A 72,089-nucleotide genomic window follows, 5' to 3' on the forward strand; every position below is an offset into this window, starting at 1 on the left:
GAAGCCCTCCGATCCCTGGCGGAGGAGCGTGAGCGGCTCGTTGAAGCGCAGAAGGCCTTTCTCCTCGAGAAGGCCGACGCCGAAGAGCGTCAGCGACTTGCCGCTGTGAAGCTAGCCGCGGAGGAGGGCGATCTGGCGCAGCGGAAGGTCGATCTCGACGCCCACGAGGAGGAGCTTGCCTCGCGCGAAGAGAAGCTTGGCGGAGCCCTCAAGCAAGCGGAGGACGCTGCCGCCGCTACTGAGGCCGCCAAGGAGGAGTTGAAGACGAAGGTGGCGCGGCTGGAGGCCGATCTCTCCGAGAAGGGCAAGGAGCTCAGCGCCGCCAAGGTCTCCAACGTGGATCTTGAGTTGAAGCTAACCACTTTGACCAAGGCTCTGGACAGCGCCAAGGAGCGGGAGTCGGCCTTGAAGGAGGAAATCAAGGCCGACAAGGCGCTGCTGGAGAGCGCTGCCACCGCCCAGAACGCCTTCAGGGAGATGGTGACGCACTGGACGGAGAGCCTTGCGAACGCCGCCACGGACATCGACAAGGAGCTAGCGCAACTGGGGATAGAGGATCTCGGGTAATCCACCGACGGCAACCTCCAACCCAGCGCCAAGCTCGTCCTGTTCTTCAAGGGCATGGCGACGGCCCTTCAGCGACTCCGGGAGAGGATCCCGAAGCAACTAGCTGACGAGTCGCGCGAGATCTGCGCAGGAGCCCTCGAGAAAGTGTTGATGAAGGTGGCCTTCCGCAATCCGGGACTCCGCCTCACCAACATCCTCAGGTCCTTGCCGCCAGAAGCTGATCTGGAGGAGCTCAAGGCCCTTGTCGCACCCATTGTGGATGAGGTGAGCGGGATCAAGCGGGTTGAGGGCGATCGCGTAGATTAGGCTGCTCATTCCTTCTTTTCTTGTCGCTGTTTACCTCGTCATGAAAACAATTTATGAGAGCTGCGACAAGTTATTTTTGTAATACAACTTGATTCCGGGTAGCCATTGCAATGTTATTCCCTCTACTTGACTCTTTGCTTTGTATGCTTTTACCCTACGCTTTCAGGGAACTTGCCGGTGCAGGCACCCGAGCCGCGAGCGCTGAGTGCGGAACGTCAGCAGCCTGCTGGCGGTGCCGCTACCGGCAAGAAACCTTGTCGCAACTAGTTGCAGCTCACTTAAGTTGCTGAGCGGACTCGAAGCAAAGTAAGGGCGCTAGCGGCTCACTTAAGTTGCTGAGCGGACTCGAAGCAAAGTAAGGGCGCTAGCAGCTCACTTAAGTCGTTGAGCAGACTCAAAACGAAGTAAGGGCGCAACTAGCTACGAGTTGGTTCCTCCGCGCACAGGTTTTACATACAAAGCGCGGTCGTTCAACGGGGATAACTTAAAATTTAGAAAATTTGATTGCTCAAACTCTGGCAAATTATCTTTTCTGTTGTCTGCTTCCCGGCAAGGCGCCCGGCAAGGCGAAAATTCTTGAACGACGCCCGGTCCATACCCTTTTCTTCTCCTTTCCCCCCCCCCCCGGCAAACTTGTGCGCGAGGAAGCCTTCTTTTCCTTGTGAAAAAGAAAGAAGAGAAAATACAGATATGGAGCCTTATGGCTCGTTACTGCTTACCGTGGGGTAGGTGCTGCACAAAGTGTCAGATCATATATGCCAGAAAATAGAAAGCATAAAATTGACAAAATATGCGGAGCACACGAGCTTTACTTATGCACGGGATCTGCGCCCGGCTCTGTACAAGGATCACATGCAGCAGCGGAAAGACTTGTACAAAAGGGTGGTTGCCGGACAGGGTCCGACAACCGCGCCTTACAGGTAAAACTTACGAAGATGCTCGATGTTCCAGGAGTTGCTCACCGGAATGCCATCTTCGGTCTCAAGGCGGACAGCGCCAAGCCTAGCGACTCGTTTCACCCGGTAAGGGCCTGCTCACTTCGGCGTCAACTTGTTGGGATTCTTGGCGGGATGAACGCACCGAAGAACATGGTCGCCTACCTCACGTTACTCCCTTTACTTGACTCTCTGCTTTGTATGCTTTTACCCTACGCTTTTAGGGAACTTGCCGGTGCAGGCACCCGAGCCGCTAGCGCTGAGTGCGGAACATCAGCAGCCTGCTGGCGGTGCCGCTACCGGCAAGAAACCTTGTTGCAACTAGTTGCAGCTCGCTTAAGTTGCTGAGCGGACTCGAAGCAAAGTAAGGGCGCTAGCGGCTCACTTAAGTTGCCGAGCGGACTCGAAGCAAAGTAAGGGCGCTAGCAGCTCACTTAAATCGTTGAGCAGACTCGAAACGAAGTAAGGGCGCAACTAGCCACGAGTCGGTTCCTCCGAGCACAGGTTTTCCATACAAAGCGCGGTCGTTCGAGGGAGATAACTTAAAATTCAAAAGATTTAATTGCTCAAACTTTGGCAACTTATCTCCCTTACACGTCAGCAGGTTGACGTGCATGGCGGTCCTGGGCGCTCCGAGATCCACCAGCTCGATCTTGATCTAGCGAACGCATGGTACCGTGAGTACCATGACGCTGCCGGTCCCGCGCCTCCTGAGATGGGCGCGGTGCATGCACGGACGCCGAGGTCTTGGAGTGCGCCCGGTCATTGTGGGAGCTAGCTACACCGCCGGTGGGCAGCGCAGCCTTGTCCTGGGACCTGGCAGCACCGTGAGTTCCCTCGCCGACGCGTGCCCTTCCGCCGGTGCCTGCCCCACCAGCCGTTTGCTCCGGCGGTGGCTGGCTCGGCGCGGACGGAGCAGCTGCCTCCAAAACTTTCTTCTTCAGCGGCATGTTGATGGAGATGATGAAGATCTAGCTAGCGAGAACGCCGGATCTGGTTCGCACAACTTCGACGCACCCCCTACCTGGCGCGCCAGAGATGCCGGGGTTGCTGATCCACGGGCACCTATGGGACCGGCGGACCCGGTCCCTTTTTGGTTCGGCGGGGGGCGGAGGTCGCACAAAGAGCAGATCGAGGCGAAGCACGCGGGCGATTTACCCAGGTTCGGGCCGCACGGATGCGTAAAACCCTACTCCTGCTTTGTGGTTTGTATTGATTTCTAGCTCGGGAGCGCGGAGTGCTACAGTACACACCGGCGGCTAGCAAGACCGAGCGTGAGTGGACGAACTGTCTCACCCCCTCCCTCGTTGCACTCGGGCCTCCTTTTATATGCTCAAGGGGTTACCGACATAGCAACGGGGGGCAAAAATGTAAAAGTGGTGGTTGGTACAGTTACCTGTACAGTGTTGTCATACCTAACCCTGGCGGCAGGGGACAAGGGCATTAATTGCCCGTCTGTGTCACCTAGACAGTACCGAAAGGGACCCCTAGGGACGCCACCGTTTGCCACGGTGGTTATCTTGTCAGCGCCTGCTTGCCACCTCGCACCCGTAGCTGCACGGCCCCCTGCCACGTGTGCTCCGGAGGGCCCTAAAGTGACACGTTGGCAGGTGTGCTGGAGCGCGGGCACGAAGTGGGGGTTTCCCGCGGCAAGCTCCATGCCGCGGTCGTCGTCTTGTCGTGTTCGGGAGCTTGTCGCTCACCGGGTCTTGCCGGAACGCGTGGTGCGCCGCGGCAAGTTCCTTGGAATGCCTTGAGTGGCCTTCCCGGCAAGCACCTCTTGCCGGGGTCTTGTCTTCTTCCCGGGCAGCTTCTCTTGCCGGGGCCTTGGTTGGCCTTCCCGGCAAGCTCCTCCTGCCGGGGCCGTGGTTGGCCTCCCCGGCAAGCTCCTCTTGCCGGGGCCTTGGTTTTAATACTTTGTTCTTGAATGGTCTTCAAAGTTGCCGCGGAGGGTCTTGGCGCCCACTCGGCAAGCCTTGCCGCGGGATGCTGCGACTGCCCGTAAACAAGTTCGGGATACTAGGGTACCCCTACTCTAGTACACCGACACATACTTCCAAACATCCATACTATTACTTTATCATTGATTTGTTTCCTGCATGCACCGCCTTTCTCCAAACTTTCTTCATTGCCAACAAGTAAATAATCATAGTCATTGGTGCTCAAAATCAATTTGGCATGGCGTGCCCAACTAATGTAGTCACCAGGTCCTGATAGTCGGACTGAATTTGGCTCAAGTGTATTCTTAACTGGCTCAGGAGCAGCCTTTGATTGCTGTTGGTGCTCAAGCAGTTTGCTAAATATTTCATACATCTTATTAACAATAGAATCCCTTGTTTTTTCTTTACTTGGATCTCCCATGGTTCAGTGAGCAAGAATATATTCCAACACTAGTACTTGGTTCTTCTTCTCAAACACATGCAACACACAGAGGAACCAACTAGTACAGGTCAACAATGTGCCAAAGAGAGGAACCAGCCAGTTTTCCGTTTCGACAATTTTTTAAAATCACAAAATTCCAAAGGGAAAATGGAGTTTTTGGGCGTTTTAGACGTTTTTAGACGTTTTTAGCGTTTAGTGCTAGGGTTTAGATTTCAGAATTTAGGGTTAGGTTTTATGGTTTAAACCCTTAGTTTTTACTGTTTAGCATAGAGTTTCCGACGTTTTAAGTCCCGGGTTTAGGGTTTAGGACAATTTTTGAAATGACAAAATTGTAAAAGGAAAAAAAGATATGCTCTAATTTATGTTTTTTTGAATTTTGGTTAAATCTTGTCAAACCGGTCAAACAACTGATTCAAGAAATATAGAGTGTTACTAAATAATTACGCAATACTATTAGTGTTACTAAATAAGTATCTCAATTTTTTTGAATTTTGGCCAAATCTGGTCAAACTGTGGTCAAACTATGGTCAAACTACTTATTCAAGAAATATTAGTGTTACTACATAATTACTTTTTTTTAGAATAATAGTTTCAAACTCAAACGATGAAATGTGTGACTTCATGCTCAAGCTAAACTACTGAGGGTTAATAGGATTGACAGCTTACATTTGTTAGGAAAACAACAAGTGCAGACATGGAATGTAGGGGGAATAGAACTCCGAAGTTAAGTGTGCTCAGGCTGGGGGAGTGAGAGGATGGGTGACCGGCGGGGAAGTCAGGCGATTTGGAATGAGTGATCCACACTTGAGCATTTAAGAGAGGTGATTAGAGACTAAATTATCAAATAATTCAGGAAAATTAAAAATCAAAAAAAATTCCAAAATTTTCAAAAAAAAATTCAAAAAAAAGAACCTTTAGTACCGGTTGGTAACACCAACCGGTACTAAAGGTCCCCCATACCAGGGCGCGAGCTCACACCACGTGGTGGCACTTTAGCGCCAGTTCGTGCCGAACCGGTACTAAAGGGGGGGCCTTTAGTGACCACCCTTTAGTGCCGGTTATGGAACCGGCACTAAAGGCCCGTACAAACCGGCGCTAAAGCTCCGTTTTCTACTAGTGAATGGGGATTGCCTAAACCCATAGCATCAAAGGAATTCACTAGGTTCACCTAAAATATTTTCAGTAAATCCAAATTGCTTTCAAAAATGCTCATCATTTATGGAAAATGCTGTAAACAGTACCAGAGGTGATGCACATTTTTCCATGACACATTTGGGTTCTGAATTAAATCATTCATTTTTCCATGACCCCCCTTTCCTTCCCTTCTCTCCCTCTCCTTCCTTCCCCCTTCCTCCTCCTAGTTGGACTAGGAAATGGGGAGTCCTACTCCTACTAGGAGGAGGACTCCTCCCCTCCTTGGCACGCCTCCAAGGGCCGGCCGGCCTCCCCCCTTGCTCCTTTATATACGAGGGCAGGGGCACCCTAAAACACACAAGTTGATCATTGATCCGTTAGCCGTGTGCGGTGCCCTCTCCACCATAATCCACCTCGCTCATATCGTCATAGTGCTTAGGCGAAGCCCTGCGCCGGTAGCTTCATCATCACCGTCATCATGCCGTCGTGCTTACGAAACTCTCCCTCGACACTTAGCTAGATCAGGAGTTCGTGGGACATCACCGAGCCGAACGTGTGCAGATCGCGGAGGTGCCGTACTTCCGGTACTAGGATCGGTCGGATCTGAAGACGTACGACTACATCAACCGCGTTGTCATAATGCTTCTGCTTATGGTCTACGTGGGTACGTGTACAACACTCTTCCCCTCTCATTGCTATGCATCACCATGATAGATCTTGCGTGTGCGTAGGATTGTTTTTTAAAAATTACTACGTTCCCCAACATGTACAACCCTAGGCCCCTCTGGTGTCTATATAAACTGGAGGGTCTAGTCCGTAGAGGCTATCAGAATTCATATAGGCTAGACATCTAGGGTTTAGCCATTATGATCTCGAGGTAGATCGACTCTTGTAACCCCTATACTCATTAAATACAATCAAGCAGGGCGTAGGGTTTTACCTCCATTAAGAGGGCCCGAACCTAGGTAAACGTTGTGTCTCCTGTATCCCTTGTTACCTTAGATCCTCAGACGCACAGTTCGGGACACCCAACACGAGATCGGCCGGTTTTGACACCGACACTCCTGTCATGTGGTTAGTAGCTCCAGTATCAATTATCCATGATTTTGACTAGGCTTGGTGTGATTCTATACCTTGGGTGATGGCATTAAAGATAGAATCAACTTTGGAGGAACCTTGGGATGAAGATGAGCCTTCGGAGAGTTTGAGCTTGGATTTGAAATCCTCAAGAGCTTGCATGTCTACCACAGGTAGTTCCCCTGCAGATGCATTGTAATTAGCTTGTCTTTTGTTTGAACCCCGAGCTCCCACTAGCTGAGATCTCCCTTTATCCCACCAAGGTGGATAACCATGCAACTCAAAACACTCACCCTTGGTGTGTCCTTTTCTCTTGCAATGGTCACAAAGCAATTTGCTTTTATCCACCTTACCAAAAGAATTTGTAGCATGACAAGGTTGTATGGATAATGCAGCACGAGCATCTGCATGCTCCTGACCATCCTCCTTCGGTTGTGCCAAATGAGTCTCCTCCTCAATCATGCTAGAAATAATATCATCAAGACTAGGCCACTCAGGCATTGCAAATATCAATTGACGACAAAGGTTTAGTTCATGGTCTAGGCCATCAAGAAATAGCTTGCTCACAAATGACTCAAACCACACATGATGAATTGCCAAGTCATCCTTGTGAACAGGTTCAAAAGGGTGATGATAATGTAAGTCTCTCTATAATTTTTTTACTTCACCTGCATACTCTGTTATAGATCTGGAGTGCTGCTTCAAATTAGTTAACTCATGCATGATATGGGTGGCTTGCATTTTATTTGTTTCCCTACAAATTGTTTCTTCAAAGATGACCAGACCTCACAAACAGTGCCCATGCCTTCCACTTGTTCTCTAATTTTGGTTTCATACTTCCCAACATCCATACTATTACTTTATCATTGATTTGTTTCCTGCATGCACCGCCTTTCTCCAAACTTTCTTCATTGCCAACAACTAAATAATCATAGTCATTGGTGCTCAAAATCAATTTGGCATGGCGTGCCCAATTGATGTAGTCACCAGGTCCTGATAGTCGGACTGAATTTGGCTCAAGTGTATTCTTAACTGGCTCAGGAGCAGCCTTTGATTGCTGCTGGTGCTCAAGCAGTTTGCTAAATATTTCATACATCTTATTAACACTAGAATCCCCTGTTTTTTCTTTACTTGGATCTCCCATGGTTCAGTGAGCAAGAATATATTCCAACACTAGTACTGGGTTCTTCTTCTCAAACACATGCAACACACAGAGGAACCAACTAGTACAGGTCAACAATGTGCCAAAGAGAGGAACCAACCAGTTTTCCGTTTCGACAATTTTTTAAAATCACAAAATTCCAAAGGGAAAATGGAGTTTTTGGGTGTTTTAGACGTTTTTTAGATGTTTTTAGCATTTAGTGCTAGGGTTTAGATTTCAGAGTTTAGGGTTAGGTTTTATGGTTTAAACCCTTAGTTTTTACTGTTTAGCATAGAGTTTCCGACGTTTTAAGTCCCGGTTTAGGGTTTAGGACAATTTTTGAAATGACAAAATTGTAAAAGGAAAAAAAGATATGCTCTAATTTATGTTTTTTTGAATTTTGGTTAAATCTTGTCAAACCGGTCAAACAACTGATTCAGGAAATATAGAGTGTTACTAAATAATTACGCAATACTATTAGTGTTACTAAATAAGTATCTCAGTTTTTTTGAATTTTGGCCAAATCTGGTCAAACTGTGGTCAAACTATGGTCAAACTACTTATTCAAGAAATATTAGTGTTACTACATAATTACTGTTTTTTAGAATAATAGTTTCAAACTCAAACGATGAAATGTGTGACTTCATGCTGAAGCTAAACTACTGAGGGTTAATAGGATTGACAGCTTACATTTGTCAGCAAAACAACAAGTGCAGACTTGGAATGTAGGGGGAATAGAACTCCGAAGTTAAGCGTGCTCAGGCTGGGGGAGTGAGAGGATGGGTGACCAGCCGGGAAGTCAGGCGATTTGGAATGAGTGATCCACACTTGAGCAGTTAAGAGAGGTGATTAGAGACTAAATTATCAAATAATTCCGAAAAATTAAAAATAAAAAAAAATTCCAAAATTTTAAAAAAAAAATTCAAAAAAAAGAACCTTTAGTACCGGTTGGTAACACCAACCGGTACTAAAGGTCCCCCATACCAGGGCACGAGCTCACGCCACGTGGTGGCACTTTAGCGCCGACCTTTAATGACCACCCTTTAGTGCCGGTTATGGAACCGGCACTAAAGGCCCTTACGAACCGGCGCTAAAGCTCCGTTTTCTACTAGTGAATGGGGATTGCCTAAACCCATAGCATCAAAGGAATTCACTAGGTTCAACTAAAATATTTTCAGTAAATCCAAATTGCTTTCAAAAATGCTAATCATTTATGGAAAATGCTGTAAACAGTACCAGAGGTGATGCACATTTTTCCATGACACATTTGGGTTCTGAATTAAATCATACATTTTTCAATGACCCCCCTTTCCTTCTCTTCTCTCCCTCTCCTTCCTTCCCCCTTCCTCCTCCTAGTTGGACTAGGAAAGGGGGAGTCCTACTCCTACTAGGAGGAGGACTCCTCCCCTCCTTGGCATGCCTCCAAGGGCCGGCCGGCCTCCCCCCTTGCTCCTTTATATACGAGGGAGGGGCACCCTAGAACACACAAGTTGATCATTGATCCCTTAGCCGTGTGCGGTGCCCTCTCCACCATAATCCACCTCGGTCATATCGTCATAGTGCTTAGGCGAAGCCCTGCGCCGGTAGCTTCATCATCACCGTCATCACGCCGTCGTGCTTACGAAACTCTCCCTCGACACTTAGCTAGATCAGGAGTTCGTGGGACATCACCGAGCCGAACGTGTGCAGATCGCGGAGGTGCCGTACTTCCAGTAATAGGATCGGTCGGATCGTGAAGACGTACGACTACATCAACCGCGTTGTCATAATGCTTCTGCTTATGGTCTACGTGGGTACGTGTAGAACACTCTTCCCCTCTCATTGCTATGGATCACCATGATAGATCTTGCGTGTGCGGAGGATTGTTTTTTGAAATTACTACGTTCCCCAACATGTACAGCCCTAGGCCCCTCTGGTGTCTATATAAACTGGAGGGTCTAGTCCGTAGAGGCTATCAGAATTCATATAGGCTAGACATCTAGGGTTTAGCCATTACGATCTCGAGGTAGATCGACTCTTGTAACCCCTATACTCATTAAATACAATCAAGTAGGACGTAGGGTTTTACCTCCATTAAGAGGGCCCGAACCTGGGTAAACGTTGTGCCTCATGTATCCCTTGTTACCTTCGATCCTCAGACGCACAGTTCGGGACCCCCTACACGAGATCGGCCGATTTTGACACCGACACTCCTGTCATGTGGTTAGTAGCTCCAGTATCAATTATCCATGATTTTGACTAGGCTGGGTGTTATTCCATACCTTGGGTGATGGCATTAAAGATAGAATCAACTTTGGAGGAACCTTGGGATGAAGATGAGCCTTCGGAGAGTTTGAGCTTGGATTTGAAATCCTCAAGAGCTTGCATGTCTACCACAGTAGTTCCCCTGCAGATGCATTGTAATTAGCTTGTCTTTTGTTTGAACCCCGAGCTCCCCCTAGCTGAGATCTCCCTTTATCCCACCAAGGTGGATAACCATGCAACTCAAAACACTCACCCTTGGTGTGTCCTTTTCTCTTGCAATGGTCACAAAGCAATTTGCTTTTATCCACCTTCCAAAAGAATTTGTAGCATGACAAGGTTGTATGGATAATGCAGCACGAGCATCTGCATGCTCCTGACCATCCTCCTTCGGTTGTGCCAAACGATTCTCCTCCTCAATCATGCTAGAAATAATATCATCAAGACTAGGCCACTCAGGCCTTGCAAATATCAATTGACGACAGAGGTTTAGTTCATGGTCTAGGCCATCAAGAAATAGCTTGCTCACAAATGACTCAAACCACACATGATGAATTGCCAAGTCATCCTTGTGAACAGGTTCAAAAGGGTGATGATAATGTAAGTCTCTGTATAATTTTTTTACTTCACCTGCATACTCTGTTATAGATCTTGAGCGCTGCTTCAAATTAGTTAACTCATGCATGATATGGGTGGCTTGCATTTTATTTGTTTCCCTACAAATTGTTTCTTCAAAGATGACCAGACCTCACAAAGAGTGCCAATGCCTTCCGCTTGTTCTCTAATTTTGGTTCCATACTCCCCAACATCCATACTAGTACTTTATCATTGATTTGTTTCCTGCATGCACTGCCTTTCTCCAAACTTTCTTCATTGCCAACAAGTAAATAATCAGAGTCATTGTTGCTCAAAATCAATTTGGCATGGCGTGCCCAACTGATGTAGTCACCAGGTCCTGATAGTCAGACTGAATTTGGCTCAAGTGTATTCTTAACTGGCTCAGGAGCAGCCTTTGATTGCTGCTGGTGCTCAAGCAGTTTGCTAAATATTTCATACATCTTATTAACACTAGAATCCCCTGTTTTTTCTTTACTTGGATCTCCCATGGTTCAGTGAGCAAGAATATATTCCAACACTAGTACTTGGTTCTTCTTCTCAAACACATGCAACACACAGAGGAACCAACTAGTACAGGTCAACAATGTGCCAAAGAGAGGAACCAACCAGTTTTCCGTTTCGACAATTTTTTAAAATCACAAAATTCCAAAGGGAAAATGGAGTTTTTGGGCGTTTTAGACGTTTTTTAGACGTTTTTAGCGTTTGGTGCTAGGGTTTAGATTTTAGAGTTTAGGGTTAGGTTTTATGGTTTAAACCCTTAGTTTTTACTGTTTAGCATAGAGTTTCCGACGTTTTAAGTCCCGGGTTTAGGGTTTAGGACAATTTTTGAAATGACAAAATTGTAAAAGGAAAAAAAGATACGCTCTAATTTATGTTTTTTTGAATTTTGGTTAAATCTTGTCAAACCGGTCAAACAACTGATTCAAGAAATATAGAGTATTACTAAATAATTACGCAATACTATTAGTGTTACTAAATAAGTATCTCAGTTTTTTTGAATTTTGGCCAACTCTGGTCAAACTATGGTCAAACTATGGTCAAAGTATGGTCAAACTACTTATTCAAGAAATATTAGTGTTACTACATAATTACTGTTTTTTACAATAATAGTTTCAAACTCAAACGATGAAATGTGTGACTTCATGCTCAAGCTAAACTACTGAGGGTTAATAGGATTGACAGCTTACATTTGTCAGGAAAACAACAAGTGCAGACTTGGAATGTAGGGGCAATAGAACTCCGAAGTTAAGCGTGCTCAGGCTAGGGGAGTGAGAGGATGGGTGACCGGCCGGGAAGTCAGGCGATTTGGAATGAGTGATCCACACTTGAGCAGTTAAGAGAGGTGATTAGAGACTAAATTATCAAATAGTTCAGGAAAATTAAAAATCGAAAAAAAAATCAAAAAAAAGTTTCCAAAATTTTCAAAAATATTCAAAAAAAAGAACCTTTAGTACCGTTTGGTAACACCAACCGGTACTAAAGATCCCCCATACCAGGGCGCGAGCTCACGCCACGTGGTGGCACTTTAGCGCCGGTTCGTGCCGAACCGGTACTAAAGGGGAGGGGCCTTTAGTGACCACCCTTTAGTGCCGGTTATGGAACCGACACTAAAGGCCCTTACGAACCGGCGCTAAAGCTCCGTTTTCTACTAGTGAATGGGGATTGCCTAAACCCATAGCATCAAAGGAATTCACTAGGTTCACCTAAAATATTTTCAGTAAATCCAAATTGCTTTCAAAAATGCTCATCATTTATGGAAAATGCTGTAAACAGTACCAGAGGTGATGCACATTTTTCCATGACACATTTGGGTTCTGAATTAAATCATACATTTTTCCATGACCCCCCTTTCCTTCTCTTCTCTCCCTCTCCTTCCTTCCCCCTTCCTCCTCCTAGTTGGACTAGGAAAGGGGGAGTCCTACTCCTACTAGGAGGAGGACTCCTCCCCTCCTTGGCACGCCTCCAAGGGACAGCCAGCCTCCCCCCTTGCTCCTTTATATACGAGGGCAGGGGCACCCTAGAACACACAAGTTGATCATTGATCCCTTAGCCGTGTGCGGTGCCCTCTCCACCATAATCCACCTCGGTCATATCGTTATAGTGCTTAGGCGAAGCCCTGCGCCGGTAGCTTCATCATCACCGTCATCACGCCGTCGTGCTTACGAAACTCTCCCTCGACACTTAGCTAGATCAGGAGTTCATGGGACATCACCGAGCCGAACGTGTGCAGATCGCGGAGGTGTCGTACTTCCAGTAATAGGATCGGTCGGATCGTGAAGACGTACGACTACATCAACCGCGTTGTCATAATGCTTCTGCTTATGGTCTACGTGGGTACGTGTACAACACTCTTCCCCTCTCATTGCAATGCATCACCATGATAGATCTTGCGTGTGCGTAGGATTGTTTTTTGAAATTACTATGTTCCTCAACATGTACAACCCTAGGCCCCTCTGGTGTCTATATAAACTGGAGGGTCTAGTCCGTAGAGGCTATTAGAATTCATATAGGCTAGACATCTAGGGTTTAGCCATTACGATCTCGAGGTAGATCGACTCTTGTAACCCCTATACTCATTAAATACAATCAAGCAAGACGTAGGGTTTTACCTCCATTAAGAGGGCCCGAACCTGGGTAAACGTTGTGTCTCCTGTATCCCTTGTTACCTGCAATCCTCGGACGCACAGTTCGGGACCCCCTACACGAGATCGGCCGGTTTTGACACCGACATTCCTGTCATGTGGTTAGTAGCTCCAGTATCAATTATCCATGATTTTGACTAGGCTTGGTGTGATTCCATACCTTGGGTGATAGCATTAAAGATAGAATCAACTTTGGAGTAACCTTGGGATGAAGATGAGCCTTCGGAGAGTTTGAGCTTGGATTTGAAATCCTCAAGAGCTTGCATGTCTACCACAGGTAGTTCGCGTGCAGATGCATTGTAATTAGCTTGTCTTTTGTTTGAACCCCAAGCTCCCCCTAGCTGAGATCTCCCTTTATCCCACCAAGGTGGATAACCATGCAACTCAAAACACTCACCCTTGGTGTGTCCTTTTCTCTTGCAATGGTCACAAAGCAATTTGCTTTTATCCACCTTACCAAAAGAATTTGTAGCATGGCAAGGTTCTATGGATAATGCAGCACGAGCATCTGCATGCTCCTGACCATCCTCCTTCGGTTGTGCCAAACGAGTCTCCTCCTCAATCATGCTAGAAATAATATCATCAAGACTAGGCCACTCAGGCATTGCAAATATCAATTGACAATGGAGGTTTAGTTCATGGTCTAGGCCATCAAGAAATAGCTTGCTCACAAATGACTCAAACCACACATGATGAATTGCCAAGTCATCCTTGTGAACAGGTTCAAAAGGGTGATGATAATGTAAGTCTCTGTATAATTTTTTTACTTCACCTGCATACTCTGTTATAGATCTTGAGCGCTGCTTCAAATTAGTTAACTCATGCATGATATGGGTGGCTTGCATTTTATTTGTTTCCCTACAAATTGTTTCTTCAAAGATGACCAGACCTCACAAAGAGTGCCAATGCCTTCCGCTTGTTCTCTAATTTTGGTTCCATACTCCCCAACATCGATACTAGTACTTTATCATTGATTTGTTTCCTGCATGCACCGCCTTTCTCCAAACTTTCTTCATTGCCAACAAGTAAATAATCAGAGTCATTGGTGCTCAAAATCAATTTGGCATGGCGTGCCCAACTGATGTAGTCACCAGGTCCTGATAGTCGAACTGAATTTGGCTCAAGTGTATTCTTAACTGGCTCAGGAGCAGCCTTTGATTGCTGCTGGTGCTCAAGCAGTTTGCTAAATATTTCATACATCTTATTAACACTAGAATCCCCTGTTTTTTCTTTACTTGGATCTCCCATGGTTCAGTGAGCAAGAATATATTCCAACACTAGTACTTGGTTCTTCTTCTCAAACACATGCAACACACAGAGGAACCAACTAGTACAGGTCAACAATGTGCCAAAGAGAGGAACCAACCAGTTTTCCGTTTCGACAATTTTTTAAAATCACAAAATTCCAAAGGGAAAATGGAGTTTTTGGGCGTTTTAGACGTTTTTTAGACGTTTTTAGCGTTTGGTGCTAGGGTTTAGATTTTAGAGTTTAGGGTTAGGTTTTATGGTTTAAACCCTTAGTTTTTACTGTTTAGCATAGAGTTTCCGACGTTTTAAGTCCCGGGTTTAGGGTTTAGGACAATTTTTGAAATGACAAAATTGTAAAAGGAAAAAAAGATACGCTCTAATTTATGTTTTTTTGAATTTTGGTTAAATCTTGTCAAACCGGTCAAACAACTGATTCAAGAAATATAGAGTATTACTAAATAATTACGCAATACTATTAGTGTTACTAAATAAGTATCTCAGTTTTTTTGAATTTTGGCCAAATCTGGTCAAACTATGGTCAAACTATGGTCAAACTACTTATTCAAGAAATATTAGTGTTACTACATAATTACTGTTTTTTACAATAATAGTTTCAAACTCAAACGATGAAATGTGTGACTTCATGCTCAAGCTAAACTACTGAGGGTTAATAGGATTGACAGCCTACATTTGTCAGGAAAACAACAAGTGCAGACTTGGAATGTAGGGGGAATAGAACTCCGAAGTTAAGCGTGCTCAGGCTAGGGGAGTGAGAGGATGGGTGACCGGCCGGGAAGTCAGGCGATTTGGAAGGAGTGATCCACACTTGAGCAGTTAAGAGAGGTGATTAGAGACTAAATTATCAAATAGTTCAGGAAAATTAAAAATCGAAAAAAAAATCAAAAAAAAGTTTCTAAAATTTTCAAAAATATTCAAAAAAAAGAACCTTTAGTACCATTTGGTAACACCAACCGGTACTAAAGATCCCCCATACCAGGGCGCGAGCTCACGCCACGTGGTGGCACTTTAGCGCCGGTTCGTGCCGAACCGGTACTAAAGGGGAGGGGCCTTTAGTGACCACCCTTTAGTGCCGATTATGGAACCGACACTAAAGGCCCTTACGAACCGGCGCTAAAGCTCCGTTTTCTACTAGTGAATGGGGATTGCCTAAACCCATAGCATCAAAGGAATTCACTAGGTTCACCTAAAATATTTTCAGTAAATCCAAATTGCTTTCAAAAATGCTCATCATTTATGGAAAATGCTGTAAACAGTACCAGAGGTGATGCACATTTTTCCATGACACATTTGGGTTCTGAATTAAATCATACATTTTTCCATGACCCCCCTTTCCTTCTCTTCTCTCCCTCTCCTTCCTTCCCCCTTCCTCCTCCTAGTTGGACTAGGAACGGGGGAGTCCTACTCCTACTAGGAGGAGGACTCCTCCCCTCCTTGGCATGCCTCCAAGGGACAGCCAGCCTCCCCCCTTGCTCCTTTATATACGAGGGCAGGGGCACCCTAGAACACACAAGTTGATCATTGATCCCTTAGCCGTGTGCGGTGCCCTCTCCGCCATAATCCACCTCGGTCATATCGTTATAGTGCTTAGGCGAAGCCCTGCGCCGGTAGCTTCATCATCACCGTCATCACGCCGTCGTGCTAACGAAACTCTCCCTCGACACTTAGCTAGATCAGGAGTTCGTCGGACATCACCAAGCCGAACGTGTGTAGATCGCGGAGGTGCCGTACTTCCGGAACTAGGATCGGTCGGAACGTGAAGACGTATGACTACATCAACCGCGTTGTCATAATGCTTCTGCTTATGGTCTACGTGGGTACGTGTACAACACTCTTCCCCTCTCATTGCTATGCATCACCATGATAGATCTTGCGTGTGCGTAGGATTGTTTTTTGAAATTACTATGTTCCTCAACATGTACAACCCTAGGCCCCTCTGGTGTCTATATAAACTGGAGGGTCTAGTCCGTAGAGTCTATTAGAATTCATATAGGCTAGACATCTAGGGTTTAGCCATTACGATCTCGAGGTAGATCGACTCTTGTAACCCCTATACTCATTAAATACAATCAAGCAAGACGTAGGGTTTTACCTCCATTAAGAGGGCCCGAACCTGGGTAAACGTTGTGTCTCCTGTATCCCTTGTTACCTTCAATCCTCAGATGCACAGTTCGGGACCCCCTACACGAGATCGGCCGGTTTTGACACCGACATTCCTGTCATGTGGTTAGTAGCTCCAGTATCAATTATCCATGATTTTGACTAGGCTTGGTGTGATTCCATACCTTGGTTGATAGCATTAAAGATAGAATCAACTTTGGAGTAACCTTGGGATGAAGATGAGCCTTCGGAGAGTTTGAGCTTGGATTTGAAATCCTCAAGAGCTTGCATGTCTACCACAGGTAGTTCGCTTGCAGATGCATTGTAATTAGCTTGTCTTTTGTTTGAACCCCAAGCTCCCCCTAGCTGAGATCTCCCTTTATCCCACCAAGGTGGATAACCATGCAACTCAAAACACTCACCCTTGGTGTGTCCTTTTCTCTTGCAATGGTCACAAAGCAATTTGCTTTTATCCACCTTACCAAAAGAATTTGTAGCATGGCAAGGTTCTATGGATAATGCAGCACGAGCATCTGCATGCTCCTGACCATCCTCCTTCGGTTGTGCCAAACGAGTCTCCTCCTCAATCATGCTAGAAATAATATCATCAAGACTAGGCCACTCAGGCATTGCAAATATCAATTGACAATGGAGGTTTAGTTCATGGTCTAGGCCATCAAGAAATAGCTTGCTCACAAATGACTCAAACCACACATGATGAATTGCCAAGTCATCCTTGTGAACAGGTTCAAAAGGGTGATGATAATGTAAGTCTCTGTATAATTTTTTTACTTCACCTGCATACTCTGTTATAGATCTTGAGCGCTGCTTCAAATTAGTTAACTCATGCATGATATGGGTGGCTTGCATTTTATTTGTTTCCCTACAAATTGTTTCTTCAAAGATGACCAGACCTCACAAAGAGTGCCAATGCCTTCCGCTTGTTCTCTAATTTTGGTTCCATACTTCCCAACATCCATACTAGTACTCTATCATTGATTTGTTTCCTGCATGCACCGCCTTTCTCCAAACTTTCTTCATTGCCAACAACTAAATAATCATAGTCATTGGTGCTCAAAATCAATTTGGCATGGCGTGCCCAACTGATGTAGTCACCAGGTCCTGATAGTCGGACTGAATTTGGCTCAAGTGTATTCTTAACTGGCTCAGGAGCAGCCTTTGATTTCTGCTGGTGCTCAAGCAGTTTGCTAAATATTTCATACATCTTATTAACACTAGAATCCCTTGTTTTTTCTTTACTTGGATCTCCCATGGTTCAGTGAGCAAGAATATATTCCAACACTAGTACTTGGTTCTTCTTCTCAAACACATGCAACACACAGAGGAACCAACTAGTACAGGTCAACAATGTGCCAAAGAGAGGAACCAACCAGTTTTCCGTTTCGACAATTTTTTAAAATCACAAAATTCCAAAGGGAAAATGGAGTTCTTGGGCGTTTTAGACGTTTTTAGTGTTTAGTGCTAGGGTTTAGATTTCAGAGTTTAGGGTTATGTTTTATGGTTTAAACCCTTAGTTTTTACTGTTTAGCATAGAGTTTCCGACGTTTTAAGTCCCGGGTTTAGGGTTTAGGACAATTTTTGAAATGACAAAATTGTAAAAGGACAAAAAGATATGCTCTCACTACAGGAAACTGCTAGTTTGCCGTCTATGGATAACAGACGGCAAAGACGTCAATCCAGACGGCAAAGAGTTTGCCGTCAGGAAGTAGATGGCAAAGTCAGACGGCAAAGAATAATCGGCAAAGAATTCTTTGCCGTCTACTATTTTTTCTGCTTGACGGCAAAGACTTTGCCGTCAGTCTATACCTTCTGCCGTCAGCGGGTAAAGCCAGACGGCAAAATATTGCAGCAGACGGAACGGATGGACTGACGGACGGCGTCAAGTGTTTTGCCGTCTACCGGCCGTCCAGGCAGACGGCAAAGTCTATTAACTTTGCCAGCAACTGTCGCGGCAGGCAGACGGGAAAAACTCATACTTTGCCGTCTGTCGTTCTTCGACCAGTGGGCAAAATAGCTGGACTTTGCCGTCTGTCGATCGATCCCCAGTGAGCAAAGATGGATACTTTGCCGTCTGGTAGGGCTGTCCCAGACGGCAAAGAGTCACCTCTTTGCCGTCAACCCTCCTGTTGGCCAGACGGCAACATTCCAGCAGAAGCACAGGCTAGCGACATGTGGCAGTTTTGCCGTCTGTCCCTAGACGGCAAAGCTTTTTTTTATAATCTCAAATTTTAATACACAATTAAATAGTTTAATACACAATATAGTAATTGCCTTGATCCATAACCAAAGATCCTCACAGCACAGAACCATAACAGGACAACATATAGTTCCATAGCAAATATAAGCAACAATGAACAAAGTTCCATAACATATAGTCCCAGGACAAAGTTCCATAGAATGCAAGATTGAATGGTGACTGTCACGTTTTGGCACAAGAACAAATAATGTGCTTGAAATCATCAATATGACAAACAGACAAAAGAACCACCAACCATACTCGATCTCATACATTCGGAGAACCACCAAGGTTGTTGTCGCTTGGGCCTCGTGCATGTGAAGATCCATCAGTATTAGATCCATGGCCTGATTGATGAGGCATCGTCATAGAGGGCATACCATTCTGGGTACAATAAGCCAGCAAATTATGTTTGAGTGAAGATTAAGTACTGGTGGTAGAAGAGTTCATGTATGTCTTTGGCAATTAAGGAACTAACCGCAAACATTGCAAAGCATTGACTAGTTTGTGCCAACACCGCCTGCTGCACCGCCTGCTACACCGCTTGCTGCATCCTCTCATCAGCCAGTCGCCTCTCCTCCGCCCTCTCCTCCGCCGCCACTCGCCTCAACTCCGCCGCCACTCGCCTCAACTCCGCCAGTCAGGCCTGCAAAATATGGCATGGCAATCGCATCTTCAATCCAACAGTAAGTAAGAAAAAAACATATATAGAAGGAATTGTACAGAATACCTCCATCTCAACCATAGCTGGAGTCAAGCATTTACATGTAGAAGATTTTGAGATACCTAACCAAGCTTTGTATTCAGGGAGAGAGCTACGGGAGGAACTAGGGAACATGCCTCCTGCAATTGCTTCCTTGCCATGTTTCCTGCCTTCTCCAGAGATCATGACCAACGCGTGGTCAAGAGGCTCTGTTGTCACATCATACTTGGACCCTTTCAACTCTTTTGCCATCCCTTTAAATTTCTCCAGCCGATCGTAGGCGGTCTTGCTGGAGTACGCGGACGTTGTGTCATTCTCATCGTAAGGCGTGGCTGTTCTGTACGGTGCCTTATGGGCCAAAGCATACGAGATGAAAAGGTTGGGCAGTGGAGCATTATGGTGAGACGCCTGCAACCAAAGAAACATGATTGAGATTTCATCACAAGGATTGGCAACATGTATGACAAGAAAAAGCTTATGAAGAACTCCATAAGATATACCCAACGTTCACCGAACTCCATAACGTTCAAGTTGCCTTGATGATGTGGTGGATCCAGCATTGTGGCTCGCCGATTTCTATAATCTTTGTTTTTCGCCCTGTACTCTTTGGAACACCAATAGTCCACGATCCGCTCCCAACACTCCCCCTTATCGATGCACCATCTCGGAGTAACCTAATTGATCAATTGCATCTCATATATGTCAAAAAGAAATTGAGTGCCAGCCTGTTGAGGAAATAACAAGCATGAATATGCTTTACCTCCATGTACTTGTCCTTCTCAAGACGGAGTCTCCTACCGGCTTTCTTATCAAGACTCTTATAGCCTTGAGTTGCCATATATTTGCGGACGGCTAAAGGGCGTGCCTCATGCATCAGATTATGCACAAGCTTCGGGCAATGTTTGTTGACAACTGCTCGTGCCTCCTCCAACTTTCCATCCTCGCATCTATATAAATCCTGCAAATATAGAGAAAATTAGTTTAGTGCAGTAATTTTCAAACCTTTAAGTCTGAGGTTTCTTATAAAATCTAAATAAAGTAAAATCTGCTAGTAGTACGTGTACTGGTTATGGAAACTGAATTTGTTTGGTGCAGTGTAGTACGTGTACTGCTAACATATTAGCTATATGATATAGTACATGTGAGGATGGATGTGATTTGTGAAGAATGCATCTGAAGGAAGATAGTGTCAACTGACGAAAAAACTACATGTCAAGCGATCAACATGTGGATTCAGATTGCAGCGTCAGTGAGCTCCAAGCACTATGTACTCTGTACACAGCCATTCACCCAAGCACTCTGTACAGCCACAAATCACAGAAATATTTTCAACCCAACTTCAAGCGATCAACATATTTTCAACCCAGCTTTACTACACAAAAGTACTCTGTACAGCCACAAATCACAGAAATTATATCCTGTGAAAAAAATTGTGCCCAGCCATTCACCCAAGCACTATGGCCCAGAGATGGGCTCCTTTAAACATTGTTGCTCAGAAATTTCATTCAATAAAGATGATCAGATGCACATATTTCTTTGAATTGACAGGTCCAAAAATCAGGTATATATATATATGCACCCAGGTTCTAGAAATATACTCTAGATACAAATAACACAATTAAGAAATACAGTACGCACTAGTTTTCCAACATAGGAGCTCCAGTACTGAATATATTAATAACTAGAGGTCGAACCAAGATTTACAGCAAAGTATCCACGTCACAGATTTTTATTCAAGTTAGATTTTTATTCAAGTTAGATAAAATAAAGTAAAATCTAAATCTAAGTTTTCTAGATAGTTTTGCTACTGCAGTATTGTAGTCTGCTAGCATTCTTTTAAGAAAAATAAAGTAAAATCTAAATCTAAGTTTTCTAGATAGTTTTGCTACTTCAGTATTATAGTCTGCTAGCATTCTGCTACTACAAGACGGTGGAGATGCAGTGTGTGAAGGAAACTTAATGATTACCCAAAGTTCGGCAAAGACCCGCTCGTCTTTGTTGTGAAACTCGATGTTGTTGGCTACACCAAGATCCTCATAGGCTTTGTAGTAGTCCCAGGTACATGCTGGCTCTGGAACTTTGCCCTCCCCAGGCAAAGTAACCATGCCAGGGTAATGCTCCTTAATGAGGCTCCCAAGGACGCCGTTCACGTGTCGTTACTTTCCCCTGCTAGCTCCAGCTTTCTTCCAACCACTACATAATGAGAAGCCAAAGTTGTTAGCAATTGTTGCATACATTGAAGGTAGAAAATGGGAAGCCAAAGTTAGTTACATTTCTCCACATGGAGCAATACATGGCCTCTGCTCCACAGGAAGCCCTCGTTCCGGGAGCCTTGAGGAACCACGTAGGTACACGGACCGACCCTCCTCAACTTGGATGAAACCAGCATGCTCCTCGTCAGAGGTCGAGGCATCCTTGTCAGAGGTCGGGACCTCCTCGTCAGAGGACTCCGACGACAACCTCTCTTCCTCCACCCTCTTAGACACGGGGGAGTGAGACACCAGCTCGTCCTCCACCCTCTCAGACACGGGGGAGTGAGACACCGGATCGTCCTCCACCCTCTCAGACACGGGGGAGTGAGTCACCGGCTCGTCCTCCACCCTCTCAGACACGGGGGAGTGAGACACCGGCTTGTCCTCCACCCTCTCAGACACGGGGGAGTGAGACACCGGCTCGTCCTCCACCCTCTCAGACACGGGAGCGTGAGACACTGGCTCGTCCTCCACCGACCGAACCGGGTTTCTCTTAGCATTTTCTCCACGTGCACCTCTTCCCCTTCCCCGTCCTTTTCCTCTCCCTCGATGAGCCTGAGGATGAGAGGAAGGCGGAGGATCAGTGATAAAAGTGCTAAGCAAAGATCTCGCTATGGGGAGCCCGGGCTTTTTCCTTTGCGGGCCCACCATGCTTCACTCACCTGCTATGACAAAAAGTAAAGCAATTAGTACAAATACAAGATTATAGTTTAAATAAATAAGCATAAGTTCAAACAATTGTCGCAATGAGAATTACCAATGCAATTGTAGTACAAATACATTATAGTTCAAACAAATAAGCATAAGTTCAAAAAACATACGCAATGAGAATTACCAGGCAATTATAGTACAAAAACTACATTATACTTCAAATAGATAAGCATAAGTTCGAAAATATTACAAATTCAACATTACAACATGTTTGAGATCATCTGGGTCATGGTAAAGCAACTAGTACAAAATCAACATTACAGTTCAACACTACGACTAAAAATAGTCGGGATCATCTGGATCACAATCCGTCTCTTCTTCATGGTCAGTTCTAGCCTCATCATCAGTATCATACGTGTCATCAAGGATGTTGTCCTCATGTTGACCGTCATCGTCACCTTCATCGGCAATTCCTAGACGTAACCGTTCAAGCATTGAGAGGTCTTCCACGTTCGTAACCTCTTCTTCTTCCTCTTCGACTTCTTCTTCTTCACTGTCAATGTGTACTTCGATGCGTGGATGGATGTTGAGACGGCCTCTAGGCCCATGTTCTTCTTGGAAGAATTCTCCATCATATGTGTCAAGGTCGATGTGAGGTTGATAATCCTCTTCACCGGGGGAAGGATGTTTACCATGTGGCGGCACATCGTACACGACATCCCAACCCTTAAGGTACTTCTTTTGGCATGCGTACTTGAGATAAAAAACTTGTGTCGCCTGTTGAGCCACAATATAGACATCTTCACATTCTAATTTGCTGACTTGTCGAATTTCGACTTGCCCAATATCATCCCTCCGCCTAACCTTCTCCGGATCAAACCAATGGCATTTGAAGACAACGACTTTCGGAGGATTTGCCCCAAAGTAATGCAGTTCGTATATTTCATCAAGTCTTCCATAATACTCAACTCCATTGCAAATAGCCGACACTCCCGTGTTCCTTGATTTTAGAATGTCCCGACGTTCCTCGTTCCCATGTGTGCGGAAGCGATACCCATTGATGTCGTATTTATCAAATGTACCGACCTTATAGTCAAACCCATTAGCAACTTGTTTCAACTCTTTGTCCAATATTGACGTACCCTACAAGTTTAAGAGGGAAGGATAGGTGTATTAGTCGCACGTAATACCAACTTCAAGTGTTCCAAGATGTATACCTTACCTTTTCTCTGAACCAAGAAATGAAACCATAATTGCCATCTCCTTCACCAGCAAGAAGCTCATACTCTTCGAGTGAATCACGTTCGACCTCTCCATTCGAAAATTCGGCAATGAATTCACTGCCCAATGAGAAATGAGCGGAGTTAAGAGAGAAACATGTGAGTAAATGTTACATAAGGTACCAACACTTACTCAATGTACGGCCGCACTTCTTGAAGGTTGGTGAGGATATACAACGTAAGCGTTTTCCACTCTTTCGGATCCAAATTCTTTGAACCAGAAGAACCCACAGGTCCGAGTTGCCCTTTGAAGAGGCTGAGCTTGGATTCATGTTTAGGGTTGCCAGTATTGTATCGAGACTTTGCATTATGCAAGATTGGAATATTGGCCTCATAGCGTGATGTCGTGAAGTTTGTAATCTCCTCCGCCAAGAATGCCTCGGCTATGGAGGCTTCAATTCTACATTTAGCTCGAAGAGTCTTCTGCATTCTCTCAAGTCCATAGCACCAATGATTCTGCACAGGGCCACCCATTCTTGCCTCGGAAGGGAGGTGTAAAATCATATGTTCCATCGGATTAAAGAATCCTGGTGGAAAGATCTTCTCTAGCTTGCAGAGCAACTCGGGGGCCCGTTCTTCCATCTCATCTATCACAGTAGGAGATACTTCTTTAGCACAAAGAACACGGAAGAAATAGCTAAGATCTGCCAATACTTCCCAATCCTCCTCAGGGATATAGCCTCGAATCATCACCGGCATTAACCGCTCAAGCCATATGTGCCAATCATGACTCTTCATCCCGTTGAGCTTCAATTTATCAAGATTCACTGCCCTCATAAGGTTCGCTGCATACCCATCAGGGAAAAACAAAGTTTTGAAACACATGAGTATCTCCTTCTTTTGTTCCCTAGTAAGAACAAACCTCGCCTTTGGCGTCCTCCAGTTTTTCTTGCCCTTGGGTTGTCGCAAGTTTTGTTCGGTCTATGACATAGCTTCATTACATCAAGTCTAGCCTTAGTATTATCCTTCGTCTTCTCAGCAATGTTGAACAATGTGCCAAAAATGGCCTCGGCAATATTCTTTTCAGTGTGCATTACATCAATATTATGTGGAAGCTCGAGCTGGTGGAAGTAGGGGAGATCCCATAAGCATGGCTTATGAGTCCACGCGTGTTCTTCATTATATCCCAAGAAATACCCTGGACGTTTGGGATCAGGCTGGAGAGCATTTAGTTGATCACGAAATTGTTCACCCGTCATCTCAGGTGGTGCCGAGTGTTCAACAACTTCACCTTTCATGAAGTTCTTCTTGTCTTGTCTGAATGGATGGTCAAGATGCAAATGTTGTCTATGAAAATTGAAGCAAGAATACTTGCGACCATGCTGCAACCAACGACACTTCATGCTTGCATTGCACCTTGGGCATGGGAACCTCCCATGCACAGACCACCCCATGAAAAGTGAATACGCCGGTAAGTCATGAAGTGAGTACTGGTACCAAACATGCATTGTGAAGTTCTTTTTGCTAGCAGCGTCGTATGTCCGTATCCCGTTCACCCAAGCTTCTTTCAACTCATCTATCAGTGGTTGCATGTACACACTTATGTTCTTCCCTGGATACTTGGGTCCTGGAATTATCAACGACAGGAACATGTGCTTGCGTTGCATTATGGCGCCGGGGGGGGGGAGGTTGAGGGGAACAACAAACACGGGCCAACAACTATATGTCTTTGACACCATACCAAACGGATTGAACCCATCGAGTCCGATGGCAACTCGTGCATTCTTTGCCTCTTTTGCTTTCTCATGATGTATTCGATCGAAACTCTTCCAAGCTTGGGCACAAGACGGATGTATCAGCATCGGTCTCCCATGATCATCTTTGTCGTGTCTTATCCCATATTTGTGCCATATCATCTATTTGGCTGTATCTTCGTTAAAGTAAAGGCGTTGAATTCTTGGCAAGATTGGAAAATATCAAAGAACATTTGCGGGGACTTTGCTCTGCTTCTTCGTACCATCACTGAGGTCTCTCTCGACATACCTAGAGGCTTTGCACTTGGCGCAATACTTGTCATCGGCATACTCTTTCGTAAATAAGACACATCCGTTTGGACAAGCATGTACCTGCTCATAGGGAATCTTAAGTGCACGAAGGATTTTCTTCACTTCATACCAACTTTTAGCCAGTTTGTGACCTTCGGGGAGAGAGCGACCCCAAGATGTCACCATCGAATTAAACCAATCTCTGCTCATGTTGAATTGGGTCTTTATAGACATTGCTTGTGCAATGGCATCCAGCTGACATTGGTTTGTGTGGTCGTGAAGAGGTTGTTGTGAGGAATTCAGCATTTCTAAGAAGGCCCTCGCAGACTCCTCCGGTTCTTCCTCTGATCCCTCTTCACGTGCATCGTTGAAGTCAGCTACGATGTCAACTATCCCGGTACCATTGTTGTCGGTTCGCCGACGCACCACCTCCTCTCTGCTACGTTCAGGCTCGCCATGAAGGGTCCGCCGGGTATACCCACGCTTAAACCCATGCTTCTGCAGGAGCACACACATCGTCTTCTTCGACTGTTCTGTGTCGTTGCGACACTTCAAGCAGGGGCACCAACTTTTTCTTTGGCCTGTAGCAAATGCTGCCTCCACAAATTCGTTGGTCTTCTTCACCCATTCAGTGGTCATGCCAGCCTGACTAGGGTGTCCAGTGTACATCCACTCACGATCATCCATACTGGTACTTGCACTAACAGTAGGGGCACCAAATTCATATTCATCAAGATATGGATAATGTAATTAAGACTAGATACACACCTAATTACCATTGTCATATTATTTACGCCATGGTTTTAATTTTTTACCAAAGGGAAACGTGCATTCATGGATTGAATCCTATCTCTAATAGGTAAAGATGGGTCCTAATCCCACCCAAGTACATGTAGGTTGGGTTCGTTTCCCGTGCTCTACTCCGGTCCTCGGCAAAATTTCGGCAGCACCTCCCCGCTGTTCTCCAGATACACGTCTCGACAACAAGCCGAGAGAATGTGCACCCGGAGAACAACGAGGTGGCGCTGACGAAATTTTGCCGAGGACCGAACTAGAGCACGGGAAACGAAACCCAATCTACACGTACTCCGCTGTCCATGGATAACGTGGACAATTCGAAAGGACGACGGTTATAAATATGCAAAGACATGCATATTTATAGATGCCACCCTTTCGAACGGGAGACTCCTAGGTTATGAGACTTGACATGCAAAATAAAATCTAGTGGCATCGGCACGACGACCGGAACGAAGCAAATAGGGGAGGGGGAGGAGATGACAGTCAAGCTCACCCCGAGACCGTAGAGGCGGTAGTCGAACAATGATGGCAATGGCAACGGGATGGACAATGCTCCTCGAGGTGAAGAGAAAATCCCTGCACATGAAAAGCACCGGCACAACCAACATTAGCACTCGTGAAATAATCTGATAAAAACATTATCAACATCATCTCACAGTTGACAACTATATATATGTGTAGCAAGACTATACTCTCTGGCTTGTCTTCTCCAATCTAAGCATGTTGCAAAAAACTGAGCATTTAATTTCCTACGAGCATTAATCAAAAGTTGAAATTTTGCCTTGCAGAACAACCATCAGCAAATAATCCATACATCCATCAGCAAATCAGCATGGACAAGCACAAGGCTGCCTTATACTAAAAAATTTAGGCAGAAGAAAATGGAAAGGGATACATCCATTAGCCAATCATCCATACATCCATCTACGCATCCATCCTTGCATACATCTATAAATCCATCCACATATACTGCAATCCAAACATCTATCCATCTAAAAGAATATGAACAGAGATGGGAGCAGTGCTCACCGTGGGGTGGGGCAGAGGGGGAGGTGGTGCCCCGCTTCGGTGGTAACCAGCGGCGGCGGATGCGTAGGAGGGAGCCGGCGGCGGTGTTGCCCACGGCAGCCGTGCCGCTAGGGCAGGGGAGGACGGCCCGGTGGCGGTCGCGCCATTGGAGGAGGAGGGGTGGGGGCGCAGTGGACAAGGGCCCCGACGGCGGCGCGGTGGAGGCGGGGACCAGCTGCGGCGGCGCGATGGAGGTGGAGACGGGCGGCGGCGGCGCGGTGGAGCCGGGGACGGGCGGTGGCGGCGGCGCGGTCGAGCCGGGGACGGGCGGGGATAACCTAGCGTGCGGTCGAGACAGAGCAATCGGGGAGATGCGGTCGGGTGGGGGATTTTCTTTTCTTAGTTTCCATTATTTTGCCGTCAGTGGGACCAAAAGGAGACGGCAAAGCAAGGCTCGGTGCCAGGTTTTTTTTTCTAGTAGTTCGCCGTCAGTAGGACAGCAGGCAGACGGCAAAGCAACTAACTTTGCCGTCAGTGGATAACAAACACAGACGGCAAAACTGGGGCACCGTTACATACCGTCAAACTAGACACGTGTCCATACTTTGCCGTCACTCAGTGAAACAACAGACGGCGAAGAGCCAGTTTGCCGTCTTGGTTTCTTTGCCGTCATCCTTTCTCTAGGTTTGCCGTCAGCCAGTGCGCTCACAGACGGCAAAGAGCAGATTTGTCGTTAGTCATACTTTGCCATAAGCTCATGACGGCAAAGTTTTCTTTGCCGTCTACCCCGATGAAATGCTGACGGCAAAGCCGCTCACTGACGGCAAACTAGCAGTTTCCTGTAGTGTCTAATTTATGTTTTTTCTTAATTTTGGTTAAATCTTGTCAAACCGGTCAAACAACTGATTCAAGAAATATAGAGTGTTACTAAATAATTACGCAATACTATTAGTGTTACTAAATAAGTATCTCAGTTTTTTTGAATTTTGGCCAAATCTGGTCAAACTTTGGTCAAACTATGGTCAAACTACTTATTCAAGAAATATTAGTGTTACTACATAATTACTATTTTTTAGAATAATAGTTTCAAACTCAAACGATGAAATGTGTCACTTCATGCTCAAGCTAAACTACTAAGGGTTAATAGGATTGACAGCTTACATTTGTCAGGAAAACAACAAGTGCAGACTTGGAATGTAGGGCGAATAGAACTCCGAAGTTAAGCGTGCTCAGGCAGGGGGAGTGAGAGGATGGGTGACCGGCCGGGAAGTCAGGCGATTTGGAATAAGTGATCCACACATGAGCAGTTAAGAGAGGTGATTAGAGACTAAATTATCAAATAATTCAGGAAAATTAAAAATCAAAAAAAAATTCCAAAATTTTCAAAAAAAATTTCAAAAAAAGAACCTTTAGTACCGGTTGGTAACACCAACCGGTACTAAAGGTCCCCCATACCAGGGCGCGAGCTCACGCCACGTGGTGGCACTTTAGCGCCCGTTCATGCCGAACCGGTACTAAAGGGGGGGGGGCTTTACTGACCACCCTTTAGTGCCGGTTATGGAACCGGCACTAAAGGCCCTTATGAACCGGCGCTAAAGCTCCGTTTTCTACTAGTGAATGGGGATTGCCTAAACCCATAGCATCAAAGGAATTCACTAGGTTCACCTAAAATATTTTCAGTAAATCCAAATTGCTTTCAAAAATGCTGATCATTTATGGAAAATGTTGTAAACAGTACCAGAGGTGATGCACATTTTTCCATGACACATTTGGTTCTGAATTAAATCACACATTTTTCCATGACCCCCCTTTCCTTCTCTTCTCTCCCTCTCCTTCCTTCCCCCTTCCTCCTCCTAGTTGGACTAGGAAAGGGGGAATCCTACTCCTACTAGGAGGAGGACTCCTCCCCTCCTTGGCACGCCTCCAAGGGCCGGCCGGCCTCCCCCCTTGCTCCTTTATATACGAGGGCAGGGGCACCCTAGAACACACAAGTTGATCATTGATCCCTTAGCCGTGTGCGGTGCCCTCTCCACCATAATGCACCTCGGTCATATCGTCATAGTGCTTAGGCGAAGCCCTGCGCCGGTAGCTTCATCATCACCGTCATCACCCCGTCGTGCTTACGAAACTCTCCCTCGACACTTAGCTAGATCAGGAGTTCGTGGGACATCACCGAGCCGAACGTGTGCAGATCGCGGAGGTGCCATACTTCCGGTACTAGGATCGGTCGGATCGTGAAGACGTACGACTACATCAACCGCGTTGTCATAATGCTTCTGCATATGGTCTACGTGGGTACGTGTACAACACTCTTCCCCTCTCATTGCTATGCATCACCATGATAGATCTTGCGTGTGCGTAGGATTGTTTTTTGAAATTACTACGTTCCCCAACATGTACAACCCTAGGCCCCTCTGGTGTCTATATAAACTGGAGGGTCTAGTCCGTAGAGGCTATCAGAATTCATATAGGCTAGACATCTAGGGTTCAGCCATTACGATCTCGAGGTAGATCGACTCTTGTAACCCCTATAATCATTAAATATAATCAAGCAGGACGTAGGGTTTTACCTCCATTAAGAGGGCCCGAACCTGGGTAAATGTTGTGTGTCCTGTATCCCTTGTTACCTTCGATCCTCAGACGTACAGTTCGGGACCCCCTACACGAGATCGGCCGGTTTTGACACCGACACTCCTGTCATGTGGTTAGTAGCTCCAGTATCAATTATCCATGATTTTGACTAGGCTTGGTGTGATTCCATACCTAGGGTGATGGCATTAAAGATAGAATCAACTTTGGAGGTACCTTGGGATGAAGATGAGCCTTCGGAGAGTTTGAGCTTGGATTTGAAATCCTCAAGAGCTTGCATGTCTACCACAGGTAGTTCCCCTGCAGATGCATTGTAATTAGCTTGTCTTTTGTTTGAACCCCGAGCTCCCCCTAGCTGAGATCTCCCTTTATCCCACCAAGGTGGATAACCATGCAACTCAAAACACTCACCCTTGGTGTGTCCTTTTCTCTTGCAATGGTCACAAAGCAATTTGCTTTTATCCACCTTACCAAAAGAATTTGTAGCATGACAAGGTTGTATGGATAATGCAGCACGAGCATCTGCATGCTCCTGACCATCCTCCTTCGGTTGTGCCAAACGAGTCTCCTCCTCAATCATGCTAGAAATAATATCATCAAGACTAGGCCACTCAGGCATTGCAAATATCAATTGACGACAGAGGTTTAGTTCATGGTCTAGGCCATCAAGAAATAGCTTGCTCACAAATGACTCAAACCACACATGACGAATTGCCAAGTCATCCTTGTGAACAGGTTCAAAAGGGTGATGATAATGTAAGTCTCTGTATATTTTTTTTACTTCACCTGCATACTCTGTTATAGATCTTGAGCGCTGCTTCAAATTAGTTAACTCATGCATGATATGGGTGGCTTGCATATTATTTGTTTCCGTACAAATTGCTTCTTCAAGGATGACCAGACCTCACAAACAGTGCCCATGCCTTCCACTTGTTCTCTAATTTTGGTTCCATACTTCCCAACATCCATACTAGTACTTTATCATTGATTTGTTTCCTGCATGCACCGCCTTGCTCCAAACTTTCTTCATTGCCAACAAGTAAATAATCATAGTCATTGGTGCTCAAAATCAATTTGGCATGGCGTGCCCAACTGATGTAGTCACCAGGTCCTGATAGTCGGACTGAATTTGGCTCAAGTGTATTCTTAACTGGCTCAGGAGCAGCCTTTGATTGTTGCTGGTGCTCAAGCAGTTTGCTAAATATTTCATACATCTTATTAACACTAGAATCCCCTAATTTTTCTTTACTTGGATCTCCCATGGTTCAGTGAGCAACAATATATTCCAACACTAGTACTTGGTTCTTCTTCTCAAACACATGCAACACACAGAGGAACCAACTAGTACAGGTCAACAATGTGCAAAAGAGAGGAACCAACCAGTTTTCCGTTTCGACAATTTTTTAAAAGAACAAAATTCCAAAGGGAAAATGGAGTTTTTGGGCGTTTTAGACGTTTTTCAGACGTTTTTAGCGTTTAGTGCTACGGTTTAGATTTCAGGGTTTAGGGTTAGGTTTTATGGTTTAAACCCTTAGTTTTTACTGTTTAGCATAGAGTTTCCGATGTTTTAAGTCCCGGGTTTAGGGTTTAGGACAATTTCTGAAATGACAAAATTGTAAAAGGAAAAAAAGATATGCTCTAATTTATGTTTTTTTGAATTTTGGTTAAATCTTGTCAAACCGGTCAAACAACTGATTCAAGAAATAAAGAGTGTTACTAAATAATTACGCAATACTATTAGTGTTACTAAATAAGTATCTGAGTTTTTTTGAATTTTGGCCAAATCTGGTCAAACTGTGGTCAAACTATGGTCAAACTACTTATTCAAGAAATATTAGTGTTACTACATAATTACTGTTTTTTAGAATAATAGTTTCAAACTCAAACGATGAAATAGGTGACTTCATGCTCAAGCTAAACTACTGAGGGTTAATAGGATTGACAGCTTACATTTGTCAGGAAAACAACAAGTGCAGACTTGGAATGTAGGGGGAATAGAACTCCGAAGTTAAGTGTGCTCAGGCTGGGGGAGTGAGAGGATGGGTGACCGGCCGGGAAGTCAGGCGATTTGGAATGAGTGATCCACACTTGAGCAGTTAAGAGAGGTGATTAGAGACTAAATTATCAAATAATTCAGGAAAATTAAAAATCAAAAAAAATCAATTTTTTTTTCCAAATTTTGAAAAAAAAACCTTTAGTACCGGTTAGTAACACCAACCGGTACTAAAGGTCCCCCATACCAGGGCGCGAGCTCACGCCACGTGGTGGCACTTTAGCGCCGGTTCGTGCCGAACCGGTACTAAAGGGGGGGGCCTTTAGTGACCACCCTTTAGTGCCGGTTATGGAACCGGCACTAAAGGCCCTTACGAACCGGCGCTAAAGCTCCGTTTTCTACTAGTGAATGGGGATTGCCTAAACCCATAGCATCAAAGGAATTCACTAGGTTCACCTAAAATATTTTCAGTAAATCCAAATTGCTTTCAAAAATGCTGATCATTTATGGAAAATGCTGTAAACAGTACCAGAGGTGATGCACATTTTTCCATGACACATTTGGTTCTGAATTAAATCATACATTTTTCCATGACCCCCCTTTCCTTCTCTTCTCTCCCTCTCCTTCCTTCCCCCTTCCTCCTCCTAGTTGGACTAGGAAAGGGGGAATCCTACTCCTACTAGGAGGAGGACTCCTCCCCTCCTTGGCACACCTCCAAGGGCCGGCCGGCCTCCCCCCTTGCTCCTTTATATACGAGGGCAGGGGCACCCTAGAACACACAAGTTGATCATTGATCCCTTAGCCGTGTGCGGTGCCCTCTCCACCATAATCCACCTCGGTCATATCGTCATAGTGCTTAGGCGAAGCCCTGCGCCGGTAGCTTCATCATCACCGTCATCACCCCGTCGTGCTTACGAAACTCTCCCTCGACACTTAGCTAGATCAGGAGTTCGTGGGACATCACCGAGCCGAACGTGTGCAGATCGCGGAGGTGCCGTACTTCCGGTACTAGGATCGGTCGGATCGTGAAGACGTATGAGTACATCAACCGCATTGTCATAATGCTTCTGCTTATGGTCTACGTGGGTACGTGTACAACACTCCTCCCCTCTCATTGCTATGCATCACCATGATGGATCTTGCGTGTGCGTAGGATTGTTTTTTGAAATTACTACGTTCCCCAACATGTACAACCCTAGGCCCCTCTGGTGTATATATAAACTGGAGGGTCTAGTCCGTAGAGGCTATCAGAATTCATATAGGCTAGACATCTAGGGTTCAGCCATTATGATCTCGAGGTAGATCGACTCTTGTAACCCCTATACTCATTAAATACAATCAAGCAGGACGTAGGGTTTTACCTCCATTAAGAGGGCCCGAACCTGGGTAAATGTTGTGTCTCCTGTATCCCTTGTTACCTTCGATCCTCAGACGCACAGTTCGGGACCCCCTACACGAGATCGGCCGGTTTTGACACCGACACTCCTGTCATGTGGTTAGTACCTCCAGTATCAATTATCCATGATTTTGACTAGACTTGGTGTGATTCCATACCTTGGGTGATGGCATTAAAGATAGAATCAACTTTGGAGGAACCTTGGGATGAAGATGAGCCTTCGGAGAGTTTGAGCTTGGATTTGAAATCCTCAAGAGCTTGCATGTCTACCACAGGTAGTTCCCCTGCAGATGCATTGTAATTAGCTTGTCTTTTGTTTGAACCCCGAGCTCCCCCTAGCTGAGATCACCCTTTAACCCACCAAGGTGGATAACCATGCAACTCAAAACACTCACCCTTGGTGTGTCCTTTTCTCTTGCAATGGTCACAAAGCAATTTGCTTTTATCCACCTTACCAAAAGAATTTGTAGCATGACAAGGTTTTATGGATAATGCAGCACGAGCATCTGCATGCTCCTGACCATCCTCCTTCGGTTGTGCCAAACGAGTCTCCTCCTCAATCATGCTAGAAATAATATCATCAAGACTAGGCCACTCAGGCATTGAAAATATCAATTGACGACAGAGGTTTAGTTCATGGTCTAGGCCATCAAGAAATAGCTTGCTCACAAATGACTCAAACCACACATGACGAATTGCCAAGTCATCCTTGTGAACAGGTTCAAAAGGGTGATGGTAATGTAAGTCTCTGTATAATTTTTTGACTTCACCTGCATACTCTGTTATAGATCTTGAGCGCCGCTTCAAATTAGTTAACTCATGCATGATATGGGTGGCTTGCATTTTATTTGTTTCCCTACAAATTGCTTCTTCAAAGATGACCAGACCTCACAAAAAGTGCCCATGCCTTCCACTTGTTCTCTAATTTTGTTTCCATACTTCCCAACATCCATACTAGTACTTTATCATTGATTTGTTTCCTGCATGCACCGCCTTTCTCCAAACTTTCTTCATTGCCAACAAGTAAATAATCATAGTCATTGGTGCTCAAAATCAATTTGGCATGGCGTGCCCAACTGATGTAGTCACCAGGTCCTGATAGTCGGACTGAATTTGGCTCAAGTGTATTCTTAACTAGCTCAGGAGCAGCCTTTGATTGCTGCTGGTGCTCAAGCAGTTTGCTAAATATTTCATACATCTTATTAACACTAGAATCCCCTGTTTTTTCTTTACTTGGATCTCCCATGGTTCAGTGAGCAAGAATATATTCCAACACTAGTACTTGGTTCTTCTTCTCAAACACATGCAACACACAGAGGAACCAACTAGTACAGGTCAACAATGTGCCAAAGAGAGGAACCAACCAGTTTTCCGTTTCAACAATTTTTTAAAAGCACAAAATTCCAAAGGGAAAATGGAGTATTTGGGCGTTTTAGACGCTTTTTAGATGTTTTTAGCGTTTAGTGCTACGGTTTAGATTTCAGGGTTTAGGGTTAGGTTTTATGGTTTAAACCCTTAGTTTTTATTGTTTAGCATAGAGTTTCCGACGTTTTAAGTCCCGGGTTTAGGGATTAGGACAATTTTTGAAATGAAAAAATTGTAAAAGGAAAAAAAGATATGCTCTAATTTATGTTTTTTTGAATTTTGGTTAAATCTTGTCAAACCCGTCAAACAACTGATTCAAGAAATATAGAGTGTTACTAAATAATTACGCAATACTATTATTGTTACTAAATAAGTATCTCAGTTTTTTGAATTTTGGCCAAATCTGGTCAAACTGTGGTCAAACTATGGTCAAACTACTTATTCAAGAAATATTAGTGTTACTACATAATTACTGTTTTTTACAATAATAGTTTCAAACTCAAACGATGAAATGTGTGACTTCATGGTCAAGCTAAACTACTGAGGGTTAATAGGATTGACAGCTTACATTTGTCAGGAAAACAACAAGTGCAGACTTGGAATGTAGGGGGAATAGAACTCCGAAGTTAAGCGTGCTCAGGCTGGGGGAGTGAGAGGATGGGTGACCGGCCGGGAAGTCAGGCGATTTGGAATGAGTGATCCACACTTGAGCAGTTAAGAGAGGTGCTTAGAGACTAAATTATCAAATAATTCAGGAAAATTAAAAATAAAAAAAATCAAAAAAAAATTCCAATATTTTCAAAAAAAACCTTTAGTAAAGGTCCCCCATACCAGGGCGCGAGCTCACGCCACGTGGTGGCACTTTAGCGCCGGTTCGTGCCGAACCGGTACTAAAGGGGGGGCCTTTAGTGACCACCCTTTAGTGTCGGTTATGGAACCGGCACTAATGGCCCTTACGAACCGGCGCTAAAGCTCCGTTTTCTACTAGTGAATGGGGATTGCCTAAACCCATAGCATCAAAGGAATTCACTAGGTTCACCTAAAATATTTTTAGTAAATCCAAATTGCTTTCAAAAATGCTCATCTTTTATGGAAAATGCTGTAAACAGTACCAGAGGTGATGCACATTTTTCCATGACACATTTGGGTTCTGAATTAAATCATACATTTTTCCATGACCCCCCTTTCCTTCTCTTCTCTCCCTCTCCTTCCTTCCCCCTTCCTCCTCCTAGTTGGACTAGGAAAGGGGGAGTCCTACTCCTACTAGGAGGAGGACTCCTCCCCTCCTTGGCACGCCTCCAAGGGCCGGCCGGCCTCCCCCTTGCTACGTTATATACGAGGGCAGGGGCACCCTAGAACATACAAGTTGATCATTGATCCCTTAGCCGTGTGCGGGGCCCTCCCCACCATAATCCACCTTGGTCATATCGTCATACAGCTTAGGCGAAGCCCTGCGCTGGTAGCTTCATCATCACCGTCATCACGCCGTCGTGCTTACGAAACTCTCCCTCGACACTTAGCTAGATCAGGAGTTTGTGGGACATCACCGAGCCGAACATGTGCAGATCGCGGAGGTGCCATACTTCCGGTACTAGGATCAGTCGGATCGTGAAGACGTACGACTACATAAACCGCGTTGTCATAATGCTTCTGCGTATGGCCTATGTGGGTACGTGTACAACACTCTACCCCTCTCATTGCTATGCATCACCATGATAGATCTTGCGTGTGCGTAGGATTGTTTTTTGAAATTACTACATTCCCCAACATGTACAACCCTAGGCCCCTCTGGTGTCTATATAAACTGGAGGGTCTAGTCCATCAAGGCTATCAGAATTCATATAGGCTAGACATCTAGGGTTTAGCCATTACGATCTCGAGGTAGATAGACTCTTGTAACCCCTATACTCATTAAATATAATCAAGCATGACGTAGGGTTTTACCTCCATTAAGAGGGCTCGAACCTGGGTAAACGTTGTGTCTCCTGTATCCCTTGTTACCTTCGATCCTCAGACGCACAGTTCGGGACCCCCTACACGAGATCGGCTGGTTTTGACACCGACACTCCTGTCATGTGGTTAGTAGCTCCAGTATCAATTTTCCATGATTTTGACTAGGCTTGGTGTGATTCCATACCTTGGGTGATGGCATTAAAGATAGAATCAACTTTGGAGGAAACTTGGGATGAAGATGAGCCTCCAGAGAGTTTGAGCTTGGATTTGAAATCCTCAAGAGCTTGCAGGTCTACCACAGGTAGTTCCCCTGCAGATGCATTGTAATTAGCTTGTCTTTTGTTTGAACCCCGAGCTCCCCTAGCTGAGATCTCCCTTTATCCCACCAAGGTGGCTAACCATGCAACTCAAAACACTCACCCTTGGTGTGTCCTTTTCTCTTGCAATGGTCACAAAGCAATTTGCTTTTATCCACCTTACCAAAAGAATTTGTAGGATGACAAGGTTGTATGGATAATGCAGCACGAGCATCTGCATGCTCCTAACCATCCTCCTTCGGTTGTGCCAAATGAGTCTCCTCCTCAATCATGCTAGAAATAATATCATCAAGACTAGGCCACTCAGGCATTGCAAATATCAATTGACGACAGAGGTTTAGTTCATGGTCTAGGCCATCAAGAAATAGCTTGCTCACAAATGACTCAAACCACACATGATGAATTGCCAAGTCATCCTTGTGAACAGGTTCAAAAGGGTGATGATAATGTAAGTCTCTGTATAATTTTTTAACTTCACCTGCATACTCTGTTATAGATCTTGAGCGCTGCTTCAAATTAGTTAACTCATGCATGATATGGGTGGCTTGCATTTTATTTGTTTCCCTACAAATTGCTTCTTCAAAGATGACCAGACCACACAAACAGTGCCCATGCCTTCCACTTGTTCTCTAATTTTGGTTCCATACTTCCCAACATCCATACTAGTACTTTATCATTGATTTGTTTCCTGCATGCACCGCCTTTCTCCAAGTTTTCTTCATTGCCAACAAGTAAATAATCATAGTCATTGGTGCTCAAAATCAATTTGGCATGGCGTGCCCAACTGATGTAGTCACCAGGTCCTGATAGTCGGACTGAATTTGGCTCAAGTGTATTCTTAACTGGCTCAGGAGCAGCCTTTGATTGCTGCTGGTGCTCAAGCAGTTTGCTAAATATTTCATACATCTTATTAACACTAGAATCCCCTATTTTTTCTTTACTTGGATCTCCCATGGTTAAGTGAGCAACAATATATTCCAACACTAGTACTTGGTTCTTCTTCTCAAACACATGAAACACACAGAGGAACCAACTAGTACAGGTCAACAATGTGCCAAAGAGAGGAACCAACCAGTTTTCCGTTTCGACAATTTTTTAAAAGCACAAAATTCCAAAGGGAAAATGGAGTTTTTGGGCGTTTTAGACGGTTTTTAGACGTTTTTAGCGTTTAGTGCTACGGTTTAGATTTCAGGGTTTAGGGTTAGGTTTTATGGTTTAAACCCTTAGTTTTTACTGTTTAGCATAGAGTTTCCGATGTTTTAAGTCCCGGGTTTAGGGTTTAGGACAATTTTTTAAATGACAAAATTGTAAAAGGAAAAAAAGATATGCTCTAATTTATGTTTTTTTTGAATTTTGGTTAAATCTTGTCAAACCGGTCAAACAACTGATTCAAGAAATATAGAGTGTTACTAAATAATTACGCAATACTATTAGTGTTACTAAATAAGTATCTCAGTTTTTTTGAATTTTGGCCAAATCTGATCAAACTGTGGTGAAACTATGGTCAAACTACTTATTCAAGAAATATTAGTGTTACTACATAATTACTGTTTTTTAGAATAATAGTTTCAAACTCAAACGATGAAATGTGTGACTTCATGCTCAAGCTAAACTACTAAGGTTTAATAGGATTGACAGCTTAGATTTGTCAGGAAAACAACAAGTGCAGACTTGGAATGTAGGGGGAATAGAACTCCGAAGTTAAGCGTGCTCAGGCTGGGGGAGTGAGAGGATGGGTGAACGGCCGGGAAGTCAGGCGATTTGGAATGAGTGATCCACACTTGAGCAGTTAAGAGAGGTGATTAGAGACTAAATTATCAAATAATTCAGGAAAATGAAAAATCGAAAAAAAAATCAAAAAAAATTCCAAATTTTCAAAAAAAACCTTTAGTACCGGTTGGTAACACGAACCGGTACTAAAGGTCCCCCATACCAGGGCGCGAGCTGACGCCACATGGTGGCACTTTAGCGCCGGTTCGTGCCGAACCGGTACTAAAGGGGGGGGCTTTAGGTGACCACCCTTGAGTGCCGGTTATGGAACCGGCACTAAAGGCCCTTACGAACCGGCGCTAAAGCTCCGTTTTCTACTAGTGAATGGGGATTGCCTAAACCCATAGCATCAAAGGAATTCACCAGGTTCAACTAAAATATTTTCAGTAAATCCAAATTGCTTTCAAAAATGCTCATCATTTATGGAAAATGCTGTAAAAAGTACCAGAGGTGATGCACATTTTTCCATGACACATTTGGGTTCTGAATTAAATCATACATTTTTCCATGACCCCCCTTTCCTTCTCTTCTCTCCCTCTCCTTCCTTCCCCCTTCCTCCTCCTAGTTGGACTAGGAAAGGGGGAGTCCTACTCCTACTAGGAGGAGGACACCTCCCCTCCTTGGCACGCCTCCAAGGGCCGGCCGGCCTCCCCCCTTGCTACTTTATATACGAGGGCAGGGGCACCCTAGAACATACAAGTTGATCATTGATCGCTTAGCCGTGTGCGGTGCCCTCTCCACCATAATCCACCTCGGTCATATCATCATACAGCTTAGGCGAAGCCCTGCGCCGGTAGCTTCATCATCACCGTCATCACCCCGTCGTGCTTACGAAACTCTCCCTCGACACTTAGCTAGATCAGGAGTTCGTGGGACATCAGCGAGCCGAACGTGTGCAGATCGCGGAGGTGCCGTACTTCCGGTACTAGGATCGGTCGGATCGTGAAGACGTACGACTACATCAACCGCGTTGTCATAATGCTTCTGCTTATGGTCTATGTGGGTACGTGTACAACACTCTTCCCCTCTCATTCCTATCCATCACCATGATAGATCTTGCGTTTGCGTAGGATTGTTTTTTGAAATTACTACGTTCCCCAAAATGTACAACCCTAGGCCCCTCTGGTGTCTATATAAACTGGAGGGTCTAGTCCGCAGAGGCTATCAGAATTCATATAGGCTAGACATCTCGGGTTTAGCCATTACGATCTCGAGGTAGATCGACTCTTGTAACCCCTATACTCATTAAATACAATCAAGCAGGACGTAGGGTTTTACCTCCATTAAGAGGGCCCGAACCTGGGTAAACGTTGTGTCTCCTGTATCCCTTGTTACCTTCGATCCTCAGACGCACAGTTCGGGACCCCCTACACGAGATCGGCCGGTTTTGACACCCACACTCCTGTCATGTGGGTAGTAGATCCAGTTTCAATTATCCATGATTTTGACTAGGCTTGGTGTGATTCCATACCTTGGGTGATGGCATTAAAGATAGAATCAACTTTGGAGGAACCTTGGGATGAAGATGAGCCTTCGGAGAGTTAGATCTTGGATTTGAAATCCTCAAGAGCTTGCATGTCTACCACAGGTAGTTCCCCTGCAGATGCATTGTAATTAGCTTGTCTTTTGTTTTAACCCCGAGCTCCCCCTAGCTGAGATCTCCCTTTATCCCACCAAGGTGGATAACCATGCAACTCAAAACACTCACCCTTGGTGTGTGCTTTTCTCTTGCAATGGTCACAAAGCAATTTGCTTTTATCCACCTTAACAAAAGAATTTGTAGCATGACAAGGTTGTATGGATGATGCAGCACGAGCATCTGCATGCTCCTGACCATCCTCCTTCGGTTGTGCCAAACAAGTCTCCTCCTCAATCATGCTAGAAATAATATCATCAAGACTAGGCCACTCAGGCATTGCAAATAACAATTAACGACAGAGGTTTAGTTCATGGTCTAGGCCATCAAGAAATAGCTTGCTCACAAATGACTCCAACCACACATGACGAATTGCCAAGTCATCCTTGTGAACAGGTTCAAAAGGGTGATGATAATGTAAGTCTCTGTATAATTTTTTTACTTCACCTGCATACTCTGTTATAGATCTTGAGCGCTGCTTCAAATAATTAACTCATGCATGATATGGGTGGCTTGCATTTTATTTGTTTCCCTACAACTTGCTTCTTCAAAGAGGACCAGACCTCAGAAACAGTGCCCATGCCTTCCACTTGTTCTCTAATTTTGGTTCCATACTTCCCAACATCCATACTAGTACTTTATCATTGATTTGTTTCCTGCATGCACCGCCTTTCTCCAAACTTTCTTCATTGCCAACAAGTAAATAATCATAGTCACTGGTGCTCAAAATCAATTTGGCATGGCGTGCCCAACTGATGTAGTCACCAGGTCCTCATAGTCGGACTGAATTTGGCTCAAGTGTATTCTTAACTGGCTCAGGAGCAGCCTTTGATTGCTGCTGGTGCTCAAGCAGTTTGCTAAATATTTCATACATCTTATTAACAATAGAATCCCCTGTTTTTTCTTTACTTGGATCTCCCATGGTTCAGTGAGCAACAATATATTCCAACACTAGTACTTGGTTCTTCTTCTCAAACACATGCAACACACAGAGGAACCAACTAGTACAGGTCAACAATGTGCCAAAGAGAGAAACCAACCAGTTTTCCGTTTCGACAATTTTTTAAAAGCACAAAATTCCAAAGGGAAAATGGAGTTTTTGGGCGTTTTAGACGTTTTTAGCGTTTAGTGCTAGGGTTTAGATTTCAGGGTTTAGGGTTAGGTTTTATGTTTTAAACCCTTAGTTTTTACTGTTTAGCATAGAGTTTCTGACGTTTTAAGTCCCGGGTTTAGGGCTTAGGATAATTTTTGAAATGACAAAATTGTAAAAGGAAAAAAAGAGATGCTTTAATTTATGTTTTTTTGAATTTTGGTTAAATCTTGTCAACCCGGTCAAACAACTGATTCAAGAAATATAGAGTGTTACTAAATAATTACGCAATACTATTAGTATTACTAAATAAGTATCTTAGTTTTTTTGAATTTGGCCAAATATGGTCAAACTGTGGTCAAACTACTTATTCAAGAAATATTAGTGTTACTACATAATTACTATTTTTTAGAATAATAGTTTCAAACTCAAACGATGAAATGTGTGACTTCATGCTCAAGCTAAACTATTGAGGGTTAATAGGATTGACAGCTTACATTTGTCAGGAAAACAACAAGTGCAGACTTGGAATGTAGGGGGAATAGAACTCCGAAGTTAAGCGTGCTCAGGCTGGGGGAGTGAGAGGATGGGTGACCGGCCGGGAAGTCAGGCGATTTGGAATGAGTGATGCACACTTGAGCAGTTAAGAGAGGTGATTAGAGAATAAATTATCAAATAATTCAGGAAAATTAAAAATAAAAAAAATCAAAAAAAATTTCCAAAATTTTCAAAAAAATAATTCAAAAAAAGAACCTTTAGTACCGGTTGGTAACACCAACCGGTACTAAAGGTCCCCCATACCAGGGCGCGAGCTCACGCCACGTGGTGGCACTATAGCGCCGGTTCGTGCCGAACCGGTACTAAAGGGGGGCCTTTAGTGACCACCCTTTAGTGCCGGTTATAGAACCGGCACTAAAGGCCCTTACGAACCGGCGCTAAAGCTCCGTTTTCTACTAGTGAATGGGGATTGCCTAAACCCATAGCATCAAAGGAATTCACTAGGTTCACCTAAAATATTTTCAGTAAATCCAAATTGCTTTCAAAAATGCTCATCATTTATGGAAAATGCTGTGAACAGTACCAGAGGTGATGCACATTTTTCCATGACACATTTGGGTTCTGAATTAAATCATACATTTTTCCATTACCCCCCTTTCCTTCTCTTCTCTCCCTCTCCTTCCTTCCCCCTTCCTCCTCCTAGTTGGACTAGGAAAGGGGGAGTCCTACTCCTACTAGGAGGAGGACTCCTCCCCTCCTTGGCACGCCTCCAAGGGCCGGCCGGCCTCCCCCCTTGCTCCTTTATATACGAGGGCAGGGGCACCCTAGAACACACAAGTTGATCATTGATCCCTTAGCTGTGTGCAGTGCCCTCTCCACCATAATCCACCTCGGTCATATCGTCATAGTGCTTAGGCGAAGCCCTGCGCGGTAGCTTCATCATCACCGTCATCACGGCGTCGTGCTTACAAAACTCTCCCTCGACACTTAGCTATATCAGGAGTTCGTGGGACATCACCGAGCCGAACGTGTGCAGATCGCGGAGGTGCCGTACTTCCGGTACTAGGATCGGTCGGATTGTGAAGACGTACAAGTACATCAACTGCGTTGTCATAATGCTTCTGCTTATGGTCTACGTGGGTACGTGTACAACACTCTTCCCCTCTCATTGCTATGCATCACCATGATAGATCTTGCGTGTGCGTAGGATTGTTTTTTGAAATTACTACGTTCCCCAACATGTACAACCCTAGGCCCCTCTGGTGTCTATATAAACTGGAGGGTCTAGTCCGTAGAGGCTATCAGAATTCATATAGGCTAGACATCTAGGGTTCAGCCATTACGATCTCGAGGTAGATCGACTCTTGTAACCCCTATAATCATTAAATATAATCAAGCAGGACGTAGGGTTTTACCTCCATTAAGAGGGCCCGAACCTGGGTAAATGTTGTGTGTCCTGTATCCCTTGTTACCTTCGATCCTCAGATGCACAGTTCGGGACCTCCTACACGAGATCGCCCGGTTTTGACACCGACACTCCTGTCATGTGGGTAGTAGCTCCAGTATCTATTATCCATGATTTTGACTAGGCTTGGTGTGATTCCATACCTTGGGTGATGGCATTAAAGATAGAATCAACTTTGGAGGAACCTTGGGATGAAGATGAGCCTTCGGAGAGTTTGAGCTTGGATTTGAAATCCTCAAGAGCTTGCATGTCTACCACAGGTAGTTCCCCTGCAGATGCATTGTAATTAGCTTGTCTTTTGTTTTAACCCCGAGCTCCCCCTAGCTGAGATCTCCCTTTATCCCACCAAGGTGGATAACCATGCAACTCAAAACACTCACCCTTGGTGTGTCCTTTTCTCTTGCAATGGTCACAAAGCAATTTGCTTTTATCCACCTTACCAAAAGAATTTGTAGCATGACAAGGTTGTATGGATAATGCAGCACGAGCATCTGCATGCTCCTGACCATCCTCCTTCGGTTGTGCCAAACGAGTCTCCTCCTCAATCATGCTAGAAATAATATCATCAAGACTAGGCCACTCAGGCATTGCAAATATCAATTGACGACAGAGGTTTAGTTCATGGTCTAGGACATCAAGAAATAGCTTGCTCACAAATGACTCAAACCACACATGACGAATTGCCAAGTCATCCTTGTGAACAGGTTCAAAAGGGTGATGATAATGTAAGTCTCTGTATAATTTTTTTACTTCACCTGCATACTCTGTTATAGATCTTGAGTGCTGCTTCAAATTAGTTAACTCATGCATGATATGGGTGGCTTGCATTTTATTTGTTTCCCTACAACTTGCTTCTTCAAAGATGACCAGACCTCAGAAACAGTGCCCATGCCTTCCACTTGTTCTCTAATTTTGGTTCCATACTTCCCAACATCCATACTAGTACTTTATCATTGATTTGTTTCCTGCATGCACCGCCTTTCTCCAAACTTTCTTCATTGCCAACAAGTAAATAAGCATAGTCATTGGTGCTCAAAATCAATTTGGCATGGTGTGCCCAACTGATGTAGTCACCAGGTCCTGATAGTCGGACTGAATTTCGCTCAAGTGTATACTTAACTGGCTCAGGAGCAGCCTTTGATTGCTGCTGGTGCTCAAGCAGTTTGCTAAATATTTCATACATCTTATTAACACTAGAATCCCCTGTTTTTTCTTTACTTGGATCTCCCATGGTTCAGTGATGAAGAATATATTCCAACACTAGTACTTGGTTCTCCTTCTCAAACACATGCAACACACAGAGGAACCAACTAGTACAGGTCAACAATGTGCCAAAGAGAGAAACCAACCAGTTTTCTGTTTCGACAATTTTTTAAAAGCACAAAATTCCAAAGGGAAAATGGAGTTTTTGGGCGTTTTAGACATTTTTAGACGTTTTTAGCGTTTAGTGCTAGGGTTTAGATTTTAGGGTTTAGGGTTAGGTTTTATGGTTTAAACCCTTAGTTTTTACTGTTTAGCATAGAGTTTCCGACGTTTTAAGTCCCGGGTTTAGGGTTTAGGACAATTTTTGAAATGACAAAATTGTAAAAGGAAAAAAAGAGATGCTCTAATTTATGTTTTTTTGAATTTTGGTTAAATCTGGTCAAACCGGTCAGACAACTGATTCAAGAAATATAGTGTTACTAAATAATTACGCAATACTATTAGTGTTACTAAATAAGTATCTCAGTTTTTTTGAATTTTGGCCAAATCTGGTCAAACTGTGGTCAAACTATGGTCAAACTACTTATTCAAGAAATATTAGTGTTACTACATAATTACTGTTTTTTAGAATAATAGTTTCAAACTCAAACGATGAAATGTGTGACTTAATACTCAAGCTAAACTACCGAGGGTTAATAGGATTGACAGCTTACATTTGTCAGGAAAACAACAAGTGTAGACTTGGAATGTAGGGGGAATAGAACTCCGAAGTTAAGCGTGCTTAGGCTGGGGAAGTGAGAGGATGGGTGACCGGCCGGGAAGTCAGGCGATTTGGAATGAGTGATCCACACTTGAGCAGTTAAGAGAGGTGATTAGAGACTAAATTATCAAACAATTCAGGGAAAATTAAAAATCAAAAAAAATTCAAAAAATGAACCTTTAGTACCGGTTGGTAACACCAACCGGTACTAAAGGTCCCCCATACCAGGGCGCGAGCTCACGCCACGTGGTGGCACTTTAGCGCCGGTTCGTGCGGAACCGGTAGTAAAGGGGGGGGGCTTTAGTGACCACCCTTTAGTGCCGGTTATAGAACCGGCACTAAAGGCCCTTACGAACTGGCGCTAAAGCTCCGTTTTCTACTAGTGAATGGGGATTGCCTAAACCCATAGCATCAAAGGAATTCACTAGGTTCACCTAAAATATTTTCAGTAAATCCAAATTGCTTTCAAAAATGCTCATCATTTATGGAAAATGCTGTAAACAGTACCAGAGGTGATGCACATTTTTCCATGACACATTTGGGTTCTGAATTAAATCATACATTTTTCCATGACCCCCCTTTCCTTCTCTACTCTCCCTCTCCTTCCTTCCCCCTTCCTCCTCCTAGTTGGACTAGGAAAGGGGGAGTCCTACTCCTACTAGGAGGAGGACTCCTCTCCTCCCTGGCACGCCTCCAAGGGCCGGCCGGCCTCCCCCCTTGCTCCTTTATATACGAGGGCAGGGGCACCCTAGAACACACAAGTTGATCATTGATCCCTTAGCCGTGTGCGGTGCCCTCTCCACCACAATCCACCTCGGTCATATCATCATAGTGCTTAGGCGAAGCCCTGCGCCGGTAGCTTCATCATCACCGTCATCACGCCATCGTGCTTACGAAACTCTCCCTCGACACTTAGCTAGATCAGGAGTTCGTGGGACATCACCGAGCCGAACGTGTGCAGATCACGGAGGTTCCGTACTTCCGGTACTAGGATCGGCCGGATGGTGAAGACGTACGACTACATCAAACGCGTTGTCATAATGCTTCTGCTTATGGTCTACGTGGGTACGTGTACAACACTCTTCCCCTCTCATTACTATGCATCACCATGATAGATCTTGCGTGTGCGTAGGATTGTTTTTTGAAATTACTATGTTCCCCAACATGTACAACCCTAGGCCCCTCTGGTGTCTATATAAACTGGAGGGTCTAGTCCGTAGAGGCTATTAGAATTCATATAGGCTAGACTTCTAGGGTTTAGCCATTACGATCTCGAGGTAGATCGACTCTTGTAACCCCTATACTCATGAAATACAATCAAGCAGGACGTAGGGTTTTACCTCCATTAAGAGGGCCCGAACCTGGGTAAACATTGTGTCTCCTGTATCCCTTGTTACCTTCGATCCTCAAACGCACAGTTCGGGACCCCCTACACGAGATCGGCCGGTTTTGACACCCACACTCCTGTCATGTGGGTAGTAGCTCCAGTATCAATTATCCATGATTTTGACTAGGCTTGGTGTGATTCCATACCTTGGGTGATGGCATTAAAGATAGAATCAACTTTGGAGGAACCTTGGGATGAAGATGAGCCTTCGGAGAGTTTGAGCTTAGATTTGAAATCCTCAAGAGCTTGCATGTCTACCACAGGTAGTTCCCCTGCAGATGCATTGTAATTAGCTTGTCTTTTGTTTTTACCCCGAGCTCCCCATAGCTGAGATCTCCCTTTATCCCACCAAGGTGGATAACCATGCAACTCAAAACACTCACCCTTGGTGTGTCCTTTCCTCTTGCAATTGTCACAAAGCAATTTGCTTTTATCCACCTTACCAAAAGAATTTGTAGCATGACAAGGTTGTATGGATGATGCAGCACGAGCATCTGCATGCTCCTGACCATCCTCCTTCGGTTGTGCCAAATGAGTCTCCTCCTCAATCATGCTAGAAATAATATCATCAAGACTAGGCCACTTAGGCATTGCAAATATCAATTGATGACAGAGGTTTAGTTCATGGTCTAGGCCATCAAGAAATAGCTTGCTCACAAATGACTCAAACCACACATGACGAATTGCCAAGTCGTCCTTGTGAACAGGTTCAAAAGGGTGATGATAATGTAAGTCTCTGTATAATTTTTTTACTTCACCTGCATACTCTGTTATAGATCTTGAGCGTTGCTTCAAATTATTTAACTCATGCATGATATGGGTGGCTTGCATTTTATTTGTTTCCCTACAAATTGCTTCTTCAAAGATGACAAGACCTCACAAACAGTGCCCATGCCTTCCACTTGTTCTCTAATTTTGGTTCCATACTTCCCAACATCCATACTAGTACTTTATCATTGATTTGTTTCCTGCATGCACCGCCTTTCTCCAAACTTTCTTCATTGCCAACAAGTAAATAATCATAGTCATTTGTGCTCAAAATCAATTTGGCATGGCGTGCCCAACTGATGTAGTCACCAGGTCCTGATAGTCGGACTGAATTTGGCTCAAGTGTATTCTTAACTGGCTCAGGAGCAGCCTTTGATTGCTGCTGGTGCTCAAGCAGTTTGCTAAATATTTCATACATCTTATTAACACTAGAATCCCCGATTTTTTCTTTACTTGGATCTCCCATGGTTCAGTGAGCAAGAATATATTCCAACACTAGTACTTGGTTCTTCTTCTCAAACACATGCAACACACAGAGGAACCAACTAGTATAGGTCAACAATGTGCCAAAGAGAGGAACCAACCAGTTTTCCGTTTCGACAATTTTTTAAAATCACAAAATTCCAAAGGGAAAATGGAGTTTTTGGGCGTTTTAGACGTTTTTAGCATTTAGTGCCAGGGTTTAGAATTCAGGGTTTAGGGTTAGGTTTTATGGTTTAAACCCTTAGTTTTTACTGTTTAGCATAGAGTTTCCGACGTTTTAAGTCCCGGGTTTATGGTTTAGGACAATTTTTGAAATGACAAAATTGTAAAAGGAAAAAAAGAGATGCTCTAATTTATGTTTTTTTGAATTTTGGTTAAATCTTGTCAAACCGGTCAAACAACTGATTCAAGAAATATAGAGTGTTACTAAATAATTACGCAATACTATTAGTGTTACTAAATAAGTATCTCAGTTTTTTTGAATTTTGGCCAAATATGGTCAAACTGTGGTCAAACTATGGTCAAACTACTTATTCAAGAAATATTAGTGTTACTACATAATTGCTGTTTTTTAGAATAATAGTTTCAAACTCAAACGATGAAATGTGTGACTTCATGCTCAAGCTAAACTATTGAGGGTTAATAGGATTGACAGCTTACATTTGTCAGGAAAACAACAAGTGCAGACTTGGAATGTAGGGGGAATAGAACTCCGAAGTTAAGCGTGCTCAGGCTGGGGGAGTGAGAGGATGGGTGACCGGCCGGGAAGTCAGGCGATTTGGAATGAGTGATGCACACTTGAGCAGTTAAGAGAGGTGATTAGTGAATAAATTATCAAATAATTCAGGAAAATTAAAAATAAAAAAATCAAAAAAAAATTCCAAAATTTTCAAAAAAAAAATTCAAAAAAACAACCTTTAGTACCGGTTGGTGGGCGCGAGCTCACGCCACGTGGTGGCACTATAGCGCCGGTTCGTGCCGAACCGGTACTAAAGGGGGGGCCTTTAGTGACCACCCTTTAGTGCCGGTTATAGAACCGGCACTAAAGGCCCTTACGAACCGGCGCTAAAGCTCCGTTTTCTACTAGTGAATGGGGATTACCTAAACCCATAGCATCAAAGGAATTCACTAGGTTCACCTAAAATATTTTCAGTAAATCCAAATTGCTTTCAAAAATGCTCATCATTTACGGAAAATGCTGTAAACAGTACCAGAGGTGATGCACATTTTTCCATGACACATTTGGGTTCTGAATTAAATCATACATTTTTCCCTGACCCCCCTTTCCTTCTCTTCTCTCCCTCGCCTTCCTTCCCCCTTCCTCCTCCTAGTTGGACTAGGAAAGGGGGAGTCCTACTCCTACTAGGAGGAGGACTCCTCCCCTCCTTGGCACGCCTCCAAGGGCCGGCCGGCCTCCCCCCTTGCTCCTTTATATACGAGGGCAGGGGCACCCTAGAACACACAAGTTGATCATTGATCCCTTAGCCGTGTGCGGTGCCCTCTCCACCATAATCCACCTCGGTCATATCGTCATAGTGCTTAGGCGAAGCCCTGTGCCGGTAGCTTCATCATCACCGTCATCACGCCGTCGTGCTTACGAAACTCTCCCTTGACACTTAACTAGATCAAGAGTTCGTGGGACATCACCGAGCCGAACATATGCAGATCATGAAGGTGCCGTACTTCCGGTACTAGGATCGGTCGGATCGTGAAGACGTACGACTACATCAACCGCGTTGTCATAATGCTTCTGCTTATGGTCTACGTGGGTATGTGTACAACACTCTTCCCCTCTCATTACTATGCATCACCATGGTAGATCTTGCGTGTGCGTAGGATTGTTTTTTGAAATTACTATGTTCCCCAACATGTACAACCCTAGGCCCCTCTGGTGTCTATATAAACTGGAGGGTCTAGTCCGTAGAGGCTATCAGAATTCATATAGGGTAGACATCTAGGGTTTAGCCATTACGATCTCGAGGTAGATCGACTCTTGTAACCCCTATACTCATTAAATACAATCAAGCGGGACGTAGGGTTTTACCTCCATTAAGAGGGCCCGAACCTGGGTAAACGTTGTGTCTCCTGTATCCCTTGTTACCTTCGATCCTCAGACGCACAGTTCGGGACCCCCTACACGAGATCGGCCGGTTTTGACACGGACACTCCTGTCATGTGGGTAGTAGCTCCAGTATCAATTATCCATGATTTTGACTAGGCTTGGTGTGATTCCATACCTTGGGTGATGGCATTAAAGATAGAATCAACTTTGGAGGAACCTTGGGATGAAGATGAGCCTTCAGAGAGTTTGAGCTTGGATTTTAAATCCTCAAGAGCTTGCATGTCTACCACAGGTAGTTCCCCTGCAGATGCATTGTAATTAGCTTGTCTTTTGTTTGAACCCCGAGCTCCCCCTAGCTGAAATCTCCCTTATTCCCACCAAGGTGGATAACCATGCAACTCAAAACACTCACCCTTGGTGTGTCCTTTTCTCTTGCAATGGTCACAAAGCAATTTGCTTTTATCCACCTTACCAAAAGAATTTGTAGCGTGACAAGGTTGTATGGATAATGCAGCACGAGCATCTGCATGCTCCTGACCATCCTCCTTCGGTTGTGCCAACGAGTCTCCTCCTCAATCATGCTAGAAATAATATCATCAAGACTAGGCCACTCAGGCATTGCAAATATCAATTGACGACAGAGGTTTAGTTCATGGTCTAGGCCATCAAGAAATAGCTTGCTCACAAATGACTCAAACCACACATGACGAATTGCCAAGTCATCCTTGTGAACAGGTTCAAAAGGGTGATGATAATGTAAGTCTCTATATAATTTTTTTACTTCACCAGCATACTCTATTATAGATCTTGAGCGCTGCTTCAAATTATTTAACTCATGCATGATATGGGTGGCTTGCATTTTATTTGTTTCTCTACAAATTGCTTCTTCAAAGATGACCAGACCTCACAAACAGTGCCCATGCCTTCCACTTGTTCTCTAATTTTGGTTCCATACTTCCCAACATCCATACTAGTACTTTATCATTGATTTCTTTCCTGCATGCACCGCCTTTCTCCAAACTTTCTTCATTGCCAACAAGTAAATAATCATAGTCATTGGTGCTCAAAATCAATTTGGCATGGCGTGCCCAACTGATGTAGTCACCAGGTCCTGATAGTCGGACTGAATTTGGCTCAAGTGTATTCTTAACTGGCTCAGGAGCAGCCTTTGATTGCTGCTGGTGCTCAAGCAGTTTGCTAAATATTTCATACATCTTATTAACACTAGAATCCCCTGTTTTTTCTTTACTTGGATCTCCCATGGTTCAGTGAGCAAGAATATATTCCGACACTAGTACTTGGTTCTTCTTCTCAAACACATGCAACACAAAGAGGAACCAACTAGTACAGGTCAACAATGTGCCAAAGAGAGGAACCAACCAGTTTTCTGTTTCGACAATTTTTTAAAATCACAAAATTCCAAAGGGAAAATGGAGTTTTTTGGCGTTTTAGACGTTTTTTAGACGTTTTTAGCGTTTAGTGCTAGGGTTTAGATTTCATAGTTTAGGGTTAGGTTTTATGGTTTAAACCCTTAGTTTTTACTGCTTAGCATAGAGTTTCCGACGTTTTAAGTCCCGGGTTTAGGGTTTAGGACAATTTTTGAAATGACAAAATTGTAAAAGGAAAAAAAGATATGCTCTAATTTATGTTTTTTCGAATTTTTGTTAAATCTTGTCAAACCGGTCAAACAACTGATTCAAGAAATATAGAGTGTTACTAAATAATTACGCAATACTATTAGTGTTACTAAATAAGTATCTCAGTTTTTTTGAATTTTGGCCAAATCTGCTCAAACTGTGGTCAAACTACTTATTCAAGAAATATTAGTGTTACTACATAATTACTGTTTTTTAGAATAATAGTTTCAAACTCAAACGATGAAATGTGTGACTTCATGGTCAAGCTAAACTACTGAGGGTTAATAGGATTGACAGCTTACATTTGTCAGGAAAACAACAAGTGCAGACTTGGAATGTAGGGGGAATAGAACTCCGAAGTTAAGCGTGCTCAGGCTGGGTGAGTGAGAGGATGGGTGACCGGCCGGGAAGTCAGGCAATTTGGATTGAGTGATCCACACTTGAGCAGTTAAGAGAGGTGATTAGAGACTAAATTATCAAATAATTCAGGAAAATTAAAAATTGAAAAAAAATCAAATTTTTTTTTCAAAATTTTCAAAAAAAACCTTTAGTACCGGTTGGTAACACCAACCGGTACTAAAGGTCCCCCATACCAGGGCGTGAGCTCACGCCACGTGGTGGCACTTTAGCGCCGGTTCGTGCCGAACCGGAACTAAAGGGGGGGGGGCTTTAGTGACCACCCTTTAGTGCCGGTTATGGAACCGGCACTAAAGGCCCTTACGAACCGGCGCTAAAGCTCCGTTTTCTACTAGTGAATGGGGATTGCCTAAACCCATAGCATCAAAGGAATTCACTAGGTTCACCTAAATTTTTTTCAGTAAATCCAAATGGCTTTCAAAAATGCTCATCATTTATGGAAAATGCTGTAAACAGTACCAGAGGTGATGCACATTTTTCCATGACACATTTGGGTTCTGAATTTGTCGGTGTACTAGAGTAGGGGTACCCTAGTATCCCGAACTTGTGCACGGGCAGTCGCAGCATCCCGCGCAAGGCTTGCCGGGTGACCGCCAAGGTCCTCCGTGGTTCCTTTGGAGCCATTCAAGAACAAAGTATCCAAGTCAAGACCCCGGCAAGAGGAGCTTGCTGGGAAGGCCAACCAAGGCACCTCAAGACCCCGGCAAGAGGAGCTTGACGGGAAGGCCACCCAAGGCACTTCAAGGAACTTGCCGTGACGCGCCACGCGTCCCGGCAAGGCCCGGTGAGCGACAAGCTCCCGGACGCGACAAGACAACAACCGCGGCAAGGCGCTTGCCGCGGCAAGCCACCACTCTGTGCCCGCGCTCCAGCACATCCACCAACGTGTCGCTCTGGGACCCTTCCAGGCGTGCGTGGCGGGCAGCTGTGCAGCCAGCGGTGCACAGTGGTGAGCGGCACTGACAAGATTGCCATCGTGGCGAGCGGTGGCGTCCCTGACGGTCCCTTTTGCACTGTTTAGGCGACACAGACGGGCATTTAATGCCCTCGTCCCCTGCCGTCAGGGTTAGGTATGATACACTATAGCAGGTAGCTGTACCTACCGCAGCACCTTTCCATTTTTACCCTTTGTCTCCGTTGCCACCTGTCGGTGACCCCTTGAGCATATAAAAGGAGGCCCATGCGCAACGTAGGGGGGGAGGAGAACACTCAGGCTCGGTCTCGTTAGCTGCTGGTGTGTACTGTAGCACTCCACGCTCCCGAGCAAGAACTCAATACAAACCACAAAGCAGGAGTAGGGTTTTACGCATCCGTGCGGCCCGAACCTGGGTAAACTGCTCGTGTGCCTCGCCTCGATCCGCTCTTTGCACGACCTCCGCCCCCGCCGAACCGAAAGGGCCTCGGTCCGCCGGTCCCATAGGTGTTCGTGGATCAGTCCCCCGACATCTTTGGCGCGCCAGGTAGGGGGCGTCGAGGTTGTGTGAACCAGATCTGGCGTTCACACGAGATAGATCTTCATCATCTTCATTGACAAGCCGCTGAAGAAGAAGGCTTCGGAGGCAGCTGCTCCGTCCGTCCCACTACCACCAGAGCAAATGGCTGATGGGGCGGACGCCGGCGAAAGAACGGGCGTCGACGAGGGAGCTCACAGTGCTGCCAGGTCCAAGGACAAGGCTGCGCTACCCATCGGCGGCGTAGCCGGCTCCCACAACGACTGGGCGCACTCCAGGACCTCGGCCTCCGTACATGCACCGCGCCCATCTCATGAGGCGCGGGACCGGCAGCGTCATGGTGCTCATAGTACCATGCGTTTGCTGGACCAAGATCGAGCTGGTGGATCTCGGAGTGCTCAAGACCACAATGCACGCCAACCTGCTGGCGCGAGCGAGACACGGTCGCCTGGACGGGATACTGCTCCTTCTAACATAGTTAGAAGTCCGAGCATATCCCGCTCCTCGCACCGTTCGCCACCACCACCCGCCACTGCAGCAGAAGCTTTGGCGCGAGCTCAACTGCTCCTGGACTACCCTCCGACGGCAGACAAGATCGACGACTGGAGGGCCACCATTCAGAATCTCATCGGCTTCGCCAACGGCGACACTCAGCGGCAGCCGAGCACGTCGCAGCCACGGCAAGTCAGCCAAGCACGAGCCGATGGCGACAAGACCGGTGGGGGTGCAACCACTGTGCACTCTCCGCCCTGAAGGCCAAGATCGCCGACTCACCGGATCCACCTCGACAGCGACTCCACCGCGTCATCAGATCCACGAGCTCGTCGCGATCAGCGCCAAGTTCTTCACGAACAACAGCAAGAAGATGCTCGTACTCGCATCGAGCGCCGAAGAGAAGCGCGACGTCAATCAGACCAGCGCGCTGGGCCCTCTGTCGACATGCATGCGCCAGGGGAACCAGGCGACTTGCTGTACGCGGTAGGTTGCCCTGCGTTTACTCGTGAGCTGCGGCAAGTCCAGTGGCCCAGCATGAAGAATTTCAAGCCAGACGTACCAGAGAAGTACGACAGCAAGTCGCACCCGTCGAAGTTCCTCAGCATCTACACCATCACGGTGCAGGCTACCGGGGGGCGGGACGACAAGATCCTTGCCAACTACTTCCCGCTGGTGCTGAAGCCCAATGTCAGGTCCTGGCTCATGCACTTGCCGGCCAACTCCATATCCTCCTGGGCAGACCTATGCCATCAGTTTGTCGGCGCCTTTACAGGCGGCCACAAACCTCATGGCCAAGAGAGTGACCTTCATCTACTCGCCCAGAAGGAAGGAGAGCCCCTGCGCAAGTACATTCAGAGATTCAGCCGTTTACAGCACAACATCCCAGATGTCCACCCTGCCGCGGTCATCAGCGCGTTCCATCAGAACGTGCGTAACCGCAGGATGCGGGAGGAGATGGCGATGTGCAAGATCAGAGACGTCAGTGAGCTGTATGCCCTGGCGGCCAAGTGTGCATGTGCTGAAGAACGGAGGAAACTCCCCAGAGAGAATATAGGAGCAGGAGGATCTGAGAGTGATGATGCTGCCCCGGCAAAGAAAAACCGGCGGCGGAACAGGAAGAAGAAAGGCAAAGATGTGCTAGTCGTAGAGCAGTCCAGCAACGAAGGTGGCGCCAAGAAAGCCAAAGTTGGTAGCTCCGGCAAGGAAATTGCCGCATGCACCAACTGCCAGGCTGTGGCGGTCGCCGACAAGCAGGACGGCACCGACAAGCAGTACTGCAAGATCCACCGCACCAAGGGCCATGACCTCCAGAGCTGCAAGAAGGTCGAGCAGCTTGTCCAGCAACAAAAGGCTGAGTACGAGCGACGAGACAAGGAGAGGGCCCAAGGAGGCGCTGGAGAATCTGGCAAGAAGTGCGCCGGCCGGGGAGAGCGCAGCGGCAAGGCCAAGCAGCGGCAAGGAGACAGACCTCCCCGCGGCCGCGACAAGGATGAAGACGACGACAACGACGAAGACATGGATGATGTTGAGACCAGTGAGCAGGAGTTCCAGAAAGCCACAGAGGTCTTGTGCGTTGACGGCGGTGCTTCTCTGCATACTTCGCACCGCCAACTCAAGCAGTGGGTGCGGGAAGTCAATGCGGCAGAACCACCTGTCGAGTCACGCAAGCTTCTGAAATGGTCCAGCACGCCTATCATCTTTGATATTGAGGACCACCCTGACCGCACAACTGCGGTCGGGTGCTTGCCGATGTTGGTTTCACCAACTATCCGCAACCTCAAGGTCACTAAGATGCTAGTTGACGGCGGGGCCGGCTTGCACCTGATCTCCTCCGCTGTACTCCAGAAACTCCAGATCCCTGACAGCGAGCTTGAAGAGACCGGCACATTCCAAGGAATCAACCCGGGAAGGAGCAAGCCGAAGGGGAAGGTCACGTTGCCAGTAACATTTGGCAGCGAGCTGAACTTCAGGACTGAGAGGGTCACTTTTGACGTTGCCGATATTCCATTGCGTTACAATGGGATACTTGGTTTTCCAACACTCGCCAAGTTCATGGCAGCCTCTCACTACGCATACAACATGCTGAAGATGCCAGGCCCGATAAGCGTCATCTCTGTCCCCGGTGACAAGAAGGATGCCCTTATCTGCGCCGACAAGATCTACAGGGAAGCGGCAGCCGCAACAGACCGCAAGTCACTTGCCGTTGAAGCTCCCGGGGGGAAGAAGAAGACCAAGTCCGGCAAGAGTTCTGATGCCCACTCCGGCAAGCGCACCTCTTCGGAGTGCTGCACCGCCGTCGAGGACGCACCATTGAGCTCCACTGGCAAGTGTAAGAAGACAATGGCAGCTCCGCCAGAGACCAAAAAGGTGTCCGCCAAGGAGGACGGCACTGGTGGTACCTTCACCATCAGTGCCACTCTCGACCCTAGATAGGAAAGCGCGCTCATTGCTTTCCTGCGGGTGAATGTCGACGTGTTTGCGTGGCAACCGTCTGACATCCCCGGTGTTCCTAGGAAAGTAATTGAGCACCATCTTGCCGTTTGTCCTCATGCGCGACCCGTCAAGCAGAAGGTCAGGAAGCAAGCAGTGGAGTGCCAAGAATTCATTGCAGAAGAGATCAAGAAGTTGGAAGCAGCAGGCCTTGTCAGAGGAGTGCTCCATCCTACGTGGTTGGCCAATCCTGTAGTCGTGCGCAAGGCGAACGGGAAATGGATACTTTGTATCGATTTTACTGATGTTAACAAAGCTTGTCCCAAAGACCCATTTACTTTGCCGCGCATTGACCAGATTGTTGACTCCACGGCCGGATGTGACTTGCTTTCATTTCTTGACGCATACTCAGGATACCATCAGATATTCATGGCAGAAGAGGATGAGGAGAAGACCGCATTCATTACTCCATGTGGCACGTACTGTTTCATACGGATGCCTTCCGGATAAAAAAATGCTGGTTCAACATTTGCAAGAGTAGTCCATGTCGCTCTCGAGCCACAAATACACAGAAATGTGGAAGCCTACATGGATGACATAGTGGTCAAGAGCAAGGACAAGGCAACTCTGATCCAAGATTTAGACGAGACCTTTGCAAATCTGTGCAAGATCAGCCTCAAGCTCAACCCCGAGAAGTGTGTGTTTGGAGTCCCCTCCGGCAAGCTTCTCGGGTTCTTCGTGTCTCAGCGGGGAATCGAAGCCAATCCCGACAAGATCAAGGCCATTGAGCAGATTGAAGCACCAAAGCGCGTCAAGGATGTACAAAGACTTGCCGGTTGCGTGGCTGCTCTCAGCAGGTTTATCTCTAGGTCTGCTGAGCGCGCCCTGCCGTTTTTCAAATTATTCAAAAAGGCAGGTCCAATGAAATGGACTCCGGAAGCGGAGGCTGCGCTGCAAGACTTAAAGAGATACATGTCCTCCCCTCCAATACTTGTCGCACCTAAGCCACAAGAGAAGTTGCTGCTGTATATAGCGGCAACCAATCAAGTGGTTAGTGCTGCGTTAGTAGCGGAGAGGGAGGCAGATGAAGAGCCAGCAACCACGGTAGACGCATCCAGCGACAAGCAGGGGGCTTCCCCAGCAAGCTCTGGTCCCGACAAGGATGGGTCAATTCCCTTCTGCAGGGGGCTAGGTCAAGGTACTCTGGTGTGCAGAAATTGCTTTTCGGCCTTCTCATGGCCTTGAGAAAGCTGTGCCATTACTTCCAAGCACATGAGATCACAGTTGTCACTCACTTTCCGCTGAAGAGGATACTACAGAATCCAGAAGCGACAGGCAGGTTTGTTGAGTGGGCACTGGAAGTGTCATGCTTTGGCCTCAAGTTTGAAAGTACTTCAACTATCCAAAGCAGAGCATTGGCAGAATTCATAGCAAAATGGATGCCAACACCAGATGAAGAAATTCCAGAAACGAGCATCCCCGTCAAGGAAGCGAGCAAAGAGTGGCTGATGTACTTTGATGGTGCTTTTTCGCTGCAAGGTGCCGGCGCTGGCGTGCTGCTTGTCGCACCCACCGAAGAGCACCTCAAGTACGTAGTCCAGATGCACTTTCCCAAGGAGCAAGCAACAAACAATACTGCAGAGTATGAAGGCTTGCTTGCCGGTCTCAGGATCGCGGCAGACCTTGGGATCAAGAAGCTCATTATCAGGGGTGACTCGCAGCTTGTCGTCCGCCAAGCGAACTAGAGCTATCAGAGTCCGTTGATGGAAGCCTACGTCGACGAAGTGAGAAAGCTAGAAGAGTACTTTGACGGCCTACAGATGGAGCATGTTGCAAGAGCTCAGAACGCCGTTGCCGATGGCCTGTCAAAGTGCGCCGCACTTAAGTTACCTGTGGAACCAGGGATCTTTGTGCTCAAGCTGACTCAACCATCCGTAACGCCATCAACTGGACAGAGCAAGAAGAGGAAGTTGATTTCTGGTGACTATTTGCCGGCAGAGCTTCCCGAAGCCGCCGCCAAGAAGGCTCCCGACAAGTTTTGCTCCGGCAAGCTTGTCGGGGAACGTCAAGCTCCGGCAGAGCCGCAGGTGCTCGCCGTAGAAGCGGATGTTCCCGCAGCAGCAGATTTGCCTTTAGTCCTTGTTGTCGAGTCATAAGCTCCAGCATGGGCGCAGCAGATTGTCCGTTTCCTTCAGACAGGAGAACTTCCCGAAGAGCAAGAAGAAGCGGAAAGAGTAGCCCGGTAGTCAAGTATGTACCAGTTTGTCGACAAGACACTGTACAGAAGAAGACTCAATGGTGTGAAATTGAAGTGTATTCACCGGGAAGACGGACAAAAGCTGTTGGCAGAGATACATGGAGGCATATGTGGGCACCACATTGGTGCAAGAGCACTTGTCGGCAAAGCATTCCGGCAAGGTTTCTTTTGGCCGACAGCCCTCCAGGATGCAATCGACAAGTTCACAAAGTGGCCGGAAGTGGAACCAGTGAGGAATGTGACAGCACAGTCAGCAGTCAAGTTCTTCAGGTCGATTGTTTGCCGCTTCGGGATCCCTAACAGGATAATCACCGACAACGGTACGCAATTCACGAGCCGCACCTTCATGCAGTACGTCCAAGATCTTGGCGCCAAGGTCTGCTTCGCTTCAGTTGCTCACCCGAGAAGCAACGGTCAAGCGGAGAGGGAAAATGCTGAAGTGCTGTGAGGGCTCAAGACCAGAACTTTCGACAGGCTGCACAAGTGCGGAAAAAACTGGATCGAGGAGCTGCCGGTGGTTCTTTGGTCGATCAGGACGACGCCAAATCGAGCCACTGGCCAGACACCTTTCGCTCTAGTATATGGAGCAGAGGCAGTTCTCCCCACAGAACTCGTATACGGGTCACCTCGAGTGCTCGCTTATGATGAGCTTGAGCAAGAGCAGCTGCGACAAGATGACGTGCTGCTCCTTGAGGAAGACCGTCTTCAGGCTGCTATACGAGCTGCTCGCTACCAGCAAGCTTTGAGCCGCTACCATAGCCGCAAAGTTAATGCCAGAAGTTTCGAGGAAGGCGACCTTGTTCTTCGGCGTGTTCAGTCTGCCAAGAATTCCAACAAGTTGACGCCGAAGTGGGAAGGCCCTTACCGGGTGAAACGAGTCACTAGGCCTGGCGCTGTCCGCCTTGAGACCGAAGATGCCATTCCGGTGAGCAACTCCTGGAATATTGAGCGTCTTCGTAAGTTTCACCCGTAAGGTGCGGTTATCGGAACCTATTCCGTCAACCACCTTTCGTACAAGTCTTGCTGCTGTTGCATGTAATCCTTTGTACAAAGCCGGGCGCAGACCCCATGCATAAGTAAAGCTCATGTGCTCCGCACATCTTGTCAATTTCATGCTTTCTATTTTTTGCATGTGTTATCTGACACTTTGTGCAGCACCTACTCCCCGGTAAGCACTAACGAGCCATAAGTTTTGCCTTGCCGGGAAGCAAACAACAGAAAAGCTAAGTTGCCAAAGTTTGAGCAATCAGATTTTTAAATTTTTTAAGTTATCTCCCTTGAACGACCACACTTTGTATGGAAAACCTGTGCGCGGAGAAACCAACTCGTAGCTAGTTGCGCCCTTATTTTGTTTCGAGTCCGCTCAACAACTTAAGTGAGCTGCAACTAGTTGCGACAAGGTTTCTTGTCGGTAGCGGCACCGCCAGCAGGCTGCTGACGTTCCGCACTCAGCGCTCGCGGCCAAGGTGCCTGCAACGGCAAGTTCCCTAAACGCGTAGGGAAAAAACATACAAAGGGAGGAATCAAGTAAAGGGAATAACACTGCAATCATTAACCGGAATAGAGTTATATTAAAGATAGCTTGTCGCGGCTCTAACAGATTGTTTTCATAACATGACAAACAGCGACAAGAAAAGAAGAAACGGGCGGCCTAGTCTACGCGATCGCCTTCGATCCTCTTGATCCCACTCACCTTGTCCACAATGGGTGCGACAAGGGTCTTGAGCGCCTCCAGATCAGCATCCGGCGACAGGGTCTTGAGGACGTTGGTGAGGTTGAGGCCCGGATTGTGGAAGGCCACATTCACCAACACTTTTTGAAGAGCTCCCGCACAGATCTTGTGCGACTCGTCGGCCAGCTGCTTCGGGATCCTCTCCCGGAGTCGCTTGAGGGCCGTCACCACGCCTTTGAAGAACAAGACGAGCTTGGCGCTGGGTTGGAGGTTCTCGTCGGAGGGATACCCGAGATCCTCCATCCCCAGCTGCGCCAGCTCCCTGTCAATGTTTGCGGCAACATTCACAAGAATCTCCGTCCAGTGCTCCATAGTCTCCTTAAAAGCGTTCTGGGCAGCGGCAGTACTCTCCAGCAGCGCCTTGTCGGCCTTGATCTCCTCCTTCAAGGCCACCTCCTGCTCCTTGGCGCCGTCCAGCTTCTTGGTCAAAGCGGTCAGCTTCAACTCAAGATCCGCGTTGGAGTCCTTGGCGGCGCTGAGCTCTTTGCCCTTCTCGGCGATATCGGCCTCCAGCTGCGCCACCTTCGTCTCCAGCTCCTTCTTGGCGGCTTCGGTGGCTGCGGCAGCATCCTCTACTTGCTTGAGGGCTCCGCTGAATGTTCGCTCGCGCGCGGCAAGCTCCTCCTCGTGGGCGTCAAGGTTGACCTTCCGCTGCGCCAGCTCGCCCTCCTGCGCAGATAGCTTCTCAGCGGCAAGCCGCTGTTGCTCTCTGACTTCAGCCCTCTCGAGGAGGAAGGCCTTCTGCGCTTCGGCGAGCTGCTCCCGCTCCTCCGCTAGGGACCGGAGGGCTTCCTGGTGGAAACCCCCGAGCTCCTCCGCGCGCTTCTCGATGTCTGCTCCCGCCTTCACGACAAGCGCCTCGCAGGATTCCAGCTTGGCTTGCCGCGCGCGGTAGAGCGACAACAACTTCCGCAGCAGCCGCTCTTCCTCGGGCTCGTTGCTGCTACTGCTCGGCGCGTCAACCAGCGTCAGCCTAGCAGAGGCGAGCACCTCCCCGTCGAAGATCTCTCCCTCGACCGGCGCCCTGGAGCTTGACGCCCAGGGGAGGTTGATGAAGACGCCATCGCCGGCCTTCAAGTAGACGCCTGGCTGGGGCTCTTCGGAGCCTGGCGCTGCGGCAGCGGCGGATGGGTCGGCGGTCGACGTAGCGCCTGGCGCTCCTGCGGCCTCAGGGCCGTCAGTGCGATCGCCAGACCCCTCGCCAGTTGCGGCGGCGGCAGCCTTGGCAGCCTCTGCGCCGGCGAGATCGTCAGCACCGGCTGCTTCTTCGGCGACAACCTCGGTCTCCATCGGCTCCGTAGCAGATGCGTCTGACAGCCGGAAAAGGGAGAAGAGTCAAGCAAACACCCAAGAAGATCAAAAGAAGAAGAACCCAAGGGAAGTCTTGCAGCGAAAGGATTACCTGTGCCGGGCTCTGCAGTCGTGGTCTCCGCCGCCGGGGGGCCGCTGGTGCTGTCCCTTGCCGGAGACCTCTCCTTTACCGGATAATTCTCCCTTGCCGGCGGACTCTCCCTTGGCGTTTCGAGGGCGGCCTCCGGGCGCTCCTGGTGAGGTTGCTCTGCTCCTACACAAACCAACAGTCAGATATCAGCAAAGACAGAGTATCCATGCACACCTCACAGCGGAAAGCAAACCATATACTCACGCTGGGGGCTGCTCTAGAGAAAAGTTGCCGGGTCCGGCAAGGTTGTCTCGGGCGCACCCCCTGTTGTCGCAATGGGTTCGTCCTAGATGACGATCACCGGGACCTTGGCTCTCTTCGCTGCTCTCTGGGCCAGAGTCCTAAAAACGAACAAGTTCAGAGTAAAGCAAATGAGATACGAGACAAAACAACAAGGATTGAAGAACTGCATGTACAATAAGAGAATCTTACTCTTCTTCTTCTTCCTTGTCGGAGCTGAACGCGGAGAAGTCGAAGTCCGGCTCACGTCCGGCGCGAGGAGGCGGAGGAGAGGTTTCCCTTGGCCGCTTGGCGGGAACAGTGGCGGTGGTCTGAGACGACCCCGCTCCGGCTGCCACCGCGGCGTGAGAAGCGGCAGGAGCAGAAGCGGTGGTCCGGGAGGGCCCCGCTCCAGTTGCCGTCGTAGCGTGAGGTGCTCTCGCGGCAACATTGCTTGCCGAGGTGGAGCGTGTCGCGCGGTGCGGCGGCTGTTGACTCGGTTGCCGCTCCGCTACGTCCCCGGCCTTGCGGAGACGCCTTCTTGGTGGAGATGGAGGCTCTGCTTGCGGCGAGCTGTCCGAAGATGAGGTGGAAGACGAGTCGATCTCCAGCGAGCCGCTCGTATCCTTGGCGGGCTCGCTCGACCCGGCGCCATGCCCGGCAAGTTCTTTCTCGCCGACGCGCTCCTCTCGCTCGGCACGGCTTCCCGCCTCTGCTGCATCTGCCTCCTCCACGGTGAATCCAAATTCGCCCGCGGTTGCGGCTGCTGCCGCCTCTTCCAGCCTAGTGGCGATGCGTGTCATCTCCTCGTCGGTGGTGTCGCGGGTAAGGCCATCCTTCTCGTCGGGGCGGATCAGCACTTCTACCAGGCCATCGAAGAATTGCTGCATGACGTCATCCGCAGGCTCTTGCCAAGTTTGGACAATCCCGTGCGAGTCGCACAGCGGCATCATTGCACGGATGCGGTCGAGCGCGGAGTTGTTGCACAGCGGAACGACACCCCCCGGCAACCTGAATACTTCGAGATGTTGAGGGTCATACTTGAACAGCTCCTGGAGCATCGCGTTGAGCTCCAGAACAGTGAAGTTGAAGTTGAGGCCCGGCCGCAACCTCATGATGTCCGCCGCATTCTTGAACTCCCAGGCGGGTCTCCCCCGTTCCTGCAGGGGGGCGATGCGGCGACGAAGAAAATCTGCGCCAACAGCGCCTACAGTGAGCCCGGCAAGCCTGAGGCGCAGGATCTGGGTGATAGCAATCTTCAGCCTGTCGTCTTCCGGGGCCACGTCACTCCAATCGCTGCCGCGTGCTACTGGGGTTTGGCGCCGGGTGGTAAACGGCTGCGGGTTCTCCTCTTCAATCCAGCACCAGTCTGCTCTCCATTCTTCCCACTTGCCGCGGAACTCTCCCTCCAGATAAGTTTCCTTCTTGCCAGCCCTTGAGATCCAGGCGATTCCGCCGGATAAAGGCTCTCCTCTCTCTACTCGGGGTATAAAGAAATGGCGAAAGAGGGCTACATTGGGATGGACTCTGACAAAGTTTTCGCAGAGATGTGCGAAAACTGCCATGGTCAGAACGGCATTGGGGGTGAAATCAAGGAGGTGGAACCCATAGGTCTTCATAATGTCGCAGAAGAACTCAGAGAAGGGCGGGCAGAGCCCGCAGTAGAAGAACAAGGCAAAGAAAGGGTATCCGTTTGGAGCTGTCTTCCAAGCGGTGGCTGGAAGTACCTTCGTGCGCGGATGCGCTCGCGTCTCCGTCGACCAGAAGAGGTAGTAGTTCTCCCTCAGCTCCCTTGTGCCGAGCTTGGGGGGGAAGACCGCCCGCTCCTTTCGCAGCGCCACAAGCCGCTGCGCCTCGGTCGACTTCACAGCTTTCCCCTTGTCGGCTTTTGGAGCCATGGCGGAAGTGGTGGTGGAGGTCGACGGCGTTGGTGGTGCCGGTGGCGATGGGGGGCGGAGCGCTGCTCTCTTTCGACTTTGGGAAGACAAGGGAGCGGCGGAGATTTTCGAGATTGAAGCAGCAACCGGCAAATGGGCGAACTACCCCTGTTTCCTCTACTTATAAAGAGGGAGGGGGCGGACGTTCCGCATTTCCGAATAAAGAAACCCCCCACGATCTCTCCCACGATGCCGCATTCAACGTGTGCCGTTCGGGGAGGGCGCGGTGGATGCGGAGAGAGATACGGCGTAACCTAGGCCGCGCGTGCCCATGCCCTGTTTGGGGCCTGGCCCAACAGCGCTCGGCACCGTGTATGGCCCAGGCCCGGGGGCTCCTGTCGGTGTACTAGAGTAGGGGTACCCTAGTATCCCGAACTTGTGCACGGGCAGTCGCAGCATCCCGCGGCAAGGCTTGCCGGGTGACCGCCAAGGTCCTCCGTGGTTCCTTTGGAGCCATTCAAGAACAAAGTATCCAAGTCAAGACCCCAGCAAGAGGAGCTTGCCGGGAAGGACAACCAAGGCACCTCAAGACCCCGGCAAGAGGAGCTTGCCGGGAAGGCCACCCAAGGCACTTCAAGGAACTTGCCGCGACGCGCCACGCGTCCCGGCAAGGCCCGGTGAGCGACAAGCTCCCGGACGTGACAAGGCGCTTGCCGCGGCAAGCCACCACCCTATGCCCGTGCTCCAGCACATCCACCAACGTGTCGCTCTGGGACCCTTCCAGGCGTGCGTGGCGGGCGGCTGTGCAGCTAGCGGTGCGCAGTGGCGAGCGGCGCTGACAAGATTGCCATCGTGGCGAGCGGTGGCGTCCCTGACGGTCCCTTTTGCACTGTTTAGGCGACACAGACGGGCATTTAATGCCCTTGTCCCCTGCCGTCAGCGTTAGGTATGATACACTGTAGCAGGTAGATGTACCTACGGCAGCACCTTTCCATTTTTACCCTTTGTCTCCGTTGCCACCTGTCGGTGACCCCTTGAGCATATAAAAGGAGGCCCATGCGCAACGTAGGGGGGGGGGAGGAGAACACTCACGCTCGGTCTCGTTAGCTGCTGGTGTGTACTGTAGCACTCCACGCTCCCGAGCAAGAACTCAATACAAACCACAAAGCAGGAGTAGGGTTTTATGCATCCGTGCGGCCCGAACCTGGGTAAACTGCTCGTGTGCCTCCCCTCGATCCGCTCTTTGCACGACCTCCGCCCCCGCCGAACCGAAAGGGACTCGGTCCGCCGGTCCCATAGGTGTTCGCGGATCAGTCCCCCGACAGAATTAAATCATACATTTTTCCATGACCCCCCTTTCCATGTCTTCTCTCCCTCTCCTTCCTTCCCCCTTCCTCCTCCTAGTTGGACTAGGAAAGGGGGAGTCCTACTCCTACTAGGAGGAGGACTCCTCCCCTCCTTGGCACACCTCCAAGGGCCGGCCGGCCTCCCCCCTTGCTCCTTTATATACGAGGGCAGCGGCACCCTAGAACACACAAGTTGATCATTGATCCCTTAGCCATGTGCGGTGCCCTATCCACCATAATCCACCTCGGTCATATCATCATAGTGCTTAGGCGAAGCCCTGCGCCGGTAGCTTCATCATCACCGTCATCACGCCGTCGTGCTTACGAAACTCTCCCTCGACACTTAGCTAGATCAGGAGTTCGTGGGACATCACCGAGCCGAACGTGTGCAGATCGCGGAGGTGCCGTACTTCCGGTACTAGGATCGGTCGGATCGTGAAGACGTACGACTACATCAACCGCATTGTCATAATGCTTCTGCTTATGGTCTACGTCGGTACGTGTACAACACTCTTCCCCTCTCATTGCTATGCATCACCATGATAGATCTTGCGTGTGCGTAGGATTGTTTGTTGAAATTACTACGTTCCCCAACATGTACAACCCTAGGCCCCTCTTGTGTCTATATAAACTGGAGGGTCTAGTCCGTAGAGGCTATTAGAATTCATATAGGCTAGACATCTAGGGTTTAACCATTATGATCTCGAGGTAGATCGACTCTTGTAACCCCTATACTCATTAAATACAATCAATCAGGACGTAGGGTTTTACCTCCATTAAGAGGGCCCGAACCTGGGTAAACGTTGTGTCTCCTGTATCCCTTGTTACCTTCGATCCTCAGACGCACAGTTCGGGACCCCCTACACAAGATCGGCCGGTTTTGACACCGACACTCCTGTCATGTGGTTAGTAGCTCCAGTATCAATTATCCATGATTTTGACTAGGCTTGGTGTGATTCCATACCTTGGGTGATGGCATTAAAGATAGAATCAACTTTGGAGGAACCTTGGGATGAAGATGAGCCTTCGGAGAGTTTGAGCTTGGATTTGAAATCCTCAAGAGCTTGCATGTCTACCACAGGTAGTTCCCCTGCAGATGCATTGTAATTAGCTTGTCTTTTGTTTGAACCCCGAGCTCCCCCTAGCTGAGATCTCCCTTTATCCCACCAAGGTGGATAACCATACAACTAAAAACACTCACCCTTGGTGTGTCCTTTTCTCTTGCAATGGTCACAAAGCAATTTTATTTTATCCACCTTACCAAAAGAATTTGTAGCATGACAAGGTTGTATGGATAATGCAGCACGAGCATCTGCATGCTCCTGACCATCCTCCTTTGGTTGTGCCAAACGAGTCTCCTCCTCAATCATGCAAGAAATAATATCATCAAGATTAGGCCACTCAGGCATTGCAAATATCAATTGACGATAGAGGTTTAGTTCATGGTCTAGGCCATCAAGAAATAGCTTGCTCACAAATGACTCAAACCACACATGATGAATTGCCAAGTCATCCTTGTGAACAGGTTCAAAAGGGTGATGATAATGTAAGTCTCTGTATAATTTTTTTACTTCACCTGCATACTCTGTTATAGATCTTGAGCGCTGCTTCAAATTAGTTAACTCATGCATGATATGGGTGGCTTGCATTTTATTTGTTTCCCTACAAATTGTTTCTTCAAAGATGACCAGACCTCACAAACAGTGCCCATGCCTTCCACTTGTTCTCTAATTTTGGTTCCATACTTCCCAACATCCATACTAGTACTTTATCATTGATTTGTTTCCTACATGCACCGCCTTTCTCGAAACTTTCTTCATTGCCAACAAGTAAATAATCATAGTCATTGGTGCTCAAAATCAATTTGGCATGGCGTGCCCAACTGATGTAGTCACCAGGTCCTGATAGTCGGACTGAATTTGGCTCAAGTGTATTCTTAACTGGCTCAGGAGCAGCCTTTGATTGCTGCTGGTGCTCAAGCAGTTTGCTAAATATTTCATACATCTTATTAACACTAGAATCCCCTGTTTTTTCTTTACTTGGATCTCCCATGGTTCAGTGAGCAAGAATATATTCCAACACTAGTACTTGGTTCTTCTTCTCAAACACATGCAACACACAGAGGAACCAGCTAGTACAGGTCAACAATGTGCCAAAGAGAGGAACCAACCAGTTTTCTGTTTCGATAATTTTTTAAAATCACAAAATTCCAAAGGGAAAATGGAGTTTTTGGGCGTTTTAGACGTTTTTTTAGACGTTTTTAGCGTTTAGTGCTAGGGTTTAGATTTTAGAGTTTAGGGTTAGGTTTAGGGTTTAGGACAATTTTTGAAATGACAAAATTGTAAAAGGAAAAAAGATATGCTCTAATTTATGTTTTTTTGAATTTTGGTTAAATCTTGTCAAACCGGTCAAACAACTGATTCAAGAACTACAGAGTGTTACTAAATAATTACGCAATACTATTACTGTTACTAAATAAGTATCTCAGTTTTTTTGAATTTTGGCCAAATCTGGTCAAACTGTGGTCAAACTATGGTCAAACTACTTATTCAAGAAATATTAGTGTTACTACATAATTACTGTTTTTTAGAATAATAGTTTCAAACTCAAACGATGAGATGTGTGACTTCATGCTCAAGCTAAACTACTGAGGGTTAATAGGATTGACAGCTTACATTTGTCAGGAAAACAACAAGTGCAGACTTGGAATGTAGGGGGAATAGAACTCCAAAGTTAAGCGTGATCAGCCTGGGGGAGTGAGAGGATGGGTGACCGGCCGGGAAGTCAGGCAATTTGGAATGAGTGATCCGCACTTGAGCAGTTAAGAGAGGTGATTAGAGACTAAATTATCAAATAATTCAGGAAAATTAAAAATAAAAAAAATCAAATTTTTTTCCCAAATTTTCAAAAAAAATCAAAAAATAACCTTTAGTACCGGTTGGTAACACCAACCGGTACTAAAGGTCCCCCATACCAGGGCGCGAGCTCACGCCACGTGGTGGCACTTTAGCGCCGGTTCGTGCCGAACCAGTACTAAACGGGGGGGGCCTTTAGTGACCACCCTTTAGTGCCGGTTATGGAACTGACACTAAAGGCCCTTACGAACCGGCGCTAAAGCTCCGTTTTCTACTAGTGAATGGGGATTGCCTAAACCCATAGCATCAAAGGAATTCACTAGGTTCACCTAAAATATTTTCAGTAAATCCAAATTGCTTTCAAAAATGCTCATCAATTATGGAAAATGCTGTAAACAGTACCAGAGGTGATGCACATTTTTCCATGACACATTTGGGTTCTGAATTAAATCATACATTTTTCCATGACCCCCCTTTCCTTCTCTTCTCTCCCTCTCCTTCCTTCCCCCTTCCTCCTCCTAGTTGGACTAGGAAAGGGGGAGTCCTACTCCTACTAGGAGGAGGACTCCCCCCCTCCTTGGCACGCCTCCAAGGGCCGGCCGGCCTCCCCCTTGCTCCCTTATTTACGAGGGCAGGGGCACCCTAGAACACACAAGTTGATCATTGATCCCTTAGCCGTGTGCGGTGCCCTCTCCACCATAATCCACCTCGGTCATATCGTCTAGTGCTTAGGCGAAGCCCTGCGCCAGTAGCTTCATCATCACCGTCATCACGCCATCGTGCTTATGAAACTCTCCCTCGACACTTAGCTAGATCAGGAGTTCGTGGGACATCACCGAGCCGAACGTGTGCAGATCGCGGAGGTGCCGTACTTCCGGTACTAGGAACGGTCGGATCATGAAGACGTACCACTACATCAACCGCGTTGTCATAATGCTTCTACTTATGGTCTACGTGGGTACGTGTACAACACTCTTCCCCTCTCATTGCTATGCATCACCATGATAGATCTTGCATGTGCGTAGGATTGTTTTTTGAAATTACTGTGTTCCCCAACATGTACAACCCTAGGCCCCTCTGGTGTCTATATAAACTGTAGGGTGTAGTCTGTAGAGGCTATCAGAATTCATATAGGCTAGACATCTAGGGTTTAGACATTAAGATATCTAGGTAGATCGACTCTTGTAACCCCTATACTCATTAAATACAATCAAGCAGGACGTAGGGTTTTACCTCCATTAAGAGGGCCCGAACCTAGGTAAACGTTGTATCTCCTGTATGCCTTGTTACCTTCGATCCTCAGACGCACAGTTCGGGACCCCCTACACAAGATCGGCCGGTTTTGACACCGACACTCCTGTCATGTGGTTAGTAGCTCCAGTATCAATTATCCATGATTTTGGCTAGGCTTGGTGTGATTCCATACCTTGGGTGATGGCATTAAAGATAGAATCAACTTTGGAGGAACCTTGGGATGAAGATGAGCCTTCGGAGAGTTTGAGCTTGGATTTGAAATCCTCAAGAGCTTGCATGTCTACCACAGGTAGTTCCCCTGCAGATGCATTGTAATTAGCTTGTCTTTTGTTTGAACCCCGAGCTCCCCCTAGCTGAGATCTCCCTTAATCCCACCAAGGTGGATAACAATGCAACTCAAAACACTCACCCTTGGTGTGTCCTTTTCTCTTGCAATGGTCACAAAGCAATTTGCTTTTATCCACCTTAGCAAAAGAATTTGTAGCATGACAAGGTTGTATGGATAATGCACCACGAGCATCTGCATGCTCCTGACCATCCTCCTTCGGTTGTGCCAAACGAGTCTCCTCCTCAATCATGCTAGAAATAATATCATCAAGACTAGGACACTTAGGCATTGCAAATATCAATTGACGACAGAGGTTTAGTTCATGGTCTAGGCCATCAAGAAATAGCTTGCTCACAAATGACTCAAACCACACATGATGAATTGCCAAGTCATCCTTGTGAACAGGTTCAAAAGGGTGATGATAATGTAAGTCTCTGTATAATTTTTTTACTTCACCTGCATAGTCTGTTATAGATCTTGAGCGCTCCTTCAAATTAGTTAACTCATGCATGATATGGGTGGCTTGCATTTTATTTGTTTCCCTACAAATTGTTTCTTCAAAGATGACCAGACCTCACAAACAGTGCCCATGCCTTCCACTTGTTCTCTAATTTTGGTTCCATACTTCCCAACATCCATACTAGTACTTTATCATTGATTTGTTTCCTGCATGCACCGCCTTTCTCCAAACTTTCTTCATTGCCAACAAGTAAATAATCATAGTAATTGGTGCTGAAAATCAATTTGGCATGGCGTGCCCAACTGATGTAGTCACCAGGTCCCGATAGTCGGACTGAATTTGGCTCAAGTGTATTCTTAACTGGCTCAGGAGCAGCCTTTGATTGCTGCTGGTGCTCAAGCAGTTTGCTAAATATTTCATACATCTTATTAACACTAGAATCCCCTGTTTTTTCTTTACTTGGATCTCCCATGGTTCAGTGAGCAAGAATATATTCCAACACTAGTACTTGGTTCTTCTTCTCAAACACATGCAACACACAGAGGAACCAACTAGTTGAAGGAAATATGCCCTAGAGGCAATTATAAAGTTATTATTTATTTCCTTATAATAATGATAAATGTTTATTATTCATGCTAGAATTGTATTAATCAGAAACATAATACATGTGTGAATACATAGACAAACAAAGTGTCACTAGTATGCCTCTACTTGACTAGCTCGTTAATCAAAGATGGTTATGTTTCCTGACCATGAACAATGAGTTGTTATTTGATTAACGAGGTCACATCATTAGTTGAATGATCTGATTGACATGACCCATTCCATTAGCTTAGCACCCGATCGTTTAGTGTGTTGCTATTGCTTGCTTCATGACTTATACATGTTCCTATAACTATGAGATTATGCAACTCCCGTTTACCGGTGGAACACTTTGGGTACTACCAAACGTCACAACGTAACTGGGTGATTATAAAGGAGTACTATAGGTGTCTCCAATGGTACATGTTGGGTTGGCGTATTTCGAGATTAGGTTTTGTCACTCCGATTGTCGGAGAGGTATCTCTGGGCCCTCTCGGTAATGCACATCATATAAGCCTTGCAAGCATTACAACTAATATGTTAGTTGGGAGATGATGTATTACGGAAAAAGTAAAGAGACTTGCCGGTAACGAGATTGAACTAGGTATTGGATACCGACGATCGAATCTCGGGCAAGTAACATACCGATGACAAAGGGAACAACGTATGTTGTTATGCGGTCTGACCGATAAAGATCTTCGTAGAATATGTAGGAGCCAATATGGGCATCCAGGTCCCGCTATTGGTTATTGACCGGAGACGTGTCTCGGTCATGTCTACATTGTTCTCGAACCCGTAGGGTCCGCACGCTTAAGGTTACGATGACAGTTATATTCTGAGTTTATGCATTTTGATGTACTGAAGGTTGTTCGGAGTCCCGGATGTGATCACGGACATGACAAGGAGTCTCGAAATGGTCGAGACGTAAAGATTGATATACTGGAAGCCTATGTTTGGATATCGGAAGTGTTCCGGGTGAAATCGGGATTTTACCGGATTACCGGGAGGTTACCGGAACCCCCCGGGAGCCATATGGGCCTTCATGGGCCTTAGTGGAATGGAGAAAGGGGCAGCCCAAGGTGGCTGCGCAGCTCCCCCCTCCCCTAGTCCTATTAGGACTAGGAGAGGTGCCCGGCCCCCCTCCCCCTTGGCTCCTTTATATACTGAGGCAGAGGCACCCCAGAAACACACAAGTTGATCCACGTGATCTATTCCTTAACCGTGTGCGGT

The 72,089-nt window shown here is 46.6% G+C and overlaps 12 pseudogenes; all 12 read right to left on the reverse strand.

Annotated features, from left to right (window-relative positions):
- Positions 1 to 6,317: 6,317 nt before the first annotated feature.
- On the reverse strand, positions 6,318 to 7,545 carry LOC147993221 (uncharacterized; annotated as a pseudogene).
- Positions 7,546 to 13,099: 5,554 nt separating this feature from the next.
- LOC147993222 (uncharacterized) lies at positions 13,100 to 14,291 on the reverse strand (annotated as a pseudogene).
- Positions 14,292 to 16,490: 2,199 nt separating this feature from the next.
- Positions 16,491 to 17,682, reverse strand: LOC147993223 (uncharacterized; annotated as a pseudogene).
- Positions 17,683 to 18,933: 1,251 nt separating this feature from the next.
- On the reverse strand, positions 18,934 to 20,243 carry LOC125518371 (uncharacterized; annotated as a pseudogene).
- Positions 20,244 to 30,002: 9,759 nt separating this feature from the next.
- On the reverse strand, positions 30,003 to 31,194 carry LOC147993224 (uncharacterized; annotated as a pseudogene).
- A 2,181-nt stretch (positions 31,195 to 33,375) lies between these two features.
- LOC147993225 (uncharacterized) lies at positions 33,376 to 34,567 on the reverse strand (annotated as a pseudogene).
- A 2,364-nt stretch (positions 34,568 to 36,931) lies between these two features.
- On the reverse strand, positions 36,932 to 37,910 carry LOC147993226 (uncharacterized; annotated as a pseudogene).
- A 5,544-nt stretch (positions 37,911 to 43,454) lies between these two features.
- LOC147993227 (uncharacterized) lies at positions 43,455 to 44,646 on the reverse strand (annotated as a pseudogene).
- Positions 44,647 to 46,807: 2,161 nt separating this feature from the next.
- LOC147993228 (uncharacterized) lies at positions 46,808 to 47,356 on the reverse strand (annotated as a pseudogene).
- Positions 47,357 to 50,149: 2,793 nt separating this feature from the next.
- LOC147993229 (uncharacterized) lies at positions 50,150 to 51,340 on the reverse strand (annotated as a pseudogene).
- Positions 51,341 to 66,240: 14,900 nt separating this feature from the next.
- On the reverse strand, positions 66,241 to 67,432 carry LOC147993230 (uncharacterized; annotated as a pseudogene).
- Positions 67,433 to 69,557: 2,125 nt separating this feature from the next.
- LOC147993231 (uncharacterized) lies at positions 69,558 to 70,749 on the reverse strand (annotated as a pseudogene).
- Positions 70,750 to 72,089: the final 1,340 nt, after the last annotated feature.

This window comes from Triticum urartu, chromosome 1A (assembly GCF_056163025.1).
Source record: "Triticum urartu cultivar PI428250 chromosome 1A, HENAU_Tu73, whole genome shotgun sequence".
NCBI lineage: Eukaryota > Viridiplantae > Streptophyta > Magnoliopsida > Poales > Poaceae > Triticum > Triticum urartu.